The 72,089-nt window shown below is 39.5% G+C and overlaps 1 protein-coding gene across 1 annotated transcript; it reads left to right on the forward strand.

Annotated features, from left to right (window-relative positions):
* Positions 1-15,911: 15,911 nt before the first annotated feature.
* Positions 15,912-37,178, forward strand: F9 (coagulation factor IX). The gene is made up of 5 exons (XM_037821918.1): positions 15,912-16,008; positions 21,416-21,579; positions 21,777-21,801; positions 25,511-25,624; positions 36,822-37,178. The coding sequence occupies exons 1-5, from the start codon at positions 15,921-15,923 to the stop codon at positions 37,016-37,018; spliced, it is 588 nt and encodes a 195-aa protein (XP_037677846.1). The 5' UTR covers positions 15,912-15,920; the 3' UTR covers positions 37,019-37,178.
* The last annotated feature ends 34,911 nt before the right edge of the window (positions 37,179-72,089 follow it).

Here is a 72,089-nt window from a genome sequence, read left to right on the forward strand (position 1 = left end):
CTACTCCTTCCCTCTCTCAGAAAAATACCTCATTTTTTCAGCTTTATCTCCTGCCATTCCCTGCCTTATGCTTTTTATTTTCAAGGAGAGAGGTTATATGTCTATTTCCCCTTTTTTCAATCTTATTAATATTTTATTAAGACTTATCATCTGATATAGCCAGGCCAACTTTCTCACTGGGTGAGGTTTAGACAGTTTTTTTTTTTTTTTTTAAAGCCACACAGTAAAGCCTGAAATGAATGATCTTAGAAAAATCTACCATGATGGGTTTTTTTTCCTTTCTTTCTTCACCCCCACTGAGAAATATTTATATAGCTGGACTAGAATAAATGGAGGGTTGGAAAGGGGCCATGGGTAAACTGATAAATGCTGAGTTGTTTGATCAAAGCTATTTAGATCCATGAATAACTAGAAAAGCTAGTCCCAGATTGATGTGAAGGGAACACTTATGTTTGAACTACAACAAAGTCAGTGCAAACACATCTGATACTCTCATTTAAAAAGGAACACAAAGAGCCTCCTGATGGTTCATTAAAGAAAATTAGTATTTGCTGAGAAAGCCCATTCTTGCACACAGTCAGCTTACTTTTGAAATGACATCAGAACTAGCAAGTTTGGTCTACTTAGGATTACCATCATAGAATTTTGGCCCGCAAAGTGGATGCTCTTTCTGGTATGGCAGCCTGCATTCCTCAAGCGAGCAACTGCTTAAAAAAAAAAAAAAAAAAAAAAAAAAGATAATCTTGATGTTGTTTCGGCATCTCAGTTGCAGTAGTGGACAATTCTGGTGAAGAAATCCCAAGAAGAAATGGCAATACACAATGCTAGTGTTGAGTTTCCAAAAATATGTTGAAAGCACATTTTCATCAATTACTCAGGTTAGCAACAGTAATGATTTTACCAAAAAATAAAAAATAAACTATTTTTATCTAGTCCTGGCAGAGAAGGGTTGTGGAGAACTTCAGAAAGAAGTCAAAACAATAGACTCATTATTACCCGTGCCTTGTCATCTGGGAGACCCAAATGGCTCACTCTTTTCCAGAATGAGCCTTGATACACAGCATGCACTCTTCGCCCTTGGACTGGCCAAGAATGTTCTCTTAGATTTGTCCCATTCAGTCATTTGTTCATTCATCAAATATTTACTATCTCCACCACCAATGATCATGAAATCTAGTAGGGGAGGGAACACATACACAGATGAAAGTACACAGTCTGCTAAATGTAGCAAAAAAGTTAAGAGCACAGAGGAGGGAACACCTCCCAGGGCTGAAGCCCCATCAAATTCTTGCTTCCAGGATTCCTACCATTTGACTTGTCATCTCATCTGATCACTCAACTTCTAGATTCTTCCCAGCCTGACTGTAGAACTAACTTTCATGGTTTATGTATATTGTGCTTACTCTCTGCCACCTACTTTACATACATTATCACATATTGCCCTCACAACTACTTCCATATACAGTAGATACAAATTCTATGTCGTAGGCTCAAAAATAATGACTAAAACTACCCAAGAATTTGAGCCCAGCTTGGCCTATCTCCAGAGCTCTGGTATATTCCACCTCACCATGCTGACTCACGAAATCTGAAGAACTGGGGTGACTTACAGGGTTAAAGAGTACAAGGGGGTGAAATCAGACAGAGGGCAAGAAGAGTTCTTTGGATTTGATCATTAGGAAATCATTTTGTACCCAGTGGAGGGGCATTTTCAGCTCAGTAGTAAGTGCAGAAGACAGACTGAAAGGGGATAAGGGAGGAGTCAAGCAGCAGAAGCAATAAGTGTAAACTGTCTCGAAAGTGGGGCAGTGAAAAAGACAGGCATAGAGCAATAGCTCTGGGATATGATAATGTCATGGAAATTGGTTGGGGCACTAGAGGAAGGCTGAGAATAGTTTCCAGGTGAGAGAAAGGCACCAAGAGAAAGGGAGAATGTAAACTTCTATGGGGAGAGGAGAAGTGGTGGAGCAGAGTTCTGAAAAGAATGGGAGGGGATGTGAATCATCAGAAGGAAGGAGGCCAGGGGAGAAAAGCAATAAACAGCCGAGATCTGCGTCCATTTCTGGAGACAACTTCATCACCTCAACCCAAATCTCATCCCACATTCACCAGAGGCCTGCCTCATATTTCTTCAGTAACTTACAGCTACAGCTTTACAACTTCATAACAGCTTTATTTACAGCTTTATAACTCTCGGGTACTGCTTGCCTCTTGATATAAAGTGTCACAGAATCTCTCCCACAGTTATTTCTAGAAAAATGTTTGAATGAATGAAGGAGTAAATGAAGGCATAAATATAATGAGAAGGAGACAATGTCATGCCAAATAATCAGGTCTTGATGCTAAACTTGAACTTAGCACATGGGTCTGCACAGCCAAGGTTAACCATGAAGCCAAAGACCTGGGAGCACAGATTGGGAGAAAGCACTGAGAAAGGGTGGCAAAAAGGTACATGTGCCAAGATGTGTGAAAGAGAGGAGCCCTCCATTTACCGCTCTTCACAATCCAGTGATGGGGAATCCTGCCAAAAGATGCAGTCTTTGGGGAAGGTAAGGATGGGAAGCGAGCACAGACTTTGGTTCGAGTCCTAGCTCCACCAATTTACTAGCTGTGTGGCCTTGGGCAAGTTACTTAACCTGTCTGATCCTCGGTTTCCTCATCCTTGCTTTCCTGCTGCAGTCAAGTGTGGACCTGAAGACCCTTATCAGATAACGAGTAGCTTGAATGAAAAGGATGCCTGGAACATCGGCACTTCAACCCAATTTCAAAATCCAAAGCTACAAGACAGGAGGCAAGTCCTAAAGATGGGTAGGAAATGGGTACCTTGGGCCTTGTGGACCACCAGGAAATGCAATATGGAGTCAGGCCAGTCCAGCCCTGGTGCTGCTGGCCCAGGGATATAGTTAAAGTGTGGCTCTTACCATCTTGTCCTCTCATTATGGCAAAGTAAGAAAGCCCAAGAGAGAAAGTCAAAATGCCATCCCTGGGACATTTTAGCAATGCAGAGCTCAGTGTGTGATCCAAAAACCCACTGAGTGCCCAGCTTATCTCCTAACAGTGAACGACAGGGGCCTTGAGAATATGGTACAACACAGAGGCAGGTGTGGCCGAATTACCATCATTTCTCTCTAAATCACAATCTCTCTTGGACTATTACGCAGAGCATGTATTTATGGAAAGAGTTCATATATAGCTCATCTGCCTAATAGCATCATTCATTCCATATAAAATGTGACATCTTATATTGAGCCCAAACTCCACATCCTTATTCTTTCACTAATTTGACTGTTTCCTTTGGAAATTAAAAGCTCTCATATACCAGCTCCCTTTGCATACACACACACATAAAAACCAAGAGAAAATTGCAGTATTTGAAGCAAAGGGGGTCTAAATGTGATAAGTCTATCTCAAAAAGAAAATAAAGCCTTCACAAAACATGACAGGTTCAACCATTAAGCCCTCTCCCTTTTAGGTGTTATTCACAGGAACAGATTTTTGAGGTTGTATACCAAATAAAAAAAAAAGCTTACATAGTCCAACTGGCTCTAGTACCTGTTTGTAATTCAAACATTTTATTTTCAAAGCAGGGTTCACATGAAGGAACAATGTCCATGGACTAATTCCATCAGCCCATTCATTGCTTTGCTTTCCTTTTGCACCATGCCCCTCCCCATCCTCCTTTTGGGAGCTAAGAGGCAATTACTGCTGTCTCTAAACTCTCTGGTTAACCAAGGAAGAACTCAATTCAGAAAATCCAACCGTTGCTTGCTCATGCCAATTAAAGGGCTCTGTGCTTAAATCTGCTCCAGGCCATCTTTTAGAAATGAGCCTTTCTGACCAAAATTCTCAGATGGGAAAAGGCGCTGAAAATTAATTAGCGCTATTCCTAGGTACCGGCAAGGATGCTGCTGTGCCACCGTGCTTTAGGAAAGCTCACCTGGGACTTGAAGCTGTGCTCAGAATCTGCACTAGCTCACCCATTTTCTAAATTGATTCTTACAAATGACAGGTGCTGGCAGGTAAGTTCAGGGAAGGTAAAATTCAAAGGGCAAAGAACCAAAATGTTGGGCTGAATCTTCTGTTCACAATACACATGGCCTTCACCTTCCCCTTCAGAAGAGATTTGTATATCAGGGACAGCTTTTCAAACGGGCGGAGTTACGGAATCAGCCTCCAAGTTGTCACTGGTGACATGCCATTTAAGGGTGGCAGAGGTGAAAAACAGCTCTTGGTTCCTCTTTTCTCTGACCTGTTGCTGAACGTCAGAATAAACGATGTCAAATGTTCCAGTGGTGAGATTCTCTTGCCTCATGCTGACCTTTCCATCTCTAGCCCACCAAACCCTATATCCTCCCCCCAAAGGACAAGAAATGGTCAAAGTACTAAATCGATTTGTTATGAGAATGGAGTGCAGCAATATCTTAATTATAACACATTACACTGGCAGGAACACAAGGTGGTTCTGTCAAAATATTTGCTTTGACACAAGTGTCACTGCCTAATATCTCTTTGCCATCTTGTAATCAATGAAACTGTGAGGGGATCATCTCCCACCAAGCTTTAAAAATAAGTAAGGCTGCAGAATCATTATATAGATACTTCTTTTTAGTTGCTAGTGTATTAGAATAGCCAGAAGGAAATACCTGAAATTGTTGAACTGTAACCTAGTAGCCTTGATCTCTGATAATGATTGTATAACTCTATAGCTTTTATCTTATGACTGTGTGACTATAAAAGCCATGTGACACCCCCTTTATCCTGTGTATGGTTAGAAGAGTAATAAAATAAAGACAGGCGTGGAAAAAAAACCTGAGTCCTTTAATATGCAGTCAATTCTGAGGTCCCTCCAACTGAGAGGGGCCAGACTGGACAAAGAGATCCCTGGAAACAAATTTCTGTCTGCATTTGCTATCACTATCAGGCACACACTTGGGGGCCCTTCCTTTTCAGTCTCCTTTGCTAGCACTTCCCTAGTTCCCTGTCCTTTAAATGTTAGAGGACCCTGAGGCCCGGTCTTTGGACATCTTCCCTTTTCTACACTCACTCCCTTGGTAATCTCATCATGGCTCATAGCTTTAAATTCCATCTATATGCAGATAACTCCCACATTCATATCTTCTGAGGCCCAGATGTGTGGATCCAGCTGCCTCCTCCATCATATCACTTGAATATCTAATAGGCATCTCAAATTAAATATGTCCCAAACTAAAACCCTGCCACCCCCAACTTGCTCCTCCTCCATCTTCCCCATCTAAGTTAATGACCATCCCATACTTCAAGTTGTTCTGGTCAAATCCTTAAAGTCATCTTGAATACCTCTCTCTCTCTCATATCCCACACTCCATCTGTAAGGAAATTCTGCTAGTTTTACCTTCAAAATGCATCACGAATCTCATCACTTCACACCCCCTTCCACCATCCAGCCTACCATCATCACTCCCCTAGACTGTTGCAATAGCCTCTTCACTTGTCTGCTTCTGCCCTTGCCCCCTTCACTGTGATTTCAACCCAGCAGTCAGAGTGATCCTGTTAACATACATCAACTCAAATCACTTCTCTGCACAAATCCTTGTGAAATGGCTTCCCATTTCTCCCAGAGGTGAAGCCCAAGTCCTTTGCCCTGGCCTACACTGGCCTATGGAATCTGCATCTCCATGTGCTCTCCGATCTCTGCCTCCCTCACTCAGCTCCAGTCACCTGGCTTGTCACCGACCTGGCTACACATGGGCCCATCTCAGGGTACCTGCTGTTCTCCTTCTTCCTGGGATGCTTATTCCCCTCCAGACACCTGCATGGATTATTCCCTCAGATCCTTCAGGTCTTCACTTAAATGGCACCTCCTCAATGAAGCCTTCCTTTGCCACCCAATTCAAAAGGGCAACCTCTTCCCCACACCCTCTATCCACTCCGTATCTCCCTACCTTCCTTTATTTTACATCATAGCACATATCACCAACATACTGTACATTTAATCACTGTTTATTTCTGTCTCCCCTAACACCTGAGCATATATTCTATGAGGGCAGGTATTTATGCCTATCTAGTTCTCTGCTCTATCTGCAGCACCTAGTACAGTACCTAGCCCATAGTGGGTGCTTAATAAATATTATTAGAATAAATGATTTAAAATCTCATGGCAACTAGTCAATTCAGAACAAAAATAAAGCAAATCTATTAAAGTAATTTAAATTAAACAAAACAGTCACTCCAGTATGTCATATTTGGGGACCATACATATACATATACATATACATATACATACATATATATTAAGCCAGTTGGTTTTAATTGACATAGAGAGGGTATTAATGGGGGTGAGGTTACTGAGCAGTGCAGTTCCCAGCCCCTGAGACACTATCAAGGCCAAGGCCAATTTTTCAGGCCCGACACTTTATGAAAACAACTTGCAAAGCTTATGATGAAGTACTATTGACAGTTCAATTAGCTATACAAAAATAGCAGATTCATCCAACCCCTGCCTGAACACTTTTCATTTTACAGCATAAAATGGCTATAATCAGTTATAGATATAAACAGAATTACTAAGTCCGATTATTTTTTTCATCTGACAGTTCATCATCAATAGAAAAACAGACTAGGCTCAATAGAAAGAAAATGATAAATGTTGTGGGAGGAAAATGGGGTATACCAATGAATTAATAATCATGTTTACCCTTTCTACTGTAAAGCCTTGCCTATCTCACTACTACTTGCTGTCATTTGAGTAGGAAAGCTATCTTTGCAAGGATTTTTTTAAGTCAGGCACTTCATTTCAACCTGCATTTTTTTTAACCTTTTGATATTTTTCTTCCCAGACATATTTTACTGTGGCAAGATTTCTCAGATGAAAGCAAATTTCAAGGTAGGTTACTACATACAAATCTAATTAAAATTTGGAGAAAATAGCTCTTGTGAGTCCACAAGAGTTCAGAAAATTATTTATTCATTTCTTTTCAAGCTTACTAAAAGTCAAAAGGTGGGTGTTGAAGATGGCTGAACAGATGACCTTAACCAATCTATCCTGAATACAAATTCAGCAGCTTCTGGGATGGTAGTGTGGGATCATGGCAAGAGCATCAGCCAGGGCTCAGAGTATCAGTTTCCCTACCTGTAAGATAGATGGGAACTCTTCTCCCTGCCTATGTCAAAGGATTGCTGTGAGGCCCAAATATGATAACAAATGGGAGTGAGCTCTATAAATGGTCAAATGCTATCCACTTACAAGCCAAACTACTGGGAGAACTAGGGAGAACTTGCTTCTACTAATTGTTAAAATATAGAAAGTTTTGGCTCCCCAAGAAAATGAAATGCTTTAAAAAGCAAAAGAACACTGTTGTGTTGAATCACTCAAAAATCCCTCTTATGTTTGATCTGCCATGATGTATTATCTCTGAAGACAATATGATGCTTCTCTTCTAAAACTGTCAAAGCTTCAAGGATAATAATTTAAGAATTTTCGACAAGCCAATGAGTTTCTCTTAGAAGTTTCTCTTTCAGAAATGACCAAATATAAATCCTTTACCCTCAATTTGTGTCATAATGATCGATAACCAGAGTGGCTGGCTAACTTATAATTGGATACATCCTACTAATACAGCTGTTGGTTTTAGAATGCAGGGATGCAGCAACTACTTTTATAAGATCCTAAGATACATATTGAAAACAAGCTACATGCAGCACTATTTTCATAGACATCAAAGTCTTATTATCTAACTTGGATAGAAGGATGTCCTCCATGCTACCTTTTATACATTGTGCTCTGCAATTGCACATAGTTTTCCTCAATTCCTTCACTCATCTGCAAATTCATACACCGAGATGACGCTGAGTGATGATCGCTGCATCCTCCTGTTTGAATTCATAAATAGATTAAGTACAATTTAACACAATTTTACAGCTGAAACATGAGAGTGGTTATTTCACAAATCATCTGCTGGTACAACCCAAATATCAAAACCACAAAATGAAAATAGTTTAATCCTCATGCTGCCAGTTACAAGACTGAGCTTCAGAAAACTTGTGTAAGTAGGTCAGCCAGTTGGACCTCAACCTCCCAGCTCTCTAGCCTTCTCTGATGCCTTCTCTTGCTACCTTTATTCAGAGGAAGGCAAAAATGACTAATAATAGGGACAACCTTTAGTCCCCACCCTAGTGTGATATTCAATTAACAGGGATCAAAGCCTTAAAAAGTTAAGAAGGGAAAGTAACATTTATTCTATTGAATACCTACTAAGTACAAAGCACTTTACAGATATGTTCTCACTTAATTATCCATTCATTAATTTTTTTCACAAATAACCTATTAAATGCCAGGCAGCCCAAAATAAGCAAAGCAGACAATGTCCCTACCTTCATGTAGCTTAGAGTCTAGCATAAGAGACAAGACATTTTAAAAATAATCATATGACTTCTGCTTCTAGGTAGAATGTAATAAGTCACAGCAGATAAAGCCCCTGCTGTAATAACTACTTAAGATGAATAAATTACAAAAAAATCATACTTTTAAATGCCTGAGAGAGCACTGATAACAATTAAGACTAGGTGAAATTACCCTGTGATCCAGCAATTTCACTTCTCGGTAAACACCCAGAAGATCTGAAAGCAGTGACACGAACAGATATTTACACACCGATGTTTACAGTGGCATTGTTCACAATTGCCAACAGATGGAAACAATCCAAATGTCCTTCAACAGATGAGTGGAAAAACAAAATGTGGTATATACACACGATAGAATACTATGCAGCAGTAAGAAAGAACAGGGTCGTGAAACATAGGATAACATGGATGAACCTTGAAAACATAATGCTGAGTGAAATAAGCCAGACACAAAAGGAGAGATATTGTATGTTACCACTAATGTGAACTCTGTGAAAAAATGTACAATAAGTGTCTTATAGTGGAGAATATAGGGGACCTAAAGATAGACAGAAGCTAGTGAAGGAAGAACGATAACCTAATATGTACAGATGTGTTAATGAGGGTGAACTTAATGGTATGGGAATGGTCAGGAGTGACTATGGTTTGTTAATGGGTTTATAAGTATCAGTGATGCATGGAAGGTGAACGTGTTTATAAATGGTTGTTAATAAAAAAAAATCAGTGTAATTCATCATTTTAACAGAATACCAAAGAAAAAAATCACATGATCACTTTGATAGATGCAGGAAAAACATGATAAAATTCAACACCCATTCATGATAAAATTCTCAATACCCTAGAAATACAAGAGAACTTCCTCAGTCTGATAAAAAACATCTATTAAAAAAACATATGGTTAACATCATACTTAATATGGTGAAATACTGAAATCTTTTCACTTAAGATCATGAATGAGGCAAGAAGGCCCACACCACTTCCATTCAACGCTGTACTAAAGGTCTTAGCCATTTCATTAATGCAGGAAAAAGAAATTATAAAAGCAGAAAGAAAAGGAAGAAGAAAAACTGCCTCTGTTTACAGATGACATGATTGTTTAACATAGAAAATCTTAAAGAATCTACAAATAACTACTACTAGAACTAATAAATTAATTTAGCAAGTGTTAGCATTGAATCATGTCCTCCACAAAAAGCATGTTCAGATTCTAATCCATGGTCCTGTGGGTGTGAACCCCTTTGTAAATAGGACCTTTGAAGATGTTATTAGTTAAGGTGAGCCCAAACTGAAGAAGAGTGGGCCTTAATCCAATATGGTTGAAATCCTTATAAGCAACAGAAATCGGACATAGAAAAAAAAAGCCATGGAACCCAGAAGAGAAAGGAGAGGACATTACTATGTGATGGGAAAGCCAAGGAACCCAAGGACTGCCAGGCAGCCAGAAGGTACTGATCCAGAAGGAAGCAAGCCTTCTAGCCTCTAAACTGTGACCATTAATTCCTGTTGTTTAAGCCAGCCCACCATGTGGTATTTGTTATAGCAGCCTGGGAAACTAAGACAGCAATGCTGCATGTTAATATACAAAAACCAATTGTATTTTCATACACCAGCAGTAAAATATTGGCAAACAAAATTAAAGGCAATTCAATTTATAATGGCATAAAAAATGTAAAGCACTTAGGAAAACTTAACAAAAGATGTGTAAGACCTATACACTGAAAACTACAAAAGAAACCCTAAGTAAAAGGAAAAATATACCATGTTAGTTTACCAGAAGTAGACTATTAAGATATCTGCAAATTCTCCCCAAATTGATGTATAGATTAAACTCATTCCTAATGAAAAAAAAAGACTAGGTGACATAAAATTCCAGACAGTAGAGAACCATTCCAATTCCTACAATGGAACAAAGAATAAAGGGAACACTAGAGGCAGAGGAAAAGGAAATCAGACAAAAACATGGAAATGCAGGAAAGGATGATAAAAACAAAACAGACAAATACATGGGTAAATATAAACAAATATTGACTTCACAAAATAATAGTATCAATATCCTGTATAATTTATATTACGTGACAACAATAACAAAAAAAAGCAAGAAAGAGGTCAATGGAATTTAGAGGTTCTAAGGTTCTAGTGGTTCTGAAGACAAAAAAATAATAATTGAATTATACTGAAATAATTTATGAATGCATGCTTTAATCTTTAAACTAACAACTAAAAGAACAGTAAAAGAATGTATAACTAACAAATTATCATAATTTAAAAACCAAGAATAATGTATTTTAATTAATCCAAAGGATTACACTGATACCAAAACCAATCAAAGGCATCAGAATCAAATAAAACCACAGAACAATGCAACTCATGAATATAGATGGAACAATATCTTAACAAAATACTAGCAAAGCAAACTGAGCAATGTATAGAAAGGATTGTACACCATGACCAATGGAAATTTATCTCAAGAATTCAAGATTGTTTAACATATGAAAATCAATCAACAATATACACCAAATCAACAGAATAAAGGGGAAAAATCACATAAGCATCTCAATAGATGCAGAAAAAGGATTTAACAAGCCCAACACCCTTTTGTGCTAAAAACACTCAGCACACTAGAAATAGAAGGGAACTTCCTCAACCTGATAAAGGCCACCTATGAAAAATCCACAGCAAACATCACACTCAACAGTGAAAAACTGAATGTATTCCTCCTAAGATCAAGCGCAAGACAATGATGTTCACTCTCACCACTTCTATTCAGTATTGTATTGGAGGTCCTACCCAGGGCAATTAGGTAAGAAAATGACAAAAAAAATAAAAGGCGGTACATTAGAAAGGATTAAATAAAACTATCTCTATTCACAGATAACATAATCTCATATATAGGAAATCCTAAAGAACCCCGCCAAAACCTATTAACACTATTATAACAATTTTGTAGGATACAAGATCATTTTACAAAATGCTATTGTAGAGAAGCTTCAGAACTCTGTCCCCCCCCACAGAAGCTTTGAACAACCAACAAAACCTGGCAGAAACATATTTTATCAAACCTGCAGAAAACAGTTAAATGACTGTAGTAACAGGGCAAGTGCCAAATGAAAGAAAAAGCAGTAGGATCTCTTGGTGCCCCAGCTTGCTCCTCCCCCACCCCTCACTGGCTTGACATGGAACCAACCTATGCTCCCAGTGTATGTGTCTGGTCCCAGTTCCAGAAGGAGCAGAGTAACCCTCATACACATACTGGGAGCGTATGTGTCTATCCCAATCTGTCTGGTGATTGCCAGAAGGACTTGCTGTCCCAGAACTTGCCCTGTGTGTAGAAGATGGATTACAGAGCTCTCCTGCAGAATGATGTATGAGAACAGTCAAGTGGCTGCCTAGGGCAAGGGATTGTTGGCTGTAGGGCATGTTACAGTGCCTAACCTTTGAGGAAACTGTCATCTAGGGAAGAGGGGACATATGTAACTGCATAAACGGGCCAAACACACATGCCCAAGATGCATACACAGAAAGGATCAGGGAGGCCACCATGCTTTGGTCTGGAGCTATTCTCTAAACTCACTGTATGGCTAAACTACACACAGGTAAATTGGCAAAGATCGGGAAAAGCATTTTCTTTTTTTCCTTCTGTTTGTTTATTTGTTGTTATTGTTGTTATTAGCTCCTGAAATTCAAGGAAAGCTCCGTCTTATCACTAGCTGAACATAAGCTTGAGGAACAGGCACCTCAGAGTCCAAATCCCAGCAATAACACACTAAAATATCAAAATGCCCAGGTTTCAACAAAAGAATAGAAAGCATACAAAGAAACAGGAAGCAATGGTTGAAGCAAAAAGAGAAGATTAAAGCATTAGAAACCATCAGTGAGGAAGATCAGACCTGCAATATACAAGACAAAGACTTTAAAAAAATTGGTCCTAAATATACTCAAAGAGCTAAAGGAAAACATGGACTAAGAACTAAATGAAATTGGAAAAATTGTATATGAATGCAAAAAGAATATCAGAAGAGAGATGGTATTATGAAAAGGAACCAAACAGAACTGAAGAACACAGTAACTGAAATCAAAAATTCTCTAGAGGGGTTCAACAGCAGATTGGAGCTAGCAGAAGAATCAGCGAACTTGAAGATAAGACAATTGAAATCATCCAGTCTGAGGGGCAGAAGGAAGAATGAATGAAGAAAAGTGAACATAGCTGAGGATTCTGTGGAATGCCATCAACTGTACCAGTATATACATTCTGGGAGTTCCAGAAGGAGAAGAGAGACAGGAACAGAGAGAATATTCAAAGAAATAAGGGCTGAAAACTTCCCAAATTTAACAAAAGATATTAATATACACATTTGAGATGCTGAACGAACTCCAAACAGGATAAACCCAATTATATGCACTTTGGCATACTTTAGTCAAACTGTTGAAAGCCAAAGATAAAGGGATAATTCTCAAAGCCACACAGAGAAGCAATGTGCCATGTACAAGGGAGCCTCAATAAGAGTAAGTGCCAATTTCTGATCAGAAACCCTAGAGGCAAGATGGTGATAAGATGGCATATTTAAAGTACAGAAAGCAAAAAAAAACTGCCAACCAAGAATTCTGTATCTGGCAAAACTACTTTCAAAAATGAAGGAGAGATTAAGGCATTCCCAGATAAACAAAAGCTGAGGCATATCATCACCACTAGAATGGCCCTACAATAAATGGTGCAGGTTGAAAGAAAAAGAAAAAGACAATAGAAATAAAGATCTCCAGTGAGAGTAATGACATGGGCAAATATAAATGCCAGTGGTATTGTATTTTTGGTTTGAAACCCCACTTTCTACTCCCTACAGGATCTAAAAGGCAAATGCATAAAACATATTGAGAAATCAGTGGTTTGGGACTCATAATGTATAAATACATAATTTGTGACAAGAACTTCATAGAGGTGGGGGAATGGAGAGTTACATGAGCATAATTAGTGTATACTATTGAAGTTGTTATCAAATCAAAGAGATTGTTATAGATATAGGATGTCACATTTAAGCCCCAGGATAACTACAAAGAAAATATCAGAGAATATGCAAGCTAACAGAGACAGAAATTAGAGTGCAGGTTGCCAGGGGTGGGGGAAGGGGGAATGGGGAGTTAATGCCTAATGGGTGTAAGGCTTCTGTTTGGGGAGATGGGAAGGTTTAATAATGGAATGTGATGAGAGTACCACAATATTGTGAATGTGGTCAATCCCACTGAATGGTATGCTTGGGAATACACAATATGGGAAAGTTTTAGTTGCAGATGTGTTCCCACAATTAAAAAAAAGAAGAAGAGCAACTAAAGAGACAATGCCAATTAAACGCAATACACGATCCTGGATAGGATCTAGCAAGGGAGGAGAAAAGGGCCATAGGGACATTACTGGGACATATGAAAAATGGGAGTAGAGACTGTAAGCTTTATATCAATGTTAGGTTTCTTGAACTTGCTAACTGTACTTAAGGTGGGTAAGTGAAAATCCTTGGTCTTAGGAAATGTATATGGCAGTATTAAATATTCAAGGAGCTTTATGTATACAACCTACACTCAAGTGTTCAGTAAATGAATTGATAAATAGAAAGACAGACTGACAGATGGAAATAAGATAGATGAATTGCTAGACTGATAGATGGATAGATAGAATGATACAGCAAATGTGGCAAAATGTAAAACTTGATGGCTCTGGGTATCTGAGCAGTAGGGATATGTTGTAGTTAACTGTATGTGGTATGTATTATTTGTGTAATTATCTTTAAAGTTCAGAAGTACATCAAAATAAAAAGTTTAGCATTTTTTAAAAAGATTAAAAAAATTTTAATTATTTACTACATATATAAAATGAAGGCCAAACCTTGAAATCTGTATTTTTTTGGTAAAGCCCTTCAGATGATCCTGACTGGTTGCCAAGATTGAGCCCCAGTATGTATCATATTGTTGACGGGTTAGCATTAAGTATTTTTACCTATTTAATTTTTTTTAGTATCACTTTGTGATATAGCACCACAGTCTTGGATTGCACATGATCCACATTCTTGTCTTTGGATCCAAGAGAAATGGTATGAAGGAAATGGCCCGGGAAGTCAGAGGATCTCACTTGTATTACTACTCTGCGGCTTCTTTGTTAGTAGCCTTGAGCAAGTCATTAATGTTTCTGCACCTTGCTCCTCTCACTTGTAAAATTGAAGAGTCTTAAGAAATGATCTCCACAACCCTTAAAAATTAATTTTAAAATAAGGTAAAAAAATGTCCAAACTTTTATAAAAAATATCAAACCACAGATCAAAGAAACTCAACGAACCCCACTCATATCTTGGCTCACTGTAGTAAAACTGCTGAAAATCAATAATAGAGCTAAAATCTTAAAGCAACTAAAAGGAAAAAAGACACATTACAAACAGAGTAACAATGATAAGACTATTCACTAACTTCTCATAAGAATCAGTGCAAGCAAGAAGAAAAGGGAATGACACATCCATCATTAATGTGCTCATAGAAAAAAAAAAGTTAACCTAGAATTCTTTACCCAACCACATAAATTTTTTTTAATGAAGGTGAAATACAGACATTTTGAAATAAACAAAGCTGAGAAAATTCATCATGAGAAGATCGACACTATAAAAATTATTAAAGGAAATTCTTCGGGATGATGAAAAATGATAACAGATTGAAATTTAGATCTACACAAAGAAATGAAGAGTGGCAGAATAGTAAATAGATGGCTAAATAGAAAGTATTTTTCCTTGTTTTTAAATTTCTTTGAAAGATTGTTGACTGTTGAAAGCCAAGGTAAGAATAATATAATACAGGGTTTATAATATATATAGGAATAAAATGTAGCACAATAGCACAAAGGATGATAGGTAAATGATAGTATACTATTGTGAGGTTCTTATACTACATGTGAAGTAGCATACCACATATTAATATATACTATTATATAATATTCATGTTATTTATTTATATATAAGTATATACACACACCTATACACATATACATATGATCTGGGAAGGAGTTCATATGTTTGATCACAGGAGTATACAGCACAATAAAGGTTATAAATTCCTAATTGCAAGGAGTAGCATAAGGAATCCATCAGTTGACTCCAAGTATCGAAGCATTGGGAGTGTTTTAAGGTGAGTGACCAAATGACTTTGTTCTTTCCATCTCTTCCACTTCAAACTGTATGAAATCAGTGCTCCTTGACAAGGATAAAAGGGCCCCACTGAGGAATTCTGCTGCCGCAGTGACTGTCGCTACTACCACCTACCCCCATTCTACAGATGTGTCACCTCCTGCTTCAGCCTCAGAGCAGCCATGGTAGCAGAAGCTCATAGAATCAGAGGTGAAGTTTAATGATGGCTGCTGCCTATTTTCTTCACTTGACCCCAGAGGCCACTGGCAATAGCCCAAAGACCCACTGAGAGAGATAGACATTATTTACCAGAAGTAAATACAGCTCGGCTTGTACTTTGGAACAACTGGTCAACCTTGCCACTTACACAATCTACTAGCAAAGGTTATGCAGTGCCTGAACATGATCATGGCAGAACCATCTGGCCTCATCACCATCTGCCTTCTAGGATATCTACTCAGCGCTGAATGTACAGGTTTGTTTCCTTTCTAAAAATAACTGAATTTGCTTGTCTTTTGGATATAGAAATGACTGGTGCTTTCTTTGCCACTAAACAATGATTACATGATTAGAATAGCAGTATTTAAGCTTCAAGTATCCATCATGTAGGTTGGTAGGTCCTGGCTCTCCGGTGGCTGTGTCGTCTTCCTTTTTATATCTATACAGATTTGCAATGCTTAGATACTTTTCCTTTGATGAACCATGTTGGGCTTGTCATTTGACAATGTATTTTCTCTTAGACAATAGTCATCTCCTTGATTAAAAAAAATTAAAATGGGAAAATGCTTTAACAAAGAAACAGCAAAAAATGGAGAAAAAACTTATGTTTTTGCCTTTTGGACTCATCACTTTGAAATCAAAACAGAAAACATTAAGGTCACAAACAATGTTTTATTTACCTAAAAACTCTGATTTTAAGATCTGACATATTTCAAGATTTTAGAACTATATAATAAGGCATGTCTCTAATTTTTAAAATCTGTTATATATCTTCAATTTAAAGTTTTACTTCAAACACAAAACATTAAACTTTTTATTAGAAAGTTTATTTATTTGGTGTTATTTATCACCAAACTTTTTCATGGATTGGGAAGAAAACATTTTGTCTCTGATTCCAACTATCTCAGAGTTGATACTTGGCAAAGTTCAGTACTCAGCTGAGCTCCCTAGGAGAGCAAAGCAAGTCCAGGGATTGATATAAAGAGTGGGAGCTTAGTTAATGCAATGTATATCACTTTGTGTTTTCATAACTTCAGTGACTTTATGTACTCCCCAGGGGAAGGCACACAGGGAAAAAATTATCCCATTTGGACAAACAGCATGTTCTCACAGGAAGCATTTATCACACTTACTTGTCACCTACTAGAATCAAACTTATGAGCTGCCAGTGCTGGGATCGGGGGTGCCAACCCTGAGTGTCCCCAGAAAGCAGACTGGCACTGTGGTTCCCTCTCCAGACAGAAATGCCGTAATAATGACGTGAGAATGCAAAGTTTAAATCAAACTGGCAAAGTGGGGAGAGTCAAGGGATAAATAAAATTTGCTGGAAAACTCACAAAGCAGGATATAAAGCTGGGTCAAAAGACATCACATCAGTGTGAAATCTGGGAGGATAAAAGATCCAAGCCTTTCTGACAAGATAAGTGCCCAGATGATGGCAGTTGTTAGAGGGCTGCTGCCACCCTGAAGACCTCAGATGTCAGAAAATGGATAAATATGGGGGGGGGGAAGAGGGAGGAGGAATTCAGAGCTGGGCAAACAATGATTAGAGACAACCTGAAGTAGGCAGTTTGGGAGGTTAAACATAGGACCCCAGACAATACTGAGAAAAGCCCTGTGATTCTTGAGCCCTTATAGTCAGAGATTTCAGGCCCTTGAGGCCTGGTGGAATTTCCCTAAAGGTGGACACTAGATGCAGCACCTTCTGCTGCTGCTCCTCAACTGTCGTTGGCTTCTAAAAGGAGCTTCTACGGGTTATTTACTGAAATGCATTTTCATGGCTGCTGCCCTTAGGTACTAGTGTATCAGTTTCGGGGAAACCAATTCAGTTTTGTAAAGTGTAGGGACCAAAGCTGTCTTTCATTCATTCAGACATTACTGAGTGACTACTATGGTGCCAGCCACTGTGGCAAAGTACTAGGGACATTGGGATCCTCCAGACTCCCTCCTGTAACCTAAAGCACGATGAGGTCAAGGTGAGAGATTTCAACATAAGGTGATAAGATGTTGCGCCAGGGGTTAAGGGAGCACAGAGAAAGGAATACTTTAAAGGGGAGAAGGCTTGGCAGAAAGACAACATTTTGGGTCTTAAAAGAGTAGTGGATGAACCTTGAAGACATCATGTTGAGTGAAATAAGTCAGACACAAAAGGACACATATTGCATGATCTCACTTATATGAAATAATTAGAATACACAAATTCATACAGTCAGAAACTAGAATACAGGCTACCAGGGCTGGGTTGGGGGTAGGGAATGGGTAGTTAATGTTTAAATTTACAAAGTTTCTATTTTGGATAACGGAAAGGTTTTGACAATGGATGGTTATGATGGTAACACAACATTGTGAACGTAACAGCACTGAATTATATATTTGAATGTGGTTAAAAGGAGAAATTTCACATAGTATATATATATATATATATTACTAGAATAAAAATGTTTTTAAAAAACCATAGAACTGTACAATGCAGTGAGCCTAATGTAACCATGGAGTATAGTTAATTGTACAAATATAATATTGTTCCATCAACTGTAAAAAGGGTATTACCCTAGTGCAAGGAGTTAATAATAGAGGGGAGTATATGGGAACTCTGTGTTTTCTGCAGGATTTTTCTGTAAACCTACAACTTCTCTAATTAAATAAAAAAACTGGGGGGGGGGAGATGAGCTGTAGTTCACTTTTCTTAAACATCTGATCTAGAGCATCCTATGCAAAAAAAAAGGCTCCTTCATGTGCAAAGGTCCAGATCCACAAAGAATGTGAGGGATTTCAGGAACTCCAAGTAGTTTAGTTGGTTTGAAAGTTGAGGATGAGAATTAAGGCAGTATAATTAGGCAGGGTCAGGTCCTCAGACAATGAGACCCTAAACTGAGAAGTCTGACCAACAGAATGTACTGCGGAGTCATCAGAAGAGTAAAAAAATGAGAAATCCCACTGATGGCTGATTTAGGATGCCCAGACTGGCAATAATCTCAGGAACTAATTGGAGGGAGGGAGGGGCAAGACTAGAAGAGACCACTCTTGAGGTTATTGCAATCATCTAGGGGAGACACAAGGGCTTACCTAAATCAGAAGAGTAACTGAAGAAACAGAGAAGAGGGGAAGGAATTCAAGTGATATTGAGGAGGTAGAAATGATATGACTTAATAGCAATTTGGATATAGAAGGGAAACAGGTTTAAGGGAAATATCTAGATGATGTCTTCAGCATTTCATGTTGGGTGTGACTATGGGACCCAGACTAGTGCCTAACAGCACGGGCTCTGCAGTCTGCCTGCCAGAGTCTAAATCCTTGCTCTTATGCTTTACTATGTTACCTTAGGCAATTACTTACCCTATTTGAACCTCTACAAAAATGAGATGACAGTCTGTATCTCATGGGACCATTATGAGGCTAAAATGAGATGATGGGTGTAAAGCACTGAGCACCACGTCCATCACCTTGGAAGCATTAAATAAACATCAGCTCTTACTAGCTATATCACAGCATATAGTTAGGTAACTGGAGAGATGATCTGGAATTCCAAAGATCTGTCTCACTGGAGGCGGCAACTGAAGAGTCACTGTTGTAAAAATTGGAGTTGGAGTCAGAAGAATGTGAATATCTAGGAAATGAGCATGGATGCGGTGGCATCTAGGACAGTGCCTGGCAGTTGTTGTTTCGGTAAATCTTTGTTGAAAGGCTCAGGGCTGAGACAAGGGAGAAGCAGGCAAGACTCAGAGCACAAAAGTACTTGCACGCTCAGAGAGTGTGTCCCTCCTTAAATTTTGTGCCCTAGGCACCTTGCTCTGGAAAGGATGCTTGGAGTAAGAAAGGAAAAGCCTGGGAGAACACTGAACATACAAGGGACAGGCAGAGGATGGAAGTTAAATGATTCAAGTGGTAGATGGATAACAAGAATCTAAGAGGAGAACGAGAATAGAGTGCTTTTGTTAAAAGAGTTTCCTGAAAACGGAGAGCTCCATAATGAGAAATGTTGCTGAGAGATCAAGAAATCTATAACTTCAAAATTATCCTTTAGGAGATCTTGGCTGACCCTGTCAAGAGTCGTTTCATCACATGGATGGGGGAAAGGAAAGCAAAGAGCCAGACAACAATGCATTAAAGAGCTAAAGGGAATTGAGAAAATTACAAAGACAGGCAGGCAGACATGGGAGGGCGGGAGATAACATACATATACCAGCTTACATATATTATCTCACTAACCCCGTCAACTCTGTAAAGTAGCATTCTTATTATATCATGTGATACCCACTTTACATTTGACAAAGTTAAGGTTCAGAGAGAAGGTGAGTTGCTCAAGGTCACACTGCCAATATGTGGCAGAGAGGTGATTCAAATCCGGTTCCATCTGACCCAACTCCACACCCGTTCTTTTTTTTTTTTTTTTTTTTTCACTCCACCACAGTGTAAATGGAAACAGACTTAGACACCATGGTAGGAGTGCCCAGGACCAAATTAAATCAATTCCCAAGCAGAGAGAAGGGTCTGGGGGAGGCCAGGAAGCATCCATATTTGACATCATGCATCTGCAGCTGCCTCAAAAGAGAAGAGAGAAGGCAGATGGCCGCACTACTCTGGGGTTTGGGATTGCAGGGTAGGCACACTACTGAAGAAGGGGTTAAGGGAACTGAGGAAGTTTGCAAGTGAACAGGTGAAGAGAAGAAGTCGAGGCTAAATTCAGAAAAAAAGGGCATTCCAAAGGGGATTTGCAGGGTAAGAATAAAGTAAGGTTTTCAAGGGACTAGACTGCTCCACTGAAAATAGGAGAATAAAGTTTGTTTGTTTTTGTTTTCTTTCATTTTTGGAGTTAATGAGAAGGTGTTCCCAAAATGCCCTGGGAAGTTCATCTTTGAAGCACATGACCCTGTTGAGATGGTATCAGATAAATTGCTAGTCCCCTGAAGAAAGGAACAACCCCAGGCAAGTGGAGAGAGACAGAAACGGGTGGGGAAGGCAGAGGGAGCAAGTGAGAGAATGAAAATGAATCAGGGTAGAGTCCTCAATTCTCCAGAGTTCAGGAGTGTCCCTACAGGCTAGGCAATTGTGGCTAAAATAACCCAGGTCCTGAATCCCAGAAGAATGCTTAAGTCTTCTTCCTAATTACTGTAATACATGCCAACTGAAGGTGTTTGTGAGTCCAAAGAGAAAAAAAATGAATTCAGTGGTTTTTCTTTAACATCTAGTGAAAGACAATGGGGTCAGATTTGCAGCTGGACCAAATTAGGCTTCTGTTCTTCCAAGAGAAATTTGTTGCAGAGTCATCTGGGCAACTGCATTCTGAAAACACAACCCAGCAAGGGTGATGGATCACCTTGCAAGGATACGCAATTAGCTATTTTCCAGTGATGACAAAGTATGAAGTTAACTGCTTATTGGAGAACTTGTTTTTTCTTCCAAAGTAAATTCAGATACAAATGAAAATATGACCTTTCATTACTAGAGCCTTCTGACTAAAAGTAAAATTGAATTTTAGTTCCTAAATCTCCATGTGTATCCAGTACCATGGGAACATCACAGATTCTGGCTCCATGCCCCAAAGAGAAATTGGCTTTGGAATTACTCGGGATTAAAAACAAAGCCTTTCTTTAGAGAAGCATTTAATTTTCATAATGTGTTCTTTTTTTCTGAAGCTAAAGAAAAGTTCTTTTAAATTTCAGTTTTTCTTGATCATGAAAATGCCAACAAAATTCTGAATCGGCCAAAGAGGTATAATTCAGGCAAACTAGAAGAGTTTGTTCAAGGGAACCTTGAGAGAGAATGCATAGAAGAAAAGTGCAGTTTTGAAGAAGCACGAGAAGTCTTTGAAAACACTGAAAAGACTGTGAGTATTTCCATGCAATATTCCTCAGATGTAGAGCAAAGAATAGAACATCAAAAGAGAAAAGAAACTTCTCTTCGGAATTTTCAAATATCCATGTATACATATATATATAGTACAAATGTTATAAAAGAAAGGAATCAACACCAAAACACCTTAAATACTATCATTAACTTGTACTTTCCTTTTTTTCCTTATAGACTGAATTTTGGAAGCAGTATGTCGGTAAGCAATTCATTTCATCCTTTAGCTGATATACAAAACACTTGAAAATTTTGTATTTTTTTCTCTCTGTATATAGATAATACATTAAACTCTGTTAAAAGGACTCAGAAGAATCAGTCCTACTCCTTAACCCAAGATTGAATGCTGATATACCACAGGTTTATGCCAGTATGGGAGACATCAGCTGGCAGATAAGTTTACTTCTCTCTAGGGCTTCAAAAAGAACATTGTTCCGCTCTAGGATGCTGGAAGGAAGAAACTGAAATGACTGCATCTTGGGAGTGAATGAGAGTTAGCAGTCCTCAGAGGGACTTATACGTTTATTACTTGAAAGCCCTCCCTCTTATGATGGCCTCCAAGGCCCTCCATGATGGCCCTTTCCCTTCTTTCCTGGTGTCGTCTGATCTCTCTCTCACTGCTCTCCTCCTCACACACCAGACTCCTGCCCCTCTGGCCTCCCTGCTCTTCTTGAACACTCTAGGAATGCTTCCACTTTGGAGTCTTTTTCCTGGCTGTTGCTTTAACCTGGAATGTTCTCCCAGATGTCCTATAGACTAGCTCTCTCATCTCCTTCAGGTCTTTGCCCCAATGACACCATCTCAATGAGGCTGACCTTGAACATCATATTTTAGAGTTCAACCTACCTCAAGTTGAAGACAGACACCCCTCTCCTGCTCTTATTTTTTCCATAGCACTTTTCACCATCTAACATACCATACAATTTTCTTATAGTATTTATTATTGATTGTGTCTCACCCCCATTAGAAAGCAAGTGTCATGTAGGCAGGGATAGCCAATTGTTTTGTTTACTGACATATTTCCTGCACCTAGAACTGTATCTGGCACAGAGGCACTCAGTAGATAGGAGTTCAGTGAATTGACCAAAAGGAGGAAAAGTCAAAACTTTAATGACAACTAATTTTTAAACTAATTTGAAACCCAGCAGCAGGATTCTCAGGGAACGCACGTTCCATAGATTGACTGACCCTGAGACTATCTGCATGAACAGAAACAAATGAATCTGGGCACCAAATTCACTGACTTTCACCCCTCTTGAGACCCACTTCTATTTTCCCTGGTTCCTGTCCTGGAGACATTCTTGGATTGGATCTTGTCAGACCCTCACAACTCACAATTCCTCCACTTTTGTTTTTAAATCATGAGGAAGGAAGAGACCTGCTCTGTTACCTTGCTTTACCTGCCTTTTCTTGTTGTCAGGAATGAGCTCCAAGCCAATTCCCTGCTAATAATTCCCCCTACAGTTAGTCCAAACAAGTCTTTTTTACTCTCTCTGTTTATAGAGTTTAAAACTTTGAATCTTGTGACTTATTGTTAAAAGCAAGCAAATTTCTACTTTTCCAAGAAAAATATCTCTGGCTGTGTTGAAACTCACGATCCCTCTCCCTGTCCCCAGAGGTCTGTACCTCTTCAACACCTTGTTTTGAATTTGGGCCTCTGCCTTCTAGGTTACATAGACTGCTTACTGCACCTCAGGTGTAGATACCTGGGAAACATCAAGGGCATGATTTGGTCACTACTGCTTTTTCTACCAAAATATTAATTTAAAAAAGAGAGAGAATGAAAACAACTCCAAGGCTTTGTTCATTTGCAGCCGAGATGCCTAACCATCACTAAGCCATTTCTCACCATCTGGGCTTTCACATACAGCAGGGACCCCAACTCACTGCTGCCCTACTGTCTACCATCAGCTCATGATGTCAAGAGCCTTTTGAAGAAGCCTGAAGGCCCAGCCACATTAACTAGCACCTGTCTAGCACTTCATAGTTTGCAAAATGCCTTTCACATTTAACTTCACGCCATCCTGTGAGCCAAGCATTATTAACCCCAGGTTACAGAGGAGGAAACCAAGGCTGAGAGATGTTAAGGGACTTGCCAAAGGTCACCCAGCCGGGAAGTCATGGATACTAAATCAGAACCCGCGTTCTCTAATACTCAAGCTCTTGCCCTTCACAATTATACCTCACAACCTTCGAAGAACCTAGGTGCATTTCTTTATTAAAGAGCAACCTAGTAGCCTTAAACAGGAATCTCTCACTTGGCAAAGTCGTGTTCCCTATAGTCTCTGACCCCTACTATCTACAGCTTTGCATCGGTCCAAATTACACACAGACAAGCACCCAAAAGGGGACTAAATGCATGATAAAATGACACTTGTTTTAAAGATATGTCTCAGCAAATGAGTTGCCATGAAGCTGGCTGCAAGCCCAGACCCTCTCAGGGAAACATCCTAAATAATTCAGATTCATTGGGCTATAATCTAAAGTGCAAATCTAACTCGTTTTTTAGACCCATTCTGAGCATCAGTAATAATAAGCTAGAGATATTGTGTTTTGTTTTCCTAGAATTGGAACAAATTGAAGTATCTGTGCAAAGGCACACTGGCTCAAGGAGAAGAGGGGACAAGGTCTAATTTTTATAGCAAGCAGATTTTCCAGAGAGGGATGATTTCTGAGAAAGGGATATTAGTCCCTTAGTTAATAGAACATGATACATGCTTCTGACAGGAAGTAGGGTAAGCAGGCAGGGATCTACAGACTAGATGCTGGGTGGTTTTGTTCCACAGTATGGCTACTCAGAAGAAATTTCTTTTTGATTTCCCTTTTTCTCTCACTCTTTTATTCTTATTGTCATCTTTATTGCTTATTCTTTTGTTTTTCATATATTCAGGCTTACTAATCCAGCTCCCATTTTTTCTTCAGGGTTATTTCTCTTAGCAGAAAGTGTGTACTAGTCTCCCTTCTGGTTTTATTCATTCTTTTCTCCGGAATCTTCCTTAGATGTACTGACTGAGGTAGAGAGCTAAGAAACCAGACTTAAAGGTTCCTTCTCATCTATACCTCTCCCCTCTCACCCATTTCTTCCTGTGTTTTCTTACCATCAGTGTCTTCAAAGGCTCTCAAGAACTCCATAAATATAAAAACTTCAGGAATGGTAGAACCAGAACATGGACAATCTATTCATAAATAAAGCACATTGGCAGAATCTTATTTTTTAAATCTCTATGTAACATTGAGAGATGTTTTTCACTTTACATAGACCATTTGGAACGTAACTTGTAGAGAACAGACTATCCTTAAGCAGCAACAGATGTTTCTGGAATCTTTTGTCTTGAACTATTACTATATACTGCACTTTGCTAAGTTCAGTGACAGTAAAAAGAAGTAGATGGTTTTGTTCTGTGCCTAGGCCACGAGTTCCTTGAGGGGAAGCACCATGTATTAATTAGCTCACCTTGCTCTGCAGCATCTGTGATAGAGCAGGCCTTGCTTGACAGAGATAATATTTGTTGAAGTGATCTGATTCGATTGAGAATTAACTCTTCTATTGTTCCATATGGAAGGACTGAAAATCCTTCTCCCCCAACGTTGATACAGTACATTTCTGTACCCAGACATTCTTCTCCCTCTCTCTCTTCCCTTGGGTTGCATAAACTATGCATATGCCTTCCTCGGGGCAATTTTCTAGGACACTGTTAGCCTAAGAACCTTCCTTTAGGTGGCATTTTGGAGACTCAGGAAGACAGGGGCTGTGCATGCCTGTAGGCAGCTGGCTTCTAGGTCAACATTTCTGCTCCAACCCTAAAATCAGGCTCCCCTCCATATGGGTCTGGGCAGGAGAGGACTGTGCATTGTAAGCAATTTACCTGCCAATTCAATTTTTTTTTTTTTTTACCTAACCTGTCTCAAAGATGGAGATCAGTGTGAGTCCAACCCATGTTTAAATGGTGGCATGTGCAAGGATAACATTAATTCCTATGAATGCTGGTGTCAAGTTGGATTTGAAGGAAAGAACTGTGAATTAGGTAAGTAACCATGTTTTTGATTACACATGGTTCAAAGTTTCCCTTTAAAACCAGATGAAACTGGAAAACACAAAATTCATTTATCATAATTTTCTCTCAGAAACATATACTTTAAAAGCTTATAAACATCCATTCTATCTGTAGTCACAGATTTCAGGGTATGCATTCGAGTAACTACATTACAAGAAATAACAATATTTTATTAAGTGATAATGATGTTCTAACCACTTTACTAAGTACATATCTCATTTAAAACTCAGTGCAATTGTATGCAGTCAGTACCATTATTATCCCTGTTCTACACAGATGAGAAAGCTGAAGCTCCAACAGCTTGAAAAAAGAGGCAGTAAATGGTAGAGCCAGAACTTGAAACTCAGTTTGTCTGACTCCAAAACCCCGCTTCTAACTACTATAACCACTGCCTCAAAACTCAGAAAACTGAACTCATAAAATTGTCTGAATTCATAACTAAATTGCTACCAAAACAGGCAATGGAAGTCAATAAAGTGTAGATCTGGGGTATGGCAAGGCCAGTTTGTCCATAAATAGGAACTTCTCTGCACACACAAACCTCTTCACATGATAAATTTGTTTAAAAACCTCATAGCTCATGACTCAATTTGAATATATTGACTACATCAAAAGAGTTGCAAAGTGAATCTAGGATCATCATGTACCCTTTCATCTCATAGCCTGGAATATTCCTTTCTGAGATTTTGGTAATTGGGTCAGTAAACCCCAAAGTCCTTTGCTTACTTGTTTCTTATCTCTTGACGCAATATAACTGGTATTGCAATTGTGAAAAGCACACGGTGCCAATGAAGGATTCTCATTCTACTCTGAAACTCCAGAAGAACAGGGATACAATTGCGGTCGCAGTTGATTCGTCTGGGGGGGGTGGCGGCCGGTTGCTAAATCCTAGGCTCTCGGGATTGCTCGGAGGGTACCGGCGGCGGGGGCTCTTTCCCGGAGGCGAGGGCGAGGCGGGGGACTGGGCCCGGTCCCCGGCGGTGGCGTGCAAGGTGTGGAGGGCGGCGAGAAGGAACAGGCGGGACACGTTTCTTTGAGGGTGAGGAAGCCAAGAGAGTTTATTAGGGGAGAGTACAAGCTTATATCGGGCGGTTTAGAGGGCGGGGTAGCTGTAGGGGTTAAAGGCTTGGATTGGTTCTGAGAGGGCGCGGAGGTTGTTTGAAAAGGGGCGGGAGTTGCTCCGGTAACGAAGAGGGTGGAGGGTGCGGGTAAGGCACGGGGGGGGGTTTTCTCCGGCAAGCCCTCCCCAACGGTTGTACTTTGGGGTGAGGAAATGGGGCCTGCATTCGGCTCCACTTTCTCAGGCCCGGGGGGCCGTGGAGGGCGCTACCACCCGTGCCCCACTACCTTTCCTAGGGGCTGATCAGTTCCCCTGGCCCAGGCCCGCCAAGTCGGAACTCGATAACAGTGTCCCGCATTTCCCCCTTCTTTTCTAATTAGAGGAAGAAGCTTACCGGAGAGATCCGCCAAGGGATGAGGGAAAGGGGAGGTGGGGGAAGGGATAGGGGTAGATGGTAGTTAGAGAGGCTGGAGCTCGACGTTGGTGTGGCGCCCGGGCGTTCGAGAGGGGCCTCGCTGCTTGCGGGATGGACGAGGGTGGCGACGCTGCGGAGGGTCAGCTTCTTCAGTGGAGGCAAGTTGTTGATACTGGACTTGCACAAATGATGAAAAGACAGCATTGGCTTGGTTCTTAGCAAGCTGGACAATTCTGCGGATAATGCAGGGCCCTAGGGTGAGAGCTAGAATAATCATTAGTAGGGGGCCGATGAGAGGGAGGAGGTATGGGAGGAGGGGGGTAAAGATGTGGGACCAATAGTTGGTGGTTTCACGGTTTCTTTTGCGTTGTTCTAGTCCCTCTCGGACCTTTTTTAGGCTGTCTTCGGCGAGACCTGTGGAATTGGCATATACACAGCACTCTTCTCCTAGGGCGGCGCAAAGGCCTCCTTCTTTGAGGAGGAGAAGGTCGAGACCTCGGCGGTTTTGGAGCACGACCTCAGAGAGGGAATTGACAGAATTTTTAAGATGGGAAATAGCGTCTTGTAGGTGACGAATGTCCTCGTCAACAGCCGCCCGGAGGTGAGTTAGGGCGGAGCTTTGACTGGCTAATGCAGCGATTCCGGTGCCAGCGCCTGCAAGACCTAGGAGGGAGGCAATTGTGAGGGCGGTGATGGGTTCTCGCTTTTGCAGAGTGGCAGGAGTTGCAGTTCTTTCCAGGCGGAGGAAGAAGTCTTCCTCGCTGTGGTATAGGACCCTAGGGATAAGGACAATTAGGAGGCAAGTTTCATTAGTTGTATTGAGGGTTTGCACGTTAAGGCAGGGGGTAAGTCCTGTAGAGGAGCAGAGCCATTGGGAGGAGTTGTGGGGAATAAGAAACTTGGCAGAGCTGCTGGGAGATGAGTAGTTGGCACAAGCTGTGAGGTTGGGAGAGTTACTTGAGCGAGGGCGGATGCACTTTCCTGTAAAGGAGACTGAATGAAAGGTTAGGGGGACGGCAGAGGTATTCCAATTGCATTCCGAGGGGCTGTCCTCTGCATTTTCTGAAAAGGAGAGGTTGGAGGCGACGGGCTCATACAGTGAGGAAGAGGTGGAGAGGCAAAGCCAACAAGAGGAGGTAAGATTGGGGTAGGAGACATTTAGTGAGGTGAAGGTCGCTTGGATAAGGCCGAGGAGGGGAGAGGAGTAATGAGAGGGGGGCAGAAAAGGTTGGGGTGGTGGGGTTGGCGATGCGCTGTTTGTAGCTGAGGTGCGGTTTCCGGATGCGCTGCTTGTACTTGAGGTGCGGCTGGAGGGCTTTCGAGCGCAGGTTTCTTCAACCCTAGAGACAAAGGTGGCAAAAGGCTCATTTGGCTCTTGGAGGAGCTTGGTGAATTTAGTAGGCCGACAGGCGGAACAGTTGGCAAAAGCTCGCAAGGCGATTCCCCGAAGGATAGGCCAAAAGGTGGCAGGCGCATTAATATAGGCGGATGCATTTATAAATGCTCCCGTGCCCAAGTAGGCTTCGGGGTGATGATAGACTGCAGTGGCTGCGTCTTGCTCGCTTTGCTTAGCTGCTTCCGCCTGGAAGTGAGCACGCCAATCAACAAACTGGCCGGGGTTAAGAATGGTACGGGCAAGCGAGGCCCAGTCTTGGGGGAGGCAAAAGTCCATGGCGATATCCTGTAGTAATTGGGAAGCGTATGGGCTACCTAACCCGTCTTCCTTGACGGCCCTGCGAAGCTGCTTGATAGTATCTGAGTCAATGGGATACCAGTCGTACGGTTTCTGCGGTGTGGGGGTAAGGTTAAGAGGAAAGCAGCGAAAAGCACGAGAGAAAGGAGGACGCGCTTGCAGAGGGCCTGGCACGGGAGTGGGAGTAGGGGGAGCGTTGTCCCAAGGGTTGCCTTGAGGTGTAGAAGGCAGCCAGGGGTTGTTAGTCGGCAGGGTGGGAGGAGCGGCGGCAGCTGCCGGTAGCGGCTCCGAGGGGGAGCTCGCCGAAGGGGGAGGCGGAAGTGGGAGGCCCCAAGCGTCGCAAGATGGCGGCGCGGTGGGAGTGGCTAAGGCATAAGATGGCGGACTAGCCCCGTCCTGTGAAAGGGCGGGGCCTAAGGCATAAGATGGCGGACTAACTCCGCCCTGTGAAAGGGCGGGACAAAGCGCATGTGGTTTCCGGCCCGGCTTAGGGCTGACGTCATCACTAGAGCACTTCCTCCCCTCGGTGGAAGAAGAAGGAGGAAGTTCGCCATTTTGGAGAGGCTTAGTATTGCTTTGTTTTTGGGGGGCGACTTCGAGCGCGTTGTTAATCTGCTCGACTAAGGATTCTGCGTCCGAATCGTGGTCTGCATTGGTCTCGCTGTCTGAATCTGTTAACTGGGTTGATAGGGCCTCCTTGGATTTAATGGGGCCTCGATCAGGGGGGAGGGAGCCTTGAAGGCAGGAGCGGACGGTTATTAAGGTGGGGAGCAAGCCAGGAGGGAAGCGCTTGCTCTCATGTTCCATGGCGTTGGTGACCCGATCAATAAGGCGATTATAAGTGACAGGGTCCCAAAGATGGCAAGTGGTGAGCCATGGGTTAAAGGGCAGCAGGAGGTCCCAATATACTTGCAGCTGCCGGACAGACACCTTACAGCGATGTGTGTCTAGGAGACCTGCTAGAGCGCGAACTTGAGGTGCTTGGCGTGCAGATAGACGATTACCCATAGCGGAGGGAGAGAAAAAAAAGGGGGGGTTGATTATTGAGTAAAGAAAATGAGGTAAACCGTGGCCGCGAGGCCGAAGGAGACGGCGAGAATAGAAAGCAGGACCCTCTGGTAGCGAGAGCAGTTTGGGGGGGGGGGCGGTTGTAAAGAGGCACACGGCGCCAAACAAAGAAACAAAGACACAAAGGACCACAGCAAAGTAATGGAGGGGAAGAGGGAAAGCTACTGGAGGAAGAGTGTTAGGAGGAATGGGGGGACATAGGAAGAGAAGACGAGAGGTAGTCGGGGGCAAAAGCCAGGTTAATGCGGGAAAGGAAGAGCGGCCCGGGCGCGGAGCGGCGTGGGAGAGGCGGCTCCGGACGTGGAGCGGCGAGGGAGAGGCGGCTCCGCGGGGCGGCGAGGGAGAGGCGGCCCTTACCTTGCAGGCGAGGAGAAGGGGAGTTGGAGAGGCGTCCGGGCGAGCGGGTGGTTTTACTGGACCGCTGCGTGGAGAGGACCGGCCCCACGTTGGGCGCCAGTTGCGGTCGCAGTTGATTCGTCTGGGGGGGGTGGCGGCCGGTTGCTAATTCCTAGGCTCTCGGGATTGCTCGGAGGGTACCGGCGGCGGGGGCTCTTTCCCGGAGGCGAGGGCGAGGCGGGGGACTGGGCCCGGTCCCCGGCGGTGGCGTGCAAGGTGTGGAGGGCGGCGAGAAGGAACAGGCGGGACACGTTTCTTTGAGGGTGAGGAAGCCAAGAGAGTTTATTAGGGGAGAGTACAAGCTTATATCGGGCGGTTTAGAGGGCGGGGTAGCTGTAGGGGTTAAAGGCTTGGATTGGTTCTGAGAGGGCGCGGAGGTTGTTTGAAAAGGGGCGGGAGTTGCTCCGGTAATGAAGAGGGTGGAGGGTGCGGGTAATGCATGGGGGGGGGGGTTTCTCCGGCAAGCCCTCCCCAACGGTTGTACTTTGGGGTGAGGAAATGGGGCCTGCATTCGGCTCCACTTTCTCAGGCCCGGGGGGCCGTGGAGGGCGCTACCACCCGTGCCCCACTACCTTTCCTAGGGGCTGATCAGTTCCCCTGGCCCAGGCCCGCCAAGTCGGAACTCGATAACAGTGTCCCGCATACAATCCTAGGAAAAGGATTTAACACCACAAGCTACATGACTAAGGGCAAAGAGCACACAATTAGCAGACTCTATTAAGGCATTATAGCAATTCACCTGATACAGAGATGAAAAGAGCTTAAAACAAAATGAAATGTAGCAGCTGTACTTATCCAACTGAGAAAGGAAAAAAAAAGTCACCTGTAAAGTCGGTCCGAGATCGTTTCAGCACTAAAGAGAATTCCATTGATCATCTTCCTTTGAGATCTAAAAGATAAAAAAGAATCAAAGATAAGGAAAGAAAGGTGACATGGCAACAGCATTTCCAAAGAAAGCAGCGAGCTAATGCAGATGTATGATCCGGTATACCTGCTTTGGATTCCCATTCCCTCAGGTTTCCAAGTAAAAAGCTCCATGTGACCGGCCAGTGGGGTCACACCAATGCCAAGGTCACCTTTCCTGTGGCTGTGATAATCTGTTCAATGCCTCCCAGGTGTTACTTTCATCTGAAAGGTTGTAATTTCAGATTCTGATTTATGTAGATGAATTTGGTCTTGCTATTATGGAAACCAACAGAAATCTTATCAGGCATTATCAGCTCAAATAATATTGGAACTGAGGGAATGCATAACCCAATAATTCTCAGTTAAGACTGAGGAGCACATTGTAGTAAAAGCAAAATGGAAATCAGGGTTTAGCACTAAATATTCCTAAATAGCTTTTTCTAGTTTAAAAATAAAAACACTTTGAAGGAGGGGGAAAATAGCCCTGAGGAATGTAAAAATAAGCATATGTTAACAGCAGGTTTTACTGCAAGTGGGAGGTTATGGTACACATGCATAGCAAGAACGTAGTCTACAACTGGCACCATCTCGGTTACTCTTGGATTCCTGCTTTCTGGTTTGGCCAGGGCTCTACAGTGGCAGTGCCGCCACCACACCTGCCTCCAGGGAGTTCTTTATCTCCCGTAGCCTTCTTGACCAAGGTTTAGAAAAATCCTTTCAGCTTAGTTAGTTCAGAAACAAAGTGGGAATTGTTCAAAAAGCTCTTTATCTCAGACACTAGAGGAAAGCATCCACAAAAGAATATATAAACTCTCATTTAAGCTTGTTGCTTCAAAGGGAACTGAAAACTAATCTCAAAAGCGATTAGATGGCACAATCTATAGAGCATCTAGAGTCTCTCATGCCCTGAGGGAGGCAAGGAGATTTTTTCCATTGTTAAGACCTTTTGGTTTCCTGGTCCCCTTCTTCATCAGGAAAGAGAGGTGCTAATTTTCAGAGCATGCTTTCTAGTTAGAAGACTAACAATTAATCGGCTACTGGGGTCCCTTTGGCTGGAATAAAAACCACTGAATGTCCACAGCTGCACATCACATCAGAGTCCCTTTCAGAGAGATCAAGCTCTATAAGAACTTGGTCTTCCTACCCCTTCTGAAGAGTGCAAGAGGCATCTTTCTACAGGGTGGAAAGAAAAAAAAAATCACAACAAGCACATAAACATTTTTCTTTCTCATTTTGCCAGCACATCAAAGACACCACTTCTCTCTTATTTATGCCTGCATAAGGGAGAAAAGGAAATATGCTGACTTTTGCTGAGTAATGGTATATTTAGCTGAGTAACAGTATATTTCATGGTAAACTCATTAAATAGGACATCTTTTGGCTAAGCTTTGGTTTTCACATCAACGAATACATCAGGGGAGATGAAAGCAGAGTAAAATAAAGCAGAATAGGATAACTTTTTTACTAGGCATAAGGGGAATTAGAAATAGGTGTTCATGCTAACATGGAGGGAGAAGAACAGATGCTTTGAGATGTTTTTCAACAGATATTCTAGGTTCTTAGACCAGTCTCCAGACCAGGGAAGAACCCATGCCCCATGCAGTGCCTGACATCTAAGTGCTCCATAAATGAGTCCCATACTGACTGGTCTACAAAGATCTACCTGGAATTCCTTGTGGTGGTGTTATTCTATTTCTGAACTCTCAAGCCTGATGGCAAAAGACTACTGATTGGGCAGGAAAATTTTCCACCATATCCACAAACCAAGCTGGAGATCAGCAGCAGCAGCAGCAATGCACTGGGCCCTGAAGGGCAAAGACAAATCTGGAAAATGGTAGAAAGGTCTGGTAACTCCACCAAGGACACAGAATCAGAATTGGGAAAACCATACCAAGTTTACATGCCCTGGGCCAAACCAGGCTGCACCTACTACCTACCTCTGTTAATTTATCACAATCTCATGTTGACTGAACACTTTCTGCAGAAGGTATTTGATTTGGCTGAACAGTTTAGTATTGCTTTGTAGCAACAAAATGATAGCTAGTAAAATTTTTTTTAAAAATCCAGGTATCATATCACCATTAGTGAGGAGAAAGGTCCTAAAATAAATAAGTAGATGAGATGGATGGATGGATGGATGGATGGAAGGAAGGAAGGAAGGAAGGAAGGAAGATAAATAGACAGACAGATAGTGACATCTTTGTGGATCGCATTGCTGAAAAAAGACACGGGTGAGGTTGAGATGACTTAAGATGGTGCATAAGAGGTGTCTAATACAGTCACTCACTTTCAAATTTTCCATGTTATAATAGCACTGACAACTGAGCATCTCTGTTGAAAGTTGTACTGTTGTTGCACATGTATGTTGATCTAGCAGGTCTCAGCTAGAGAACCCTAAACTATGTCATTTCCTGTAATTGAGATTGCATAGGAGAAACAAAGAGAAAGCACAGCAAAAAATACGAAATAAGATGACAGGAATAATAAGCCGAATATATCAAGAATCACAATTAATGTAAACTGGGGTTAAACTAATCTATTAATAGATAAATTCTCAGTTAAGATAGAGTTAAAAACCTAATTGTATATTGTTGACAAGAGAAACACCTAAAATAAAATTACACCAGGAGGCCAAAATGAATGAATAGAAAAGGAATTGTCAGGCAAATGCTATCAGAAAGAATGCTAATGAAGCAATCTTCATTTCCAACCCAAGATGGAAAACGTTACAAAAGACCAAGAAAGATATTTCATATTAATAATATATTATTATGTATAGGAGAGTAAAGGAAATGTGAGCCACTGGAATGCTTAGCACCATCAACACATAATGTCTTTGGCATTTAGCTACCTTATAAGGACCCTATATCATTCTCTTCTGATTAATATATTCCCAGCCCAGCCACCTCCAGATTTACTTTTTGGCCCTAATGGACTCCTCAAGACAACAATTTCTAGGGATCTACAGACTATACTTTAGGATGTGAACTGTTAAACTATCTAGCTTTGGAAGCCAAGAAACTTCTAGAATAACTAAGCAGCAGAGACTACACTTTAATGTAGAGAGGCAGGTATCTGCATGATATTATGGGCTTCTTGTGGCTTTTGTTGTTAATTGAAAGAAATAAGTAAAATTGTAATTTTCAGAAAAATGACTGTGCATATAGAAAGTCCAAAAGCATCTACAGATAAACACTTAGAATTAATAAATAAATTTAGAAAGGTAACTGGATACAGTGTCAACATACAAATACTAACCACATTTCTATATACCAGCAACAATTATAAAATGATTTTATTGACAAAATTTACAATAGCATAAAAATTAAATGCTTGGAAATAAAACTTAGAAAGATGTGCAAGGTCTCTACACAGAAAATTATTAAACATTGTGGAGAGAAATTAAGGAAGACCTAAAAATGGAATAAATATACCATGCTCATAGATCAAAGGGCACAATATAGGAAATATATCACTTTTCTCCTAATTGATTCAATGCAATTGTTATCAAAACCCCAGCAAGCTTCTTCCTTTTTTTTTTTTTTTTTTTGAAGCAGGTTGGATTGATAAGACAATTCTAAAATATATTTGGAAATGCAAAGGGCCAAGGATAGCCAAAGCAATTTTGAAGAAGAATAAAATTGGAGAAATTATTCTACCAGATATCAAGACTTAATAAAGAGTTGCAATAATAAGACAGTATGGTCTTGACACAAAGACAAATAGATCAATGGAACAAAATGAAGAGTCCAGAAACAGATCTGCACATATATGGAAGCTTGACTTATGACAGAGGTGACCCTGCAGTGCAATAGGGAATGGTTGGTATTTTCAAAAAATAGTGATGGGTCAATTAGACAGTCATATGGAAAAAAATGCATCTGGATCCTTACCTCATACCATATGTCATAATCAATTCCGAGTGTATTAAAGATCTAAATATGAAATATAAAACAATAAAGCTTATAAAAGATAGCATACGAGAATATACTCATGAACTTGGGATAAGCAAAGATTTTTCAAACAGGATACAAAAAGTTCTCACCATAAAGGAAAAGATTTGATAAACTGGACTCTATTCAAACCATGAACTTCTGTTCAGCAAAAGACACTACTTAAAGTGAAAAGGCAAGTCACAGAGTGAGAAAAAAACATCTGTAAGACATATCCAAACTGGAACACTCATACACTGATGGTGGGAAGATATATTTGTACAATTATTTTGGAAAGCTGCTTGGCAGTATCTATTGAACCTAAATATATCCAGTAATTCCACTCATAAGAATATACCCAGTAAAAATGCATGCTTTTGTTACCAAAAGATATATACCAGAATGTTCATTGCAGCATTATGCATGAGAGCCAAAAACGGGAAACAACCCAAACATCCATCAAGAGCAGAATGGATAAGGGTAGTTATATTTGTACACAGCAATGCAAATGAACTTCTGCCACACAGAACAACATAGATGAATCTCATAGACGAAACACTAAATGAGAGACCCAGAAGAGTACATAGCCTGACATTCTATTTGTGTAAAGTGCACAAACAGGCAAAACTAATTCACTGTTAGAAGTCAGGATAATGGTTACATTTGGAAAGGAGGAAGGGTATAGTGATTGGGAGAGTGCATTAGGGGACCCTCTGATCTGCTTAATGTTTAAACGGATGCATTCACTTTGTGAAAATTCACACCACTTAAGATTTGTGTACTTTTCTGAATATATGCTTGTTCGGGTTTGCTAATACTGCCATTGTGCAAAGTACCAGAAATGGATTGGCTTTTATAAAGAGGATTTATTTGGTTACAAATTTACAGTCTGAAGGCCATGAAAATGTCCAAATTAAGGCATCAACACAAGTATACCTTCACCTAAGGACGGCCAATGGCATCTGGAAAACCTGTTAGCTGGGAAGGCACATGGCTGGCATCTACTGATGCCAGGTTGTGTTCCAGCTCCTCTCTCAGCTCCTGTGCATTCTTCAAAATGTTGCTCTTGGGGCATTAGTCCTCTCTTAGCTTCTCTGGAGCAAACTCTGAGCTAACTTCAGTAAAAGTCTGCTTTCAGTGGCTATCTCCAAAATGTCCCTCTCAGCTGCTCTGAGGTCCTTCTGTTTGTGAGCTCTTTCATAGGACTCCAGTGATTAAATCAAGGCCCACCCTGAATGGGCAGGGTCCATATCTCCATGGAAATGATCCAATCAAACATTTCACTCACAGCTGATTGAGTCACATCTCCATGGAAACACTCAAAGGGTTCCAACCTAATCAACACTAATATGTCTGCCTCACAAGATTGCATTAAAGAAGATGGCGTTTTGTGGGACATCCAAATTGGCGCAATGCTATACTTCAGTAACAAGTTTTTTAAATTGCAGTCCATGATTTAGTGAAAGTACAATGCCCAAACATTCTATTTGATCCCACATCAAATATATTGCTGCTGTCATTTATATGCCTTATTGTTAATTTTGTTTTATCATTTTGTCCTCTTAGCTCAAGGCACCCAAGTTTCTTGCCAGGAATACCCCCAGCTTATAATGACCCATATATAAGTCAGTAGTTCCATGTATGTTTCAGAAATGCATGTTACATGATGCTATTATTGTCATTTTGCTATCTTTCAGATGCAACATGCAGCATAAAGAATGGCAGATGCAAGCAGTTTTGTAAAAAGGGCGATGACAACAAGGTGGTGTGTTCCTGTACCACGGGATACCGTCTTGCAAAAGACAAGAAGTCCTGTGAACCTGCAGGTCAAAATCTACATACATTATTTAAAGCTTTGCAGATACATTCTCCAAATCCATATCTGAACCTTTAACATTATAACTAACCTACATGATTTTAACCCCTACTTGTATCTACTTCCCTTTGAAATCAACTGGAAAGGTCAGTCACTTGAATTGGACAAGTCAATTCTCCAAATTGCAGACTCATTTTAAATATAAATTCTCTAATTGTCTACAGCCTGAATTCTTTTAAGCCTGGCTAATTTTTTTCTCTGACTTAGATATCACAAAGTCATTGATTTATGTGACTTCTGTATACATATTTGTAATTCATCGAGTTAAACTGATGTAGTAAAATGGTACCAAAAGAGACCATAAATGATTGGATGATAGGCTTCTAGTTTGAGGATAGTGGATTTTAAGCCTGATTCTGTCAGGGTCTGGCTGGTTTACTCCGAAAAAGTCATTTCATTTCCATGGGTCTCAGGCTGAGTTGGCACGCTTGGTGTCAGAATGGTTCTGATAACTACCCAACTGTTTTAAGTTCTGCCCAGCTGGTCAACCTATACAGAAGCGGACAAAGCAATGTTTCCGGTCACATCAACCATGCCACCACGTTGATAGCTGACCAGTATATTCAGAACCACCTCTACACCCCACACTCATATTGCTCTTTTCTGAAAATGAAAGCGGTAGGAACTTTGATAAAACAAAAAAGTAGATTCTGCAGGATCAATTATATTTGATAAATGAGAGGCCTTTTGGAAGCAAAGAGATGTAATTCCTTTTGCATTTCCAAAGCCTAATATATTATTAAATTGGTACATTAAACCACACACCATTCCTCTGTAACTGGGTTTGATACCTATCTCAGCAATGCATCAGGCAGAGGAAATTAAAGAAAGGACCAGAAGCCAGGATAATACATACTGCGACGAAAATGATACATTTCCAATGCCTCAGGGTCTGCCTGCCCTTCTGGCCTGGTTCTTCACATACACTGCCTGAAAACTAGTCTCCCTTGGGAGGAGAAAAAAATATATATATATATACTCACATATACAACTATATATATGTGGGCTTTAACTTCAAAAACCCAACTGCCAGTGTAGACAGAATGGAACGGTGGCTAAACTCTTACAAACCCTTCTATGTTATAAGATAGAAAAACAAAAAAGAGAGACACCCTCCAACTATTAAATGGGATGTTTGATTAAACTTATGCTTTACCAGAATAAGGAAGCCAAACTCAAAATAAGCTTATCTGTCTTTCAGTAGCCCCTTTTCTCTAGCCATTGTTGATGACGGTATTTATACATAGGTATTCTGAACTCATTTCCTGTTTTCCCAACAACCTGCTGTTTTCAGGATACTTTGCCACAGCTGGTTGCTATAGAAATTTCTGTTATAAGGAATGTGGCTAAAAGGAAAGTGAAAAATGAAAATGAAATGTAAGGTGACTTTGCTTAACCACAAATTTCCACTCTGGTAGACACCAGTGTATCAGTAGATTAATCCTTTCCTTTAGGAAATTAACGAACCCATGGTTAAAAAAAAAAAAAAGTGTCCTGAGTGGGTGTGGCTGTGATAGTCACATTAGTAATCTACTTCACTACCATTTGAGAGCCAGGTAATCAAATCACAATGATCTCTCCCCAACAGATACCTAAAAGTCCACCTTGGAATTCAGAAGGCATTCTAGTGTATAAAAGAAATCCTGTTAACAAAAAAAGACGTTTTCTTTATACTTTTCCATCTATACTAGTGAGTATTATACATCACAGCTAGTTCCATTCCGAAAAAATAAAAGTCCCGACAAAAACTTGCCTTACTCTGAAAGACAAAGGAAACCATGCATCTCTTCTCACTCACAACTTGACCCTCTAACTACCCATTCTTTCCAAATATGTTCTATTTTGGGTGGAGTTGTTTAGCTGACTCTACCAAATATTCATGTATTTTCCCTCATCCCATCTATTTTTATTACCTCCACCAGTATCAAAAGAATCTTTCATTGTACCCCCCACAAACACAAAGTATAATGTAAAACCAAAAAAATGAGAATTTACTGTAGAACATGTAGGTACTTACTGAGATTTTTTGGAGAGAGATTTTGAGAGAAGACCATGAGTCCAGTCTTCGATCCAGAAGAATGGTAAAGCAGGAGCCAGATCCATTTTGCCTGCAATATAAGAGGAAATAATAAGTTTTTCTGAGTAACAGCCCACATTTGCCACACATGCTTTACTCTACTTCTGATCATTTCATTTATATTTGATGTCTTCACTGAAGACAAATTTGAATTTGGAAAACTATTACAAAGTGCTACTTCGGAAAACCAATTTGATGTCATAGTCCCCTCTCCTCACTATTGAAAATTTATCTCTTCAGCACTAATGTCAAACTGTCACATAGGAAAGTAATCATGTAATGCAGATATGTAAGTCAAATGGATTTGGAATACTGCGATCTGGGGTGTGGGAAAACTTGATAGAGAGCTGGTCTCAATGACATCCGATTTAATTGTCTGTGGCAATTCAATCTGAGCCAATGATCCATTCATTCAGGAAAAACACTGCTAAATATATGTATCTATCTCTAGTCTGTACCTTGAGAAAAGATAGTTTAATGGGTAGTAGGCATTTTATTTGTCCTAAATAAATCAATCTTCAAGGGATGCACTGTAAATTTAGTACTCTGGGATTTGAGTTCTGTTCAGGAGGCTCTTCACAATTTTACCATCCTAGAATTGTGTCCTCTTAGCCTTTGGGGTTAGAAACTGGAAACTGTTTCCTTTAAAAAGTTTGTCTTTTTCAGAGCTGTAAGTCTCCCTGGCAACGTGATACATGACTTCCAGGGATGAGCCTGGCTCTGGCATCTTGGGACCAGTAATGCCTTCTTGACCAAAAGGAGGAAAAGAAATGTAACAAAGTAAGGTTTCAGTGGCTAAGAGATTTCAAATAGAGTTGAGAGGTCATTCTGGAGGTTACTCCTATGCAAGCTTCAGTCAGATAATTGCAAATACCCATGGTATGCCAAGCCCCAACCAACAGTATTCCTGAAAATCCTAAAGAAAACCCAGGGCTCTATCGAAGGCTCTATAAAAGTTTTATTTACTAAGTTTATTTTTCATAAACTTAAAACCTCCAGATTGTTCCTATGCCAGATAAGCCCTGAAACTTAGAGGTACTGATGTCTCCCAGAACTTCAACCAGTTGCATTCCCATACCCCATAATGTCAACACCCTTTTTCAACATGAAGAAGTTAGAATGGTCATTGCCCAAATATCCCTGAAGATTGAGAGAATGATCAAATGAGAGGGAGGAGTTGTACAGAGAAGTTATGATTCAACAAATGATTACGACTACTGAATCATTATATAGATATTTTTTTTTAGTTTCTATTGTATTATAACAGCCGGAAGGAAATAGCTGAAATTGTGGAACTGTAACCCATACTATACTCTGAAATTTACTCTATAACTACTTGTTAAATTGTACTTTGAAATTTATTACTTTTCTTCATATATGTTACATTTCACAATAAAAAATGTTTTTAAAATAAGAAAAATTGTCTTCAACATAATTAAAATCTCTAAGGATACATCTGAAACTTTCTCTTTTAAAGCATTTTAGTGTCAAAAGATGTTTAATATCAAGAAGTTTCTCTCAATATCTCCCACTACTACTTTTGGTTCTATTTGATATTCAGTCTCACTGTCTTATCCTCAGAAAAAAATATGAAGGAATGGCTGTCACCACTCTTGGCCAGCAAGATTTCCCTTTTGGTAAATCTAAGCCTTTATGGATGACCACCACTCTCAACCCATATTCTCCTTCACAGGGACAAATACTTCTAGACCTTCCATTTTTTTTCATAGATCTTCAGTATAATTTTACAGCAATTTAGGTACTGTCAGTTTCCCCTTCTAAATTATATTTCCCATTTGCTCTCAAGGTGAGTCTTTTGATTATTTACAAAAATAGCCACACTAACAAGCCATTTTCCTGTTATTACATTCAAATGGTTATCAGCTATAAAAAAAAAATGAATTAAATGCTATACCTTGCAATAGATGTCAAATAAGTCAGCACTTTTGCTATTACTTCTTCTGGTATACATTTGAAATTACAATTTTCCGGAAACGTAATGATCCAAGCATTGTCTTTCCCTCGGCCACCTAAAACAGTATAACACAATCAAATGACTTAACAATGCACGTGACAATAAAGCAAGGAAGAGGATTTTAGATTTGGGGGGGCGGGGTTAGAAAATTCTTTGGAGCCAGCGAAACTTTAATAGGGATAATGATCTCCACATAAACCAAAAGGGCGCCAGGCTCCTGACACTTCAAAGTGTAGCAGAGTGGATTCTAAATGAAAAGAAAAAAAAGAAAAAAGGTAAAATGATTGAATACAGTCAGAAGAAAATTTCAAGGAATACGTGAAACAAAGATGGATGAAAAAATTGCTGATCTCCCAAACTGAACAAACAAGGGGACTGGAAAATAACTGTTTCCATACAAATGCTATGAGCCTAAATTCAAAATGGGTAATGGATGTCTTGACAACAAGTGAAACTTTGATATAATTGACCATTTTGAGTCATGGTAAGCAAGCAAGGATACAGACTACAAAGTATAGGAAAAAAGCGACATTCTCTTGGATTCATGGAAGAAATGACATAAGCAATAATAGCAATAATGATATAGGACTCTTATTAGTAAAAAGGAAAAAAAGACCACAAATTCTCTGGAGGTGAAAATTCAATGTGAAATAATATGACAATGGCAAAGGAGATAAAATGAAATGATAAAAATAATCCTAAAAAGGCAGCCAAGGAAGAAAAAAAATAAAGAAACGGGACAAATAAAAACAAATAGTAAGATGGTAGATTTACACCAAACGATATAAACAATCCCATTAAATGTATATAGTCAAAACACCCAAATTTAAAAGGCAGAGATTATCAAATCAGATTTTTTTAAAAAAGGCAAGATACAACTATATTCTGCCTACAAGAGACAATTTAAACATAAAGATACAAATATGTTAAAAGTAAAAGGATGGAGAAAGATATAAGATGCTAACACTAGTCAAAAGAAAGCTGTAGTGGCTATGTTAATATCACCCAAAGTAGATTCCAGAGCCAGGACATTTGATAACGACAAAGGGGTCAGTTCATCAGGAGGACATAATCCTGTTTATGTACCTAGCAATAGAGTTTCAAATTACATGAAGCAAAAACTAATAGAATTGCAAGGAGAAATTGACAAATCCACCAAATTATAGCCCAAGATTTCACCACCTCCTCTCAAAAACCGATAGAACAGAAAATCTGCAAGTATAGAGTAGACCTGAAAAAGTCTATAAACCAAATTGACTATTGACCTTTATAGAACATTCCACCCATAAAAAAGAGACCTCTAGTGCACATGGAAGAAAAGACCAAATTCGCTCTTTGCCTTTATCTTTACCAAGGGAAACGTGAGAGAGTCTCCTTCCCAAATTATATATTAAGGCAAACTGGTCACAATATTAAATCAAATGATGTATATTCTAGACTGAAAATGAAAAAGAGGGTGAAGATAACCCCGAGTGCAATGCTGACTTACTTCCAAATTCTGACAGAATGCAAAAGAGAAACTGTGAAACTCTGAGCTCAGAGATTTAGCAAATTATTAAGGGACTCTATTGATAGGGTATGGTGTGGAACTAATAATATAAATAATATATAATATATAAGTTAACATATATCTTATATAACTCTAGACTTTGCAGCCTCCTTTCCATACCAGAGAAGCTAGTCAGCACTGCAGTTGAGGACAGAACCATCTAGAACTTAAGCAAATTACACTAATCAAAGGAAAGAATGCAAGGCTCCTAAAAGATAAATTATCATAGACTAATCTATAACCTGTTATTAACCCTGAGAACCTGTAAGTACTAAGTAGTAAATTTGTGAGAAAAGAAAAAAAAAGATGCTTATATTCTAAACTGGAAGATTTTCATTATTTTTTCCCATCAGGAACCCTCTCTTCAAAAGAAACCATACCAAGAAGCATTCAGAAAACAACTACAAAAAAAAACAGATAAGAAAGGAAAAGCATGGAGAGGTTCTGAGAAGGGGCAACAAGCTCTGAGGAGGGATCTATTTGGGACAAAGTTTGGAAAACAGGGGTAAGCATAAGTAAAAGGTCTCCAAATCCTAAAAGTTAACCTAACATACAGCTAAATTTAGCAGGACGGGATGCCATGCATTTATACCACTTATAAAATAAAACATAAAATCACATTAAGTCACCACCAATTCAAAACTACCACTAATTATAATCATTTAAGCAGAACTTGAAATGTCCAGTTAGATTCATCTATAAAGTAAATATTAAGTAAACTAAGTGGGTAGGTGTCATTTTAGAAGAAACAATTAAAACTGCTTAAAAGGATTAAGATAGTTTCTTGGACTCTCAACATCTGAGATGCACTAATTTTCATACCAACAATGCACATACTGTCAAATATTTCTTGTCTGTTGAACATAATAAATATAACATTGCATGGTATCGTTCGAATTACTCTAATAACTGAAAGTCAGTTGTTTGTCTCTAAACAAAACTTTCCCTAAGGGTGGTCTACCACAGTTCTGTTCTCTAAAAATATATAATGCTCTTTACATATTAAGGATCAAACTAACTTTGCTAAGCGAGTTGCACATGTATCTGGAATAAATAAGCGAGAAAGTTTGCTTACCAGACAAGAAGGCAATATCTTGCATTAAGAAGTGACTGATGTCTTTTACACGGAGAAGCAGATCGGTTTCTGTGAAAAACAATAAAGGAGGGGAAACAACATATATGTCAAAAGTACAGCTAGAAACACACACACGGTTTCTCGTTATGCTAAAAAGAACTCTGGGACTCTGAGAACTCACATACCTGTGTCCATAGATTGCTGCTGATTTCCTCTTTGTTCCTCTCAGTTATATGGCAAGGAAATCATGCTCTTGAAAATATCACTGTGTAAAGCAGGACCAGTGACCTGCTTCTCCAAACTATGCCCAGGACATAAATTACTCTCTCTCACTAGAAAGCCAAGGGCAAAATGTGCAAGCTCCAGAGCATCTGGATTTTATACGAAGAGTAGATAGTTGAGTAGAGACACTGTAGCAGATTGTCTTCTACTGCTGATACTGCCTTTCTTTCCCTGAGGCTTTATTAGCATATTAATCAAGCATTTTTCAGAGCTTTCATCTGACTGAATCCTTAAAATAACCCTGAGGTAGGTGTTATGATCCTATTTTATAAATTGGGAAAAGAGTCTGAGAGAGAGAGTATAGTGGAGTGATTAAACACGTGGTCTTTGGAATCAGAGAGACCTGGATTCATATCCAAGCTTGTTGCATTTACTGGCTGTGCAAACATAGACAAGTTCCTTGAGTCCTCTGAGCTTCAGTTTCCTCATCTATAAACTGAGTATAATAATACCTACTGCACAGGGTGCTGGGCTAAGTGTAAAATAACGGGCATAAGAGTAGGTGTTCAATAAATGGTGGCATATTGATGCATTTTTTAATCATTACTGGTAGAACAACATCCAGGCATTGTTCAGTGTGTTTTATTTTCCCCAGATCTTAATGTGCTTACTTGTAATGTTCAATTCTGGTGAACTCTACAGGGGCCAAAAATCAAAGTCTACTTCCTGCCTCTGGTCCCTGAGCAAGGATAACTTTCTTAAGAGAAAACGGATCATCAAAGTAGGTTTTTTTGGATCATTGGCACCAGTGCCTATGGTCCCACATCTCTTGCAAAAGCCATAACTCCCAGCTTATTTTCCATATTTTCCTCTGCTACAAAAGACCTTCCAAGACCTAGTCTCTGGTGGTAACAGGCTGATACATATTACCCTTCTTAGGGGTTCCTCAAATCATATTACATGGATGTGTTTTATCAGGGTCAATCCTGCACAAAGGCACAAAGAAAACAAGTTCTAAATGGGCCCCACTAGGCAATGTACTAGGACATCTGTGACAGAATGATGACTGCACCGCCACCCCTGATTTGAAACATAAAGCAACTAACTGGCAGATCTCTTTTCATAATAAGATACATGCCGTCAGAAATCTGCAATGTGTCCGACCATAAAAATCAGCTCTTCAACATGTCTCCACATCCAGAGCGCTGAGCACAATTATTCCTGCAATTCTATGTGTTTCCTCAATTACAAAAACGTGCTTATGACAGCCACAAACGTGTCACACATGGACGGGTCAAGTCATGGGGGCACGAAGGACAGATGAGAATGGGGGCAATGCAAAGAGGACTAGAACTCTCCCTGCACTCAGGAGCCTGCAAAAGTGACAATTCCCACACATGTTCTACCTTTTAAATGAGTGTGCATTGGACAATGAAAATACTCCTACTCAATACCAAATTCCAATTTACCCCCTGCTTTGATCAGTGGGAATACCCAAGATAAACTGGCGAATTTTATGTCAGATGGCAGATCCCGAAGCACTAATGTGTGTGGCTTGACTCTTCCTCTACCTATCAGGCTCTTGCAGAGTTACAGAAACCATGTTCCATTTTTTTTAATGCATTCATGTGAAAAGAGAGGTCTCTGGGCTTAAAACAAAAGACCGTGGGCTGGGAGTGGGAAAACCTGGGCCGAGTGCTAGCTAGACCACTGAGCTCTTCTGTGATCTTGAGCTTGTCACTCCCCACTGCTCACCCCATAATCCCCACTTTAGATGTGAGGGCAATATAGGAAATGCACTCTATGGCCTCTTCCATTTTATGAGACCTGGCAACATGTAACATCCCTTGGTAGAAGAAACCCATACCGATGGATATTTTCTATTGTAAAATGTTTTCCACAACTGTGCCAACCAAACATTCCCACCATATGCAAAGGGATGAAATAGTGGCTAAAACAGATGTTGCTTTTTTCAGATATGACCAAGTTCTGGATTGGAAACATACTGAAGGGAGAGGAGATAAAAGAGGAAAGGAAACAGAAGACAGAATTATCACTGAGCAGTCACAGAGGACAAGGTGAGGTTCTTGCTGGGAACAAAGAAAAACAGAGAATCCTGACTTCAGAGAAAGTTTTGACACTGAGTTTCCCCCAGCTTTGTATCTGAACCTCTTGAATGTCCACTCAGATTTCATCCTGAAATATAAAAGTGAGAACAAAAATGATTTACAATGTTCCTCTTGCTGACCCTTTAAACTCTTTTTCACTCCAAAGCATGAGAAATATAAAGCTAGGATCACCAAAGGTGAATCAATGCCATGTTACAGCATGTTCCCTTTTGACCCATGTCACATTTGATATGAAGTTTGTCAATCTCTACCACGTGGAACACTCAATTGCTTACAAAGCAAAAGGCTTGGGTCCTCCTTACCCTGGACTGGTTGCTAAACTTCAAAAAGGTTGGTTAGGAAGCCTAATAAAGGGCACTAACTCAATAGGCAATCTAACCAACACCCTTAAAATAATAAGCTAGGAACCCTCATCAAGCAGCTCTTCATTGAAGACCTCTAGTGAAGAACCACACGATTGTACAATTGAACACACCCAGGCACACACTGAAAACAAAGGAAAAGTGCTTGCCAATCCAATTCCATACATGTGAGCAGGAAGTAAAAGAAACACACTCTCACTGTCTTGAGAAAAAACTGCACACACATCACTGTTGTTTCCTCTGTAACGTAAAAGGGAGTTGCACAAAATTCTGAGAATTGAATTTGAGAGCATAGGTTATCAGGGGAAGGCTTATGGTAAAGGCTCCTATATTGTAAGCTCTTACAGCAGTCACATCTATTCCTGAGTTGTAATGGTTATTTCTAAATTCTGAGATGATGAGCTCTTTGTGTATGACCTGGTCAGTCCCTGGAGCTTTGGGTATCTGTGTGACACCTGAACTCAGAGCTAGAGCTCAGCGGCTATGAATGTCAGTATCAGCACATACAGCAACTGTTAAAAAAGCTGAAAAAGAGTTCAGAATTAGATTAGAGATACAAATGAAGCAGATCTGGTTAGGACTAACGCAAGTCAAACTAAAGGTTAAAGGATGATATTGACTGTGTTTTAAAACTTCAAATTTTGTGTGAGACCAAAGGAAGATATGTTTATTTGGTACAAAATCTATATTTTCTGTAGCACATTATCTAATTTAACTTGTATGGTCAGTTTATTAAAGCATCATAATTACATGGAAACTTGAATGGGGAGTGAGATCTTGTTGGTTTGTACATGTTAGTGTGATGCCCGATACATCCCAGAGTAATTTGGGCAGAGAACAAAAATATATTTGCACAGCCCCCTTGAGGGACTGGAGTGAAATGTGGAAATATTTAACCTCCCCACCTTGAGAATTCCTGATATTCTCACAAGCACCGGGGACTAGCAATTTAATAGGCTGAGCCCTCGATCTTGGGGCTTGCCCTTATGAAACTTACTCCTGCAAAGGAGAAGCTAAGCCTACTAATAATCGTGCCTAAGAGTCACCTCCAGAGAACCTCTTTTGTTGCTCAGATGTGGCCTTCTCTCTCTAGCTAAGTCAACTTTGCAGGTAAATTCACTGCCCTCCCCCCTACATGGGACATGACTCCCAGGGGTGCAAATCTCCCTGGCAATGTGGGGCATGACTCCCGGGAATGAGCCTGGACCTGGCATCGTGGGATTGAGAAAGCCTTCTTGGATCAAAAGAGGGAAGAGAAATGAAACAAAATAAAGCTTCAGTGGCTGAAAGATTTCGACAAGAGTTGAGAGGTCAATCTGGAGGTTATTCTTATGCATTGCATAGATATACCTTTTCAGTTTCTAGTGTATTAGAATAGCTAGAAGGAAATACCTGAAACTGTTGATCAGTAATCCAGTAGCCTTGATTTTTGAAGATGATTGTATAACTACATCGCTTTCACGATGTGACTGTATAATTGTGAAAACCTTGTAACTGACACTCCCTTTATCCAGTGTATGGGCAGATGAGTAAGAAAATAAAGACAAAAAAAATAAATAACGATGGGGGATAAGAGGTAGGGGATGTTTTGGTGTTCTTTTGTATTTTTATTTTTATTCTTATTTTTATTTTTTTTTGGAGTAATGAAAATGTTCAAAAATTGATTTTGGTGATAAATGCACAACTATATGACGATACTGTGAAGCACTGATTGTACACTTTGAATGATTATCTGATATGTGAAAATATCTCAATACAATTCATTTTAAAAAAAGATAGTTCATTGCAGAGGAAAAGAGTATGGACCCTGAAATCATACTTGCAGGTTTCAAATGCTACCTCCCATACAATTTTTTCAGCGTGATCTTTGTCAAGTTAATTTTTTTATGCTTAAATTTTCTCATTTGTAAAATAGTCATAATAATAGTGTGGATGTTATTTTGTTTTTGCAAAGATTAACTCATACACTAATCAAGTGAATATTAAGTACTTATATTATGTGACATACAATAAAAAAAGGTAGCTGCACAAATGAGTACATATGCTTGGAATTCAACTACGAAGAATTTTAAAAGTGCTGAAAAGCTTGGAAATAAAGGCTCTATTTAGGATGGTTTACAGAGAGGAAAAAGGTATACCCATCCAATCGGTTGTTCCCTTTGGATTGTGTTATTTGAAGAAGTATAGACTACAGGGCAACTTCATACGTGGAGTTCTTTAAAGTCTTCAAAGATTTATTATAAATTCATCCACTTTTCAAACTCATATTTATTAAGCACCTACTATGTGCCAGGTACTGTTCTAGGCTGTGGAGAGGTGTTCTGGGGAAAAGTAGAAGCTCGTGATCAACTGAGTTTGCAAATTTTGCAGGTTAAGCATACTATGACAATCCCCAGAGCATTAAAGATGCAAATACACACGTGCACACATTGTGACTCCTTGGGTAAGGGCTAATATATAAGCAGTACTGCCCAAATCTATTTGAACAGATACTGTTGGTTTGGTTGGTTCGCTGGCTAGCTTTTCAGGAGGCAGAAAGCAACAGAGAGAGTATGGAGATGCAATATGAAAAAGGATTTTGTTCTAAATGTCAAACCAATCTGTAGATAAAATGACTGCCATGGGAGGTACAGAAGCCCTTCTCCATCACTAACGATGTTCAAAAAAGGCCAAGCATCTCTGGGGCAAGGATGCTAGAGAGTACCATCGAGCATTAGTTGGGGTGTAGGGGAGATTGGAATACATCATCTTTCAAGTCCTTTTCCTGTTCTGGAGTCCTTTATGAGAGGATAAAAGGCAGAGACATCTGGAGAGAGCTAAGAGAGAGATGCTAAGAGAGAACCCACAGATGCTCAGAGAGAAAGCCACTGGAATCAGAAGCTGAAAGCAACAAAATGTGGGAGCAAAGGACCAGCAGATGCCAGCCACGTGTTTTGCTATCTGACAGAGGAACCCTGGATGCCAGCAGCCTTTCTTCAGAGTAGGCATCCTCTTGCTGATGCCTTAATTTGGACATTTTCATGACCTTTGATTTGTAACTTGTAACTTAATAAATCCCCATTATTAAAAGCCCACCCATTTCTGGTATATTGCATTCTGGCAGCTTTAGCAAACGGAAACACCATACTGTGAGTTTGAACTCATTATAAATAGGACCTTTTGATGAGGTTACTTCAGTTAAGGTGTCCCCCAAATGAATCAGGATGGGTCTTAATCTTATTACTGGAGTTCTTTATAAGCAGAATGAAATTCAGACACATAGAGAGAAATCCATGTGAAGAAGATGGAAGTCAACCGAACCTGGAAGAGAAAGGAGAAGCCAGGAGAGGCTGCCATGTGCATTGCCATGTGATGGAAAAGTCAAGGTCCAAGGATCACCAGCAGCCAGCCCAGAACACCACAGTCTTCTGGGAGAAAGCATTGCCTTGGTGATGCCTTGATTTTGGACTTCTCCCAGCCTCAAAACCTTGAGCCAATAACATTATAATTCAAAAGATTTAGTGTAAAGTAAGCATTCAGGCAGTGGCAGACTATAATGGTGGTTAGCATCATGGTTCTTTGCAAATATTTTAATTCCCCATCAGTTTCCACAGTGTGCTCCAGAGCCAGAATATGTGGGCAAATAGGGAAATGAGTTATGTTTTCCTATCCACATCTCAGGTCTTGTAGACAAGGAAAAAAATGAACTTAGATCATATTTGCATAAAAGAAGTGAGATTTAAAGTTCAGAAAACATGGACAAGCTTCTCATATTGGCAATAGGGGGAACTAAAATCCTGGAAAACCTTCGTGCTTCAAAACACAAAGCCATGCTGGGGGAAAATGTTATATCCTTTTACTGCATGGCTGGGCTGGCAAGAAAGTTAACGGAATTTTCAGAGGCCAAAACCTTAACCAGGGCAAAAAGAGATAAACCAACTGACAATAGCAGTTGCCTGCAGGACATATGCCAATTCCCACTTGACTTAGAGCTTTGAGCTTTTTGTCTTGTTTTGTTTTTTTATTGGGCTAGCATATATATATATTCCCAAATTTCCCATGCTAACCTCTTTCATGTGTACAATTCAGTGATATTTGTTACATTCACAATGTTGTGCTACCATCATTACCATCCATTTTGAAAACTTTTTCATCAACCCACAGAGAAACTATTCACCCATTAAGCAATAACTTTCCATTCCTCCACACCCACCCACACCCTTGATAACCTCTAATCTACTTTCTGTCTCTATGAATTTGCTAATTCTGGGTATTTCATAACAGATAATACAATATTCTTCCTTTTGGGTCTGGCTTATTTCATTCAACATGATGTCTTCAAGGTTCATCCATGTTGTTGCATGTATCAGGAACTGATTCCATTGTGTGTGTGTGTGTGTGTACACTACATTTTGTTTATCCATTCCTCTGTTATATTCACTGGTGTGTGAGTATCTGACTCCCTGTTTTCAATTGCTGTGGGTATATACCTAGGGGTGGAATTGCCACATCATACAGAAACTCTATGTTCAACTTTTTGAGGAATCATCAAACTGTTTTCCATTTTATGTTCTCACCAACAATGCATGAAGGTACCAATTTATCCTCATTCTTGCAAACATTTGTAATTACTAATAAAAATGTTTTTTTCAATAATAACCATCTGAGTTGGATGTGCAGTGGTATCTCATTGTGGTTTTGATTTGCATTTCCCTGATGATTAATGATGTTGAGCATCTTTTCATGTGCTTATTGGCCAGAGCTCTGGGTTGGGAATCAGATCAGGGAACATATAGGAGGATATCTGAATGACTGTTGAGTGGAATTTAATTTTTTGGTAACATGATTTTTTGTTTTGTTTTGTTTTGTTTTTTAATGGAGAAGTTGAATGTTTTATTGTTATTAAAGGGTGTCTTATTTTGCTCTAAGGCTTTTGCTTCATTGTATGAAAACAGCACCAGCAAATGTGGTATACTGCAAAGTTAAGATACTACTGTTTCTCACCTGACACTGTACAACTAACAAAAACTTAAATCTACTCCCAGTTATTTCCAGTGAATATATCATTAAGTATTTTGACCCAAATCCAGAAGCTAAAGTAAGCAAGTTACAATATTATGTAAGGCGTACAATAACAATCTTATCTATGAATTACATAATTTTTACAAGTAGTTTTACTTCTGATAATTTCATGGATTCTGAAAATAATAACTAGATCCTGGTCTAAATCACTGGGTGATATGAAAAAGATGCAAATTGTGTTTACCTGCTATCATTAGAAAGTTAAGGGGTGTTTTCTTTCAATAGCATATTTGGAACAAGTAGTTTCTGTTTTCCTATGGTATTGCTAAAAGTTACTATTATAAATTTTTATCCACTAGTAATTTAAAATATTGCTGGATTATACCATTTCATACTAGTTTATTTAGGGGTTCCATTTTCACTCTTCAATAGATTTTATATATTTCTCATATGCTTCTTTACTCATTGGTTCATCAAGTTCTGAAGGATTACTCAGTGTCATCTTGATCAACTAACCATCTTCATAACAAGATTTGTTGACAAGTCCTGGATTTTCTGCAAGAGCTTCATTAATTTCTGTTACTTCTCCTGATAGAGGAGAATAAGGGTCACTAGCAGCTTTCACACTTTCCAAAGCACCAAACTCCTCTTGTTTGTTCAATTTTGTCCTAACCTTGGGAAGACTACAGTAAACAACATCTCCCAAAGCTTCCTGTGCAAAACTGCTGATTCCCACTGTTCCAGTACTGTGTTCTGTTATTATTCATGTTTGTCTGTGAATTTCCACACAAAGAGCAGAGCAGGACCAGTACGCAGCATCCGAACAGCGCCATGTTCACAGGGGTATGGTAACATGATGTTTTGAAATAATTTCAAACTTACTGAGCAGCTGCAAAAATAATACAAACCCCATAGAGAGAATTCCAACATACCCTATTCTGCAAGATACCCAGATCCAATTTTTACATTTTGCCACATTTGCCATATAATTCTATCTCTCTTATCCATCTATCCATCAATCCATCATCCATGTGGATCCTGCCTCTCTACCTATCTTTTTATCTATGTTTCTATCTATCTATCTCTATCTAGTCTCTAAACATTTGAAAGCAGGTTACGAACACCATACTCCTTGAATATGTAATAGTTCCCCATACATATTCTAAGAGTGAGGATATTCAGAACACAATTTCTGAAATAGGATACAAGAAGCATATATATAAAGGAAAATATTGATAAATTAGGCTACATTAAAATTAAAAATTTCTTTCATCAAAAGTCATCACAGGTGGAGAAACAAGATGGTGGCATAGAGAGGCGTAGAAGTTAGCTAGTCCCCTAGAACAACTAATAAACAGCCAGGAACAACTAGAAAATAATCTGGAATAACTGCAGGGGGACAAAGTGACTGTCCACTTATCATACACCAACCTGAATTGGGAGGAATGCCCAAGATAGCAGCATAAAATCTGTAAGTAAAAACCGCAGACCCAAGCCGGGAAACCCCTTCCCCCACAGCCCAAACTGCAAAGCCTCACAGTGCCAGAGAGTAGCACTCTCCAAGTGAAGCAAGCAAATACAGCTCAGCTGAGCTCCAACTGGGGTTAACAAACATGGACTGCTCAATACAAGCTATGAATCCCCAACAAGCAGACAGAGGCTTTTGGTGACAACTGAACTTGGAGAGGTGGAGGGTGGCCACAGACTGGCCCTGAAGGGGGCTTTCTGTCCCTTTTTTGGCACAGTGGAAAAAGTCTCAGCCATTTTCAATTCCCAGTGCTCTGACACAGACAAGGGTGGAGATAGCAGAGTCAGAGTCAATTCAAACGCTAATGACTTCTCCCCAGGGGGTATATCTTCCCTAAGAGGAAAGAGGTGGTGCCAAGCTCTACTACCCTCCTTCCATTCAGAACCAGACCCCAGAGCCTGGGAGAAAACAGCCACACCTCCTTATACCAGTCTGGAGCTACAGGATGACAGGTGCCACCTGCTGGGCAGAAAAGCACAGTGACTCAAGGCCTCAAAGGGTGAATCAATCTTCTAAGACCCTCAGGGAGACCTGAAACTATTGCCTCCTTCCAGAACCCGAGCCCATTCTAGTCTGGGAAAATCTGATTGGGGTAACCAAGGAGGCCAGATGCCCAGACAACAGAAAACTACAACCTACACTAGGAGGGGCAAAGTTATGGCCCAGTCAAAGGAACAAACTTATACTCCAACTGAGATCAGGAATTTAAACAACTAGTGCTGGATCAATTCATAAAATTAGGGAAGACATGGCAAAAGAGATGAAGCATATAATGAAAACACTGGGCGTACATGAGGTAGAAATTGAAAGTTTGAAAAAACAACTGACAGAACCTATGGAAACGAAAGGCACAACACATGAGATGAAGGAAACAATGGAGATTTACAACAGCAGATCTCAAGAGGCAGAAGAAAACACTCAGGAACTGGAGAACATGGCACCTGAAAGCCTACACACAAAAGAACAGATAGAGAAAAGAATGGAAAAATATGAGCAATGTCTCCAGGAACTTAAGGACAAAATGAAATGCAGGAATGTACGTGCCATTGGTACCCCAGAAGGAGAAGAGAAAGAAAAAGGGGCATAAGCAATAATAGAAGAAATAATCAATAAAAATTTCTCATCTCTTATGAAAGACATAAAATTATGGATCCAAGAAGCGGAGCATACCCCAAACAGAATAGATCTGAATAGGCCTACGCCAAGATACTTAATAATCAGATTATCAAATGTCAAAGATAAAGAGAGAATCCTGAAAGCAGCAAGAGAAAAGCAATCCATCACATACAAAGGAAGCTTGATAAGACTATGTGCGGATTTCTCAATAGAAACCATGGAGGCAAGAAGGAAGTGGGGTGATATATTTAAGATACTGAAAGAGAAAAACCACCAAACAAGAATCCTATATCCAGCAAAACTGTCCTTCAAATATGAGGGGAGCTTAAAATATTCTCTAACAAACAGACAATGACAGAATTTGTGAACAAGATACCTGCTCTACAGGAAACACTAGAGGGAGCACTGCAGACAGAAAGGAAAAGACATGAGTGAGAGGTTTGGAACACAATTTTGGGAGATAGTAGCATAGCAATGTAAGTACTCTGAACAAAGATGACTGTGAGTATGGTTGAAAGAGGAAGGTTAGGAGCATGTGGGACACCAGAAGGAAAGAGGAAAGATAGACTGGCACTGGATAACTCAGTGAAACCTGGAGTGCTCAACAATTGTGATAAAAGGTACAAATATGTTTATACATGAGGGAGAACAAATGAATGTCAACATTGCAAGGTGTTAAAATGGGGTGGGATTGGGGGAAATATACAATCAATGCAAACTAGAGGCTAGAATTAACAGAAACATTGTAATATGCTTCTTTTAATGTAACAAAAGCAATATACCAAAGCTAAATGCCTATAAGAGGGAGACATAGGGAAAGGACATGGGACTCTTGGCATTGGTGATGCTGTCTGACTCCTTATTCTACTTTACCGTAATGCTATGTTTCCTTTTGTTGCTTTCTAGCTCTCATGTTTTATTTTGATTTTCTTTTTTTCCTCTCTTTCTTTTTTTGTTATTCTCCTGTCTCCCTACCTTCTTTGAGTCTTCTTCCTCTTTTGTAGAAGAAATGGAGATGTCCGCATACAGACAGTGGTGGTGGTGGTGAATACATAACTACGTGATGATACAGGGAACCATCGATTGTTTACCTAGGACAGAATGTATGGTGTGTGAACAAAACCATCTTAAAAAATGGGTTGATGAAGAAACCTTGAGGACACTCTATTGAGTGAAATAAGACAGACACATAAGGACAAATATGCAGGGTCTCACTGATACAAAATAATTATGATATATAAACTCACAGACATGTGATATAAGTTAACGGGATACAGAACAAGGTTAAAGAATGGGTAGTGGTTGCTAATTATGAGCAGAATGTTCAACTAGGGCGAACTTAAATATTTGGAAATGGACAGAGGTGATGGTAGCACATTGTGAGAATAACTAACAGTGCTGACTGGGGCATGAATGTGGTGGAAATGGGAAGCTCAGAGTCATGTACATCACCAGAAGGAAAGTTGGAGGTTAAAAGATGGGAATGTATAAAACAGTGAATCTTGTGGTGGACAATGCCCATGATTAACTGTACAAATATTAGAAATCTCTCTCATGAACTAGAAAAAATGTATGACACTGTAACTAGAAGTTAATAATAGAGGGGCATATAGAAAAAAATATATACGGATTGCAAACTATAAACTACAGTTAGTAGTACTTTAACATTCTTTCATCAAGAGTAACAAATGTACTATACCAATACTATAAGTCAATAATGGAGGGGGGGTGGTTAGGGGTATGGGAGGATTTGAGTTCCCTTTTTTTGTGGGTTTTTACTTCTTTTCTGCAGTAATGAAAATGTTCTAAAAATTTAAAGTTAATTGTGGTGATGGATGCACAGCTGTATGATGGTACCATGGGCAAGTGATTGTACACTTTGGATCTTTGGATAATTGTATGGTATGTGAACAATCTCAGCAAAAAAAATAGAAAAAAAGTCATCACGAAGAAAGTGAAGAGAGAAGCCACAAACAGGATGAAGATATTTGCAATGCATATAACTGGGAAAGAATTAGTGTTGAGGAGTTTTTAAAGATTAGAAAAATAAGAAAAAGACAAACACTCTGATCAAAAAATAGGAAAAAAAATGACACAAACAGGCATTTCATAGAAGAGGAAACAGAAAATGGTCAAAACATATTTCAAAAGATGCTCCACTGCATTTGAAATGTGTGAAATGCAAATTTCAAAGACAGTAAGATAACCTTCTATATCCACCACATAAGCAACAATTTTAAAAATCTGCGAATAGTAAGCATCTATATGTCCAACAATGTAATCACTATAGACATCATTTGGTTTTGCTCTAGGCTTTTACCACAGGTTAACTTTTCATTTTCCAAGAAGCATCCATTTTGAAAGAGTACCTTAAAATTATTTTAGTGATAACTGCAGGAAGGCATATGAGTTAAGAGTTTTACCCTGGTAAAGCTGAATAATAGATACAGCTGACTTGACACAGCCTAAGATGGAAAAAAATCAGATGTGGCAACAATCATCAAAGGAAGTCTCAGGTTAAATGAATGAAAGACATTCATGTCAGGATCAGACATCAATTCGGAAGTGCTATCTGAATACCTACTAGGTGATCAATCTCATTTTACAACTCACACAGCATATAAAAATGAATAAAAAGGAAGCAATTGATGTTTCCACAATAATTGTGGGAGATTTCAACACATCACTCTCTCCTATACATAGATCACCCAGACAGAAGACCAATAAGGAAACTGAAAACCTAAACAATCTGATAAATAAGTTGGATTTAACAGACATATATAGAGCATTGCATCCCAAATCACCAGGATACACATTCTTCTCTAGTGCTCACGGATCTTTCTCCAGAATAGATCATATGCTGGGAATAAAACAAGCCTCAATAAATTTATAAAAATTGAAATTATTCAAAGCACATTCTCTGACCACAATGGAATACAATTAGAAGTCAAAAACCATCACTGACTTAGAAAATTCACAAATACCTGGAGGTTAAACAACACACTCCTAAACAATCAGTGGGTTAAAGAAGAAATAGCAAGAGAAATTGCTAAATATATAGAGACAAAGGAAAATGAGAACACAACATATCAAAACCTATGGGATGCAGCAAAAGTGGTAATGAAGGGGGAAATTTATAGCACTAAATGCATACATCAAAAAGGAAGAAAGAGCTAAAATCAAAGAACTAATGAAGCAACTAAAGAAGCTAGAAAATGAACAGCAAACCAATCCTAAACCAAGTAGAAGAAAAGAAATAACAAAGATTAAAGCAGAAATAAATGACATAGAGAACAAAAAAACAATAGAGAGAATAAATAACAACAAAAGTTGGTTCTTTGAGAAGATCAACAAGATTGACAAGCCTCTAACTAGACTGACAACATCAAAAAGAGAGAAGACCCCATATAAACAAAATAATGAATGAGAAAGGTGACATTACTGCAGATTCTGAAGGAAATTTAAAAATTTATAAGAGGATACTATGAACAACTGTATGCCAACAAACTGGATAATGTACAGGAAATGGACAATTTCCTGGAAACATATGAATAACCTAGACTGACCAGAGAAGAAATAGAAGACCTCAACCAACAAATCACAAGAAAAGAGATCCAATCAGTCATCAAAAACCTTCCCACAAATAAATGCCCAGGGCCAGACAGCTTCACAGGGGAATTCTACCAAACTTCCCAAAAAGAACTGACACCAATCTTACTTAAACTCTTTCAAAACATTGAAGAAAATGGAATACTATCTAACACATTTTATGAAGCTAACATCAATCTAATACCAAAACCAGGCAAAGACACTACAAGAAAGGAAAACTACAGGCCAATCTCCTTAATGAATATAGATGCAAAAATTCTCAACAAAATACTTGAAATCAAATCGAAAAACACATTAAAAAAATCATATGCCATGACCAAGTGGGGTTCATTCCAGGATGTAAGGATGGTTCAACATAAGAAAATCAATCAATGCATTACAACACATTAACAAATCAAAAGAGAAAAATCAAATGATCATCTCAATAGATGCTAAAAAAGGATTTGAAAAAATCCAATATCCCTTTTTGATAAAAACACTTCAAAAGGTAGGAATTGAAGGAAACTTCCTCAATATGATAAAGAGCATATATGAAAAACTCACAGCCAGAATAGTACTCAATGGTGAGAGACTGAAAGCCTTCCCTATAAGATCAGGAATGAGACAAGGATGCCCGCTGTCACCACTGTTATTCAACATTGTGCTAGAAATGCTAGCCAGGGCAATCCGGCAAGACAAAGAAATAAAAGGCATCCAAATTGGAAAGGAATATGTAAAACTGTCACTATTTGCAGATGATATGATCTTATATCTGGAATACCCTGAGAAATTGACCATACAGCTACTAGAGGTAATAAAATTTAGCAAAGTAGTGGGATATAAGATTAATGCACATAAGTCAGTAATGTTTCCATATGCTAGAAATGAAGAAAGTGATGAGACACTCAAGAAAAAGATACCATTTTCAATAGCAACTAAAAAAATCAAGTACCTAGGAATAAACTTCACCAAAGATGTAAAAGACCTATACAAAGAAAACTAAATAACTCTACTAAAAGAAATAGAAAGGGACTTTAAAAGATGGAAAAATATTCCATGTTCATGGATAGGAAGGCTAAATGTCATTAAGATGTCAATTCTACCCAAACTCATCTACAGATTCAATGCAATCCAAATCAAAATTCCAACAACCCACTTTGCAGACTTGGAAAAACTAGTTATCAAATTTATTTGGAAAGGGAAGATGCCTCAAATTGCTAAAAACACTCGAAAAAAGAAAAATAAAGTGGGAGGACTTACACTCCCTGACTTTCAAGCTTATTATAAAGCCACAGTAGTCAAAACAGCATGGTACTGGCACAAAGATAGACATATAGATCAATGGAATCGAATTGAGAATTCAGAGATAGACCCCCAGAACTACGGCCGACTATTCTTTGATAAGGCCCCCAAAGCCACTGAACTGGGACATAACAGTCTTTTCTACAAATGGGGCTGGGAGAGTTGGATATCCATATCCAAAGGAATGAAAGAGGACCCCTACCTCACTCCCTACACAAAAATTAACTCAAAGTAGATCAAAGATCTCAATATAACAGACTGTACCATAAAACTCCTAGAAGATAATGTAGGGAAACATCTTCAAGACCTTGTATTAGGAAGCCACTTCCTAGACTTTACACCCAAAGCACAAGCAACAAAAGGAAAAATAGATAAATGGGAACTCCTCAAGCTTAGAAGTTTCTGTACCTCAAAGGAATTTGTCAAAAAGGTGAAGAGGCAGCCAACTCATGGGAAAAAAATTTTGGAAACCATGTATCTGACAGAAGACTCATATCTTGCATATATAAAGAAATCCTGCAACTCAATGATAATAGTATAGACAGCCCAATTATAAAATGGGCAAAAGATATGAAAAGACAGTTCTCTGAAGAGGAAATACAAATGGCTAAGAAACACATAAAAAAATATTCAGCTTTACTAGCTATTAGAGAGATGCAAATTAAGACCACAATGAGATACCATCTCACACCAATTAGAATGCCTGCCATTAAACAAACAGGAAACTACAAATGTTGGAGAGGATGTGGAGAAATTGGAACTCTTATTCATTGTTGGTGGGACTGTATAATGGTTCAGCCACTCTGGAAGTCAGTCTGGCAGTTCCTTAGAAAACTAGATATAGAGTTACCCTTCGATCCAGCAATTGCACTTCTTGATACATACCTGGAAGACGTGAAAGCAGTGACACGAACAGATATCTGCATGCCAGTGTTCATAGCAGCATTATTCACAATTGCCAAGAGATGGAAACAACCCAAATGTCCTTAAACAGCTCAGTGGATAATTAAAATGTGGTATATACGCATGATAGAATACTACACGGCAGTAATAAGGAACGATGTCGTGAAACGTATGACAACATGGATGAACCTTGAAGACATAATCATGAGCAAAATAAGCCAGGCACAAAGAGAAATATTATATGCTACCACTAATGTGAACATTGAAAAATGTAAAACAAATGGTTTATAATGTAGAATGTAGGGGAACTAGTGATAGAGAACAATTAAGGAAGGGGGAATGATAACTCAATAAGAACAGATAAGCTATTGTGGGTAAATTTAACGTTCTGGGAATGCCCAGGAATGACCGTGGTCTGTTCATTTCTGGTGGGTATGGTAGGAACAAGTTCACAGAAATGTTGCTATATTAGGTTATTTTCTTGGGGTAGAGTAGTAACATGTTGGAAGTAAAGTAGTTATTTTAGGTTAGTCGTCTTTTTCTTACTCCCTTGTTATGGTTTGTTTGAAATGTTTTTTTATTGTATGTTTTTTGCTTTAATTTTTTTTTATATAGTTAATAGGTGATTTTTTTAAAAAAAAAGTTAATTTAAACAAAAAAAAAACAAACAAAAAAAAAAATGAAGAAAATACGCAGAGCGCCCCTGAGGAGCTGGGGGAGAATGCAGGGGTGTTGGGCTTCCCCACCTCGATGGCTGCTGATGTGCTCACAGACATAGGGGACTGGTGGTTTGATGGGCTGAGCCCTCTACCACGGGACTTGCCCTTGGCAAGCCTGTTACTGCAAAGGAGAGGCTAGGCCTCCCTATGGTTGTGCCTAAGAGCCTCCTCCCGAGTGCCTCTTTGTTGCTCAGATGTGGCCCTCTCTCTCTAGCTAAGCCAACTTGGCAGGTGAAATCACTGCCCCCCCCCCACGTGGGATCTGGCACCCAGGGGAGTGAATTTCCCTGGCAACGTGGAATATGACTCCCAGGGAGGAATCTAGACCCGGCATCGTGGGATGGAGAACATCTTCTTGACCAAAAGGGGGAAATGAAAGGAAATGAAATAAGCTTCAGTGGCAGAGAGATTCCAAAAGGAGCCGAGAGGTCACTCTGGTGGGCACTCTTACACACAATGTAGACAGCCCTTTTTAGGTTCTAGTGAATTGGAACAGCTAGCAGTAAATACCTCCAACTATCAAACTACATCCCAGAACCCTTGAATCTTGAAGATGATTGTATAAAAATGTAGCTTATGAGGGGTGACAATGTGATTGGGAAAGCCATATGGACCACACTCCCCTTTGTCCAGTGTGTATGGATGGATGAGTAGAAAAATGGGGACAAAAAAAAAGGCACACAGTGTTCTTTTTTATTTTAATTGTTTGTCACTTTAATTTTTATTCTTACTTTTTTGTGTGTGGTAATGAAAATGTTCAAAAATTAATTTTGGTGATGAATGCACAACTGTATGATGATACCATGAATAACTGATTGTACACTTTGCATGGTATGTGAATATATCTCAATAAAACTGAATTTTAAACAAATGAATAGGCTCCAATTCTGGGAATAAAATCTACAGATCTGAAGATCTGAAGAAAGGGGATGGTTTTATCCAGAGTAGCAGTAAGTGGAATTCTAGCAGAATGTGGGAAATGGAACTCAGGAATGAGAGGGTGGAGGGAAGGACTGGGAATACAGATTCTTAATTTTTTTAATGTATATCTCAGCCACTCTAATCATTGATATATTTCAACAAACTATGTTAGGTCCCCATCTTCTACATATGAGTCCCAGTGCAGGGCTGGGTATACAGAAACCGGTTTGACCCTGACTCTGTTCTCAGGAGGCTCTTGATCTAGAAGCAGGAGGCAGTTACAGTCCAGGGTGATAACTGTTAAAGAAGCATTGAGCACAGGAGCCATGAGCACAGAGAAAGGACATCTAGCCCTGAAAGGACAGAATAGATCATGTGCAAGAAATGGAAAACAAACAAACCAAACACGATTTTAAGGCCTAACCAATCCCAAATGATTCCTGGGACATACACTTTCAGCACATGGTTTTCAGGTCATGACTCCAAGCTCTAGCTTTATTTCCATTTTCTCTTCTAGAATATTACACGAATGGTTAATGGACCCTGACCTTCTTCCAAGGAAGGGAGCAATACAGAGGATAAGGTACTTTTGCATGTGCTGCAGATGATGGGGAATCATTCAGCTCTGTAAGTTTTGTAAACATTGATGTTTATATGTAAATGCACATGCATATCATGCACAGACATGGGAATATTAAATGGGTGGTTTTGAAAGTTCATTTTTCCATCTTCCAACCCACTTGCAAAGTCAGGTTGGAATATGGAGAAGCTCACATGCTACAGCTCTTTTGTAGCTTGATGATACGTCTTTTTAAATTTACAGTTCCATAAATATTGACCAAATCTTTGCTAAATGCCAAATACATGGTAAAATGACTTTTTGAAATTTATTGGCATCATCTTCAAAACTATATTTTGTCTCTTCTGAAAATAACTGTCTTGGAGAATTAGGTTCCCTGGGTAATTTGTGAAGGAGAGTTGAAAACAACAATAACTCTTCTTTGCACACCTTAGAGAGTTCCAGATTAATCTTATACAGTAGAAATCTGGAGAAAAAGGCATCTACAAGAGCATCACTTTATTCACCCAAATCATCAACATTCAGTACCCACAGTGCAAATCGGCAGGGATATGTGTGAATACAAGCTAAAGACATAACAATATTCTCCAACCACTAAAGAATTCCAAACGTACTTTTATGGGTTAAATTATGCCCCCAAAAGATATGCTGAAGTCCTAATCCCCAGTATCTCAGAATGTCACTTTATTTGGAAATCAGGTTATTACAGATAAAATTAGGCAAGTTAAAATGAGGTCATACTGGAGTATGGAAGGCCCTTCATCCAATATGGCTGGTGTTCTCAATGGAAGAAGAAATTTGGATACAGACTGACAGAGAGGGGAGAAGATCACATGATGACAGAGGCAGAGAATGCCAGGGACTGTCAGCAAGCCACTGCCAGAACCAGGAGAGAGGCCTGGAACAGATTCTTCCCTGCTTATCTCCAAGGAAACATGACCCTGCTCACACCTTGATTTCAGACTTCTAAATTTCTATTGTTTGAGGTCAAAGGTCAACCAGTCTGTGGTACATTGTTATGGTATCCCCCAGAAAACTGAGACACATACAATCTTAGCAGCAGATAAATATTAATGGTAGACTCTTGGTAACTTTTTTATAACCTTAGGCCTTCTGAGAACAGCGATTTAAAGCACAAGCTATAAAAGGAGATGAGATGACCCACTAACGTCAGAACTCCTACCAATGTAAACGTATGACCGAAGGCCAGATCTCCCACTCTGTGGCTATTCATCACTTCTTGGGTTCAGATGATCCAATTCTGAAATACACAGCATCTGCAACAGTAAATCCAACTAAAATGAGTTATGCTAGCTGATAATGCATGCAGAAAAATGCACGACATCTATAAGTGGTCCTTCAGCTATTTTAACAAAGGAAGCAAAACTGACCCTCTTTTGTAAACTGATAAGTGCAAAATGGCAAATAAAAACAGGGCAAATAAAAACAAAGCTGTTCCTTTTTACTCTGTGACACAATCTCTCTTGCAATTGCAAACTCAAAGATGTCTGCAAAATACACACATTCTTTCTAAGTGTCATCAAAAAGTCCAAGAATACATACATCTAATAACACACTTTCAGTTAAGTATGGGAAATATTATTTAAAACAGTCCCCGAAAGTTTTTCTGGTCATCAGACTGGATATTTAACAGCTAATTCTTCAATATAACTCACAGTGGCACAAAAGTGCAAATCAAGGATTGGTGAGCAGAGAACTCTCGGTATCCCTGAAGGCGAAGGGCACTTTTGGCTGACAGCAGCAGCTGACGCTGACCCAGCCAAGTTATATCTGGAAGGGCAAGTCAAACTCTCAAACTCTACCAGATCCTCAGTCCCCCAAATAATTCAAAATTAATAGTCCACCTATTGGGGGCAATGAAAAGTTTTAGTAATAGATGGTGACGATGGTAATATAATAAATACCACTGAATTATACACTTAAAAGTGGTTAAAATGGGAAATTTAGTGTCATATATATTACCACAATGAAAATTAAAAAACAAAGAGCACTCCCTAATAAATATCCTGAATAACAAAATAATATTTAATAATCCAAACACATGGACAAGCTTTCTATTTCACCTAGAACATACATAAACAGTCATTAGCAATTTACAAGTGAAATCAATATACAACCATACATATGCATACATATACACATATATACATGTACCAATTTAAAATTCAATTTCCAGTGGAAAAAAATGACAGACATAATTTTCTTATTGTTCTTTCGGTGTTTTTGGGTTTTTTTTTGAGGGAGGGAAATGGGGGAGTTAATTGGATTTTTTAAAGTCCAAACTTCTATTTTCTTACCAATTGAGTAAAAGATCATTTCAATATCAAGAAATTAAAGGAATAATAGTTACTCTTACATTATTTTTCACAGTTGTCAGTCTTCATATCAAAAGTGTATTTCAGAATTGGATTAGGAAGATGTCAGAATGAGATCTTCAGGGCTTGGTACCCCCACAGAAGCTTTGAACAATGAGCAAGAACTGGAAGAAACATCTTTGTCGAAGCTAAGAAAGGAAAGAAAGAAAGGAAAAAAGGAAGGGGGGGAGAAAGAGAGAAAGAAAGGAAGAAAGAGAGAGAAAGAAAGGAAGGGAGGAAGGGAGGGAGGGAGGGAGGGAAAGAGGAAAGGAAAGGAAAGGAAAGAAGGGAAGGGAGGGGAGGGGAGGGGAGGGGGGGGAGGGAAGGGAAGGGAAGGGAAGGGAAGGGGAGGGGAGGAAAGGAAGAAGGGAGGGAGGGAGGAAGGAAGGAAGGAAGGAAGGAAGGAAGGAAGATTTAAAAAAAGTTAAAAGACTGCAGGAACAGAGTGAGCACAGAATCAAGAAAGAGGCTACTTAAAAGTGATAAGATTTTGTGCCACTCTGGCTAGCTACTCCCCCACTTCTCATCAGCTGGGCAAGGCATTGGCCCATGCTTCCAGTGCCGATCCCTGGTCCAAGTTCCAAAGGGAGCAGAGTAAACCTCATGCACATACCAGGAGCATGTATGTCGGCCCAGTCACTCGGAGGTGGCCTAAGAGACCCATCATCTCAGAACTTGCCCTACGTGTAGAAAGCATCTCACACTCCCCTACAGAACATGGTGGGAGAGCAGTCAAGTCGTGCTGCCTGGGACAAGGGATTGCTGGCTATGGGACACACAGTGCAATGACTGGGACCACAGGAAACTGTTACAGGTAACATACAGAATCCTGTAAATGGGGAATTCCTAAGGCCACACAAGAATGCCCAAGACAAACCACAAGCACAGAAAGAACCAGCCATACCCCTATGCACTGGCCTGGAGCTATTGTCCAAAGGCATTGTACGGATAACCCCTGAAGGAAAGCACTCCCACAGATCAATCTGCAAAGATTAGGAAAGCTGTTTCTTTTGTTTTTTCTTCTTTTTACCTTTACTAACACCTGCATTCCAGAAAGCTCTGGGATAACACTAGCTGCATACACGCTTAAGGAACAGAAGACTATGCATCTAAATTATAGCAAAAACAATAAAAATATCAATATGTCCATGTTTCAACACAGGTTATAAAACATACAAAGAAACAGGAAGAGATGGCCTGAGCCAAAGAGACCATTAGAAACCATCACTGAGGAGGATCAGAACTGGGAAATAACAGACAAAGACTATCAAAAAAAATGGTCTTAAATAATTCTCAAAAACCTAAAGGAAAACATGGACAAAGAACTAAAGGAAATCAGGAAAAAGATGAACACAAAGAGAATATCAATAGAGAGATGGGAATTATGAAAAGGAACCCAACAGAGCTGAATACTACAACAGAAATTAAAAATTCCCCAGAGTTTTCAACAGCAGACTGGAGTTGGCAGAAAAAAAAAATGGGTGAAATTGAAGATAAGATAATCGAAATTATTCAGGCTGAGGAGCAGAAAGAAGAAAGAGGAAAGAAAAGTGAACAGATCCTAAGGAAACTTTGGGACACAATCAAGCATACCAATGTATGCACTATGCTCCCAGAAGGAGAAGAAAGAGTGCAAGGGACAGAAGGAATATCCAAAGAAATAATGACAGACTACTTCCCAAATTTAACAAAAGACATAAGTATGCACATTGAAGAATCCCAACAAATCCAAACAGGATAAATTTACAGAAAGACAATGCCAGACACATAGTACTCAAATTGTTGAACGCCAGACAAGGAGAGAGTTCTGAAAGCTACAAGAAAAAGCAATGTGTTATGTACAAGGGGCTCCCAATAAGATTAAATGTTGATTTCTCATCAGAAACCATGGAGGAAACAAGGAAGTGGGACGAAATGTCTAAAGTGCTAAAAGAAAACAATTGCCTAGCAAGCAAGAATTCTATATCCAGCAATACTGTCTTTCAAAAATGAGAACAACATTAAGACATTTCCAGACAAACAAAGTTGAGGGAGTTCATCACCACTAGATCTGCCCTACAAGCAATGCTAAAGGGAGTTCTTCAGACTGAAAGGAAAGGACACTAAACAGTGGATCAAAGCAGCATAAAAAATAAAGACTTCCCATAAAGATAACCATTTGGGTAATTATAAATGACTGTACTATTTTTTTATATTTTTTGGTATGTTACTTCATTTTTACAAAGAAGTAAAGTAAATAAAAAGAAGTAATTTGCATTTTAGGTACTGTAAGAACAGTACCTAAAATGCAAATGCATAAAAATAATTGATAAATCTAGGTTTGGGAATACAACATATAAAGATATAATTTGTAACAACTACAACAAAAAAGTAGAGTGATGAAGGGCTATAGGAACAGTGTATGTATATGCTACTTAAGTTAAGCTGGTATCAAATGAAACATGATCATTATAGATTTAGGATGCTAAATTATAGCCCATGGTAACCACAAAAAATATGAAAAATGTACAAAATAAATAAATCAAATAAATCAAATAAATATGAAAATAGGCATTTTCAGAAGAAATGAGGTGCAAAAAAGATATGAGATTTACAAATAATATGTAGCAAATGGCAGAAGAAAGTCCTGCACTACCAGAAGTTACATTAAATGTAAATGGATTAAACTCTCCAGTCAAAAGGCAGACACTGGCAGAACAGATAAAAAAGCATACCCCAACAATATGCTGTTTACATGAGACACACCATAAACTCAAAGACAAGGTGGCTGAAAGTGAAATGGAAAAAAATATAGCATACAAATAGTAAACAAAAGGGAGCTGGGGTAGCTATTTTAATATCAGATAAAAGAGACTTTACATCAAAAATTGTTACAAGGTGGGCCAGCAAACGAACTTCACAAAGGTGTTAGCAATAATTATAGTAATGACATTGATGACTGTGTTGGGGCTTCACTGAGTACTGCCTGCTTGGAACTCACATCAGCACTGCATATAACATTGTTGACAAGCAGAGACTCGCTGCCTGATGCACACGAAAGACCAGTTCAGTGACACTGGGTTCTAAAAGAAAGAAAGTTTTATGGCGCACCAGATTGTAAGCTCAAAAGAACCTAGACTGAGAGAGACTTCAGGGAAGAGTGTGGAATAGGAGAGGCAGAGCAAACTTCTTCCCCATGGAAGAACTAGAGAAAAGAAAGAAAATCTCAGGGACAGTGGCTCCAGGGTATGAGCAGCAAGGGAAGGACATTTACAATATATAGGGGGGACCTGGATGAAAAAGTAGAGAAATTACAACTGAAAGGAGGGGTGAGTTTATCCAATCATGACTGTCTCCAGGGCTGGCAGCTACATGCCAGCCGGAGTGAGAGTGGGAGGAGCTCCACACTCCTATCTCCACAACTAGATGAGGAGATAATGCTTCTCAGTCCCACAGCTGGGAGCTCCCGTGAGGGGGCTTGGGAACCAACAGATATGTGTTAGCCTACACAGAGACCTTGCTACAGTGTACAGTGCCTATCTCACAACCCAGAGGCAGGCCGCTGCAGGGGCCTGGATTTGGAAAGGACTGAGGGACCCTCCCCTCAGGAGAAGAGGGGATGCAGGGCTAAGCAGAGCCGAACCAACAATTAGCAGATGAGAAAGACAGCCTGTGTTCTCCTGCCTGTATCCCTTCCCCACAGAGGCCCACAGCATGCATGGCAGAGAGGTGGGGAGAGGGGAGAGTGATACATGGAAGCACCAAGAGCCCCTCCCCCATGCCAGAGGCCTGCAGGTGTATGGCAGGAAGGAAGCTTCTGGGCTGACTAAAATCAGGGCACTTATGAGCTGGATGAGGGCTGGGGAAGGTGAAACTTGCAGCCCCACAGCCCAAGGTTAATCCATTTGGAAGCCTGGGAATCACCAGACCCACTGTGCCCTCAAGTGGATTCCCTGCCAAACTGCACAGAGTACATCCAATACCCCCAGGGCTGGCAGTCTCCAATGTGCACACAGAAGTGCTGTGCTGACTGGATTTCAACCTGGTATGGACCCTGCCCAGTGTGCAGCCACAGTCAGAGAAAAGCATGCTGGGGGGAAGAAGTGGCTGAGGAGTGCCATCTGCTGGGAAAACAGGAAAAGTGCACTCTGGAAAACTGCAGTTCTGCCAAACTTTATACAGATCTCCAAATAGACTTGCGTCTCCCAAAATAACCTTATTAAGCTAAGCAAATACCAAGAAAGCAACAGAAAATCACAAAACATATGAAGATTCAGAAAATGTGGCCATGCCAAATGACCAAATTAAAAAGCCAGAGGAGACACAGAACGTGGAACAACTAATCAAAGAAGTACATACAAATCGCCAAAACAACTTCAATGGGTTGACTATAGACATAAAGGGCATCAAGAACACTCTAGGAGAGCATTAAGAAGAATTTGAAAGAGTAAATAGAAAAATAGCAGATCTTACGTAAATGAAAGACACTGTAGATCAAATTAAAAATATACTAGAGACAAAAAAGCAGATTTCAAGAGGCAGAAAAAAGAATAAGTGAACTAGAGGACACAACAATTGAATGTGAATGCACAAAAGAACAAATGGTGTAAGAGATTTAAAAAAAATTTTGAATTGGATCTCATGGAAAATATGGACAACATGAAGTGCACAAATATAAGAATCATTGGTGTACTAGATGGAGAAAAGAAGAGAAAAGGGCCAGGAAGATTATTTGAGGAGATAGTTGGGGAAAACTTCCCAACCCTTAGAAAAGACATAAATATGCAAATCAATGAAACCCAACAAAAACACAAAATAGAAAAAATCCAAATAAAACCACTCCAAGACACATATGAATCAGATTGTCAAATGCTGAAGAGAAGGACAAACTCTTGAAAGCTGCAAGGGAAACCACATACAAGGGAAACCACATAAGACTAAGTACTGACTACTCAACAGGCACCATGGACGCAAGAAGGCAGTGGTATGACATATTTAAGATGTTAAAAGAGAAAAATTGCCAAACAAGAATTCTTTATCCAGCAAAACTGTCCTTCAAAAGTGAGGGAGGGTTTAAAATTTTCGCAGACAAACAAATGCTGAGAGAATTTGCTAACAAGAAAGCTGCCCTGCAAGAAATACTAAAAGAAGTTCTCTCAGCTGAAAACAAAGACAGGAGAGAGAGGTCTGGAGACAGACACAGAACTGAAGAGTATTAGTAATGGTAACTTAAAGGAAAAAAAGAGAGGGAAAAAGTAGATCTAAAAACTAAAAACCAAAGGATAATACGGATGATTCAAGAAATGCCTTCACAGTAATAATATTGAATGTGAATGGAATAAACTATCCAATTAAAAGATATAGATTGGCAGAATGGATTAAAAAATATGAACCATCAATATGTTGTTTACAAGAGACTCACCTTAGACTTAGTGACACAAAGAAATTAAAAGTTAAATGGTGGAAAAAAATATTTCATGCAAGTTGCAGCCAAAATAAAGCAGGGGTAGCAATACTAATTTCAGATAATATTGACTTTAAATCAAAGGATGTTATAAGAGACAAACAGACAGCCTTCCCTAAGCAGAGGCCCTAAGAGGGCACGGCTTGGAAGAGGGACCCACTCAAAAGTCCCAGGGACCATACGCCAATACCAAGGACTTGTGGATTGGTGGCAGAGACAATCTGTGGCGAGACTAAAATGAAGGTTTAGACTCTTGCAACAGCCTTAAATCTCCAGGAACACCTGGAAGGTTTGAATATTAAAGCCGCCCTCCCTAACCACTTGGACACATGCCCCACATTCAGGGCAGACAGCACCAGCTACAAACACAAACTTGGTACACCAACTGGACCCCACAAAAATCAGACCCCCACACACCACAAAGACGAAGTTGGGGACAAGTGGCTTGAGGGGATTAGGTGGCTTATGGACACCACCTGCTGGTTAGTTAGAGAAAGTGCACACCACCAAGCTGTAGATCTGACAAATTAGAGATAAGTCTTTGAATTAGCCTACATATCCTAACAGAACCCTATCAAGTTAAGCAAATGCCAAGAGGCCAAAAACAACAGAAAATTTTAAAGCATGTGAAAAAACCAGACAATATGGATAACCAAAACCCAAACACTCAAAACAAAAGTTCAGAGGAGATGCAGTACTTGGAGCAATTAATCGAAGAACTAAAGACAAACAATGAGAGCATGGCACAGGATATAAAGGACATGAAGAAGACCCTAGAAGAGCATAAAGAAGAAACTGCAAGAGTAAATAAAAAAAAGATGATCTTATGGAAATAAAAGAAACTGTCGACCAAATTAAAAAGATTCTGGATACTCATAGTACAAGACTACAGGAAGCTAAACAATGAATCGGCGACATTGAGGATGACAAAATGGAAAATGAAAGAACAAAAGAAAGAATGGGGGAAAAATCAAAAAGATCGAAATGGACCTCAAGGATATGACAGATAATATATCAAACATCCAAATACAAGACTCATTGGTGTCCCAGAAGGGGAAGAGAAATACTCTAGAATACTCTAGAAAGAGTACTCAAAGAAATTGTTGGGGAAAACTTCCCAAACCTTCTACACAACATAAGTACACAAAGCATAAATGCCCAGTGAACTCCAAATTGAATAAATCCAAATAAATCCACTCCAAGAAATATTTTGATCAAACTGTCAAATACTGAAGAGAAGGAGCAAGTTCTGAAAGCAGCAAGAGAAAAGCAATTCACCACTTACAAAGGAAACAGCATAAGACTAAGTAGTGACTACTCAGCAGCCACTATGGAGGTGAAAAGGCAGGGGCATGACATATTTAAAATTCTGAGAGAAAAAAATTGCAAACCAAGAGTTCTTTATCCAGCAAAGCTCTCCTTCAAATTTGAGGGAGAACTTAAATTTTTCACAGACAAACAAATGCTGAGAGATTTTGCTAATAAAAGACCTGCCCTAACTGAGATACTAAAGGGAGCCCTACCGACAGAGAAACAAAGAAAGGAGAGAGAGAGATAGAGAAAGGTTCAGTACTAAAGAGATTCAATACTGGTTCATTAAAGGACAATAAGAGAGAGAGGGAAAAAATATATCTGACAAACATAAACCAAAGAATAGGATGGCTGATTCAAGAAATGCCTTCACAGTAATAGCGTTGAATGTAAATGGATTAAACTCCCCAATCAAAAGATATAGATTGGCAGAGTGGATGAAAAATATGAAACATCAATATGTTGCATACAAGAGACTCATCTTAGACACAGGGACACAAAGAAATTGAAAGTGAAAGGATGGAAAAATATTTCATGCAAGCTATAGCCAAAAGAAAGCAGGAGTAGCAATACTAATTTCAGATAAAATAGACTTTAAATGCAAGGATGTTAGGAGAGACAAAGAAGGCCACTACATATTAATATAAGTGGCAATTCAACAAGAAGAAATAACAATCATAAATGTTTATGCACCAATCAAGGTGCCACAAAATACATGAGAGAAACACTGGCAAAACTAAAGGAAGCAATGGATGTTTCCACAATAGTTGTGGGAGACTTCAACACATCACTCTCTCTTATAGATAGATCAACCAGACAGAAGACCAATAAGGGAACTGAAAACCTAAACAATATGATAAATGAATTGGATTTAACAGACACATACAGAACACTACATCCCAGATCACCAGGA

The sequence above is a fragment of the Choloepus didactylus genome, chromosome X, assembly GCF_015220235.1.
Source record: "Choloepus didactylus isolate mChoDid1 chromosome X, mChoDid1.pri, whole genome shotgun sequence".
NCBI lineage: Eukaryota > Metazoa > Chordata > Mammalia > Pilosa > Megalonychidae > Choloepus > Choloepus didactylus.

Bases quoted from the DNA above. Each gene is read 5' to 3' on its own strand.
- F9 (XM_037821918.1), top strand. From the start codon at position 15,921: ATGCAGTGCCTGAACATGATCATGGCAGAACCATCTGGCCTCATCACC. The intron at 16,009-21,415 runs GTTTGTTTCCTT...TTTAAATTTCAG, and splicing joins ACTCAGCGCTGAATGTACAG to TTTTTCTTGATCATGAAAAT. The intron at 25,625-36,821 runs GTAAGTAACCAT...GCTATCTTTCAG, and splicing joins AGGAAAGAACTGTGAATTAG to ATGCAACATGCAGCATAAAG.